This window comes from Dermacentor silvarum, unplaced genomic scaffold (genome assembly GCF_013339745.2).
Source record: "Dermacentor silvarum isolate Dsil-2018 unplaced genomic scaffold, BIME_Dsil_1.4 Seq667, whole genome shotgun sequence".
Classification (NCBI taxonomy): domain Eukaryota; kingdom Metazoa; phylum Arthropoda; class Arachnida; order Ixodida; family Ixodidae; genus Dermacentor; species Dermacentor silvarum.
The window spans coordinates 53203-120001 of record NW_023606600.1 but is presented as its reverse complement, the minus strand read 5'-3'; the positions used below and the strand labels follow the sequence as shown (position 1 = coordinate 120001).

The following is a 66799-nucleotide window of genomic DNA, read 5'->3' as shown; positions in this document are numbered from 1 at the left end:
TGTTCAGACGGGTGAAAGATGGAGGATTAGGGCTGGCCCACCTGTTTGTTAGGCAACTTGTTGGACGTTTTATTTTCTTTCGGAACAACGATGATCCTTTTTTGCAAACAGTCTGTAGAGTTAGACTCGCGCACTTGTTGCCAGAGTTGATTGTATGCTCCCAAGGTGTGCCAGCAGCAGTGTTTGGTTTTTACAGGGAAATTGTATTCAGTGTTCGTTTCCTTGCTGTACGGTATTCGAAAGAATATTTGTTTAATGTCTCAAGGAAAAAGCTGCGCAACGATATAATGGACAGCCTTTTTCCCCCGCCTCTGTACAGAACCATATACAGTCGAGGCCCAGGCCAGAATGTTTTTAAACGCGTCAAACGAATGCAGGTACCGCCAGGTATGAAAAGTTTCTTTTTCAAACTACACACAGGTACACTTTCAGTTGCAACGTTCCTAGAAGAAAGAGGCTTTTACATGCCCTGGGGCTCACAGTGTATAATTTGCAAACAACCTGAAACCATAGACCATGTTTTTTTACACTGCTGGGAAGGAGTATACTTATGGGATGTTTTACAGCGCACAATAAAGAAAGAATTTCCTCTTGACCCACATGGCATCAGATTTTTGCCGATAGACGACGATGACGGAACACCGTTTGATCAGATTATGCTGAGTGGCCTCTACTGTATATGGCGCTCCCGCATGGCAGGCTTCTATTGCGATCCCGATAGAAGACCAGCCCGTGTGTATTTTCGGGAACAAATAAGACGTTTTCTTCATGTGGTTGCAACACAAGAGTGTCCCCCACCTTGGATGGCCAGGATGGAACCCCTGGCCAATCTTAAGGAATTCTGAACAAAGCCTGTTACAATATGACAGGCTGCATGTGCTTATTATTTATACTTAACAGATGAGAAGTCCATCTGTGTTTGTACATATCTTAGTTATGTTGGTATTCTTATGTACCGCTGCTTACCGGTAATAAAGAAAAAAAAAAGAGTGGCGCAGTGGAAGCGTGCTGGGCCCATAACCCAGAGGTCTGTGGATCGAAACCACGCTCTGCTACGTATATTTTTATTTTTCTCACATTTTACTGAAATATCTAATCAGCGCGTTATTTCATGTCCGCGTGCAATATTTTATGCCGTGAATCGCTCTCATCCATGACGCCGCCTTTCCGCGCTTTAAGAAGCTTAAATCGTTTATTACAAATGTGAGCGAATTTACACGCATTAACAGTAAAGCAGAGTGGCGCGGTGGGGGATTCTGCTTCCGGCCACCGAGCGTGACGGACGTAAGATGACGGGCTCCGTAGGAGCGGCTTCAGCGGCCCAGAGCGGCCGCGGTAACAGGAATTTTGCTGCTGACGGGTACCAAGTTGTTTTGCCGAGTTTGCCAACAGGGCGTTTTGTTGTGAACACAGTTTTTTTACATTGTGACATCAGGGCCCGCCCATACCGGGTGGAAGATTTCCGCGATGCGCTCGCCCCGTTATCGCTCCTGCCGGAAGTGGTGGCTCTCGGGGCCTACCGTACGAGCCACGTTTGGGCCGTGACCTTCAAGGACGACGAAGCCGTGAAGAAGATAGTCAGCGTTGGTGAGCTGCAGGTCAGAAAGGGCCGATGCCTCGTCATTGACCCCGCCAACCAGGATGTGCGCTTGAAAGTGCATTGGCTGCTGCACACCGTTCCCGACGAGGACGTGCGTCTTGCCTTCGCGCCGTTTGGAACGGTCACGGACGTCGCCCGCGACCGGTGGCGTGTTCATGGCGTGGCTGATAAGAGCTCCACTACAAGACTGGTTACGCTGAAGTTGAAACCGGGCGTAATGCTGGACGACCTGCCACATCAGGTGAGCGTCGCCGGAGAGCTGGCTCTCGTGGTTGTGCCGGGCAGGGCCCCTCTCTGCCTGCGCTGCCGCGGAACGGGCCATATTCGTCGCGACTGCCGCATTCCGCGGTGTGGTGCGTGCCGACGCTTCGGTCACGAAGAGAGTCAGTGTGAGCGGACGTACGCTAGCGTGACCGGACCCGTGAGCAACGACGACCACTCCGCCCTGCTCATGGACGAGGCGGACATGGAAGACACATCGTCCACGGCTAAGGAAGCGGCTGGCGAGGTGGCAGAGTCGGAGGTACGACTTCAAGAACAAAGGCAACACGTCGACGAGGCCGCCGCCTCTGAACAGCAAGAGAAAGCAGAGGGCACTGCAGCCATGCCGAACCGTGAGGAAGAGAGCCCACCTGATCCGGGAGCAGCCTCCACCGCCCCTGAACAGGAAGACATGGACACCCATACCGGGCTCGCTAACTTGCAGGCGGGGAAACGCCCGCGCGACCAGACCAATAGCCTGGCTACGACGCAGGACAGCAGCGGCGGAGACGAGCCACCGCCCAAAACGCCAGGTATGAGGAGACCTACCTTGAAGCTGCGGCCGAACATTACGGCCGATCCACGGCAGGCGGGTAAACCGCCTCCGTAGTTCTGTACTGTGTTTTGCTTGAGGCGGGTTGGGGGGTTCGTGAGTGCAATGGCCGTCACCCTGAGCGCTATTCTCTTGGATATGTGTCAGGAACGAGGGCCCGAGTTGCATGTGAGTGTTGTTTTCGAGAGGTCGGGTTGTGTTCCCTTTTGTGGCATTCGACGCGGTTATCGGCGCGTCATTATCAACACTCGTCCCTGCGTAACTGTGATGGGCACCATTCTACCGTGTAGTCATGGCAGCTAATATCGAAGGAGCCCTACGTGTAGCCACGTTAAATGTACGAGGGCTCAGCGCAAGAAGGCGGCAATGTCAGCTAAGCCGGCTACTCTTAGATAATGACTTGCATCTTGTGGGAATCCAAGAAACGAAAATAGAGAGCCAAGAACTAACCGACAGAATGGTGTCCAATTTTCGCACTCACTTCGACGTGTGTGTTTCTCACGCTATTGGTGGATCAGGTGGTTGCGCTATATTCATTCGAAGAAACATTGGAATCTGTGTGCAGTCAGTGTTTTCGTGTGAAACTGGGCGCCTTTTAGTGGCTGATTTTTGTTCTTGCGATAAGGATTTCCGTGTCATTTGTGTCTACGCACCGAATATTCAAACAGACCGGCGATCCTTCTTTGAGCGTCTTGAAGAGTACGTAAACTGTGACAAGGTGGTAATACTGCTGGGCGATTTTAACAGTGTATGCACTGCTGACGACCGCGCAAAATTTTCACACGTACGCGATAGGAGTGCTGAATTGCTAAACGCAGTGGTGCATGATTACGACTTGGAAGATATCGGTAGTGTCTTTGCCAGTGGTACTCACCCGCAGTTTACTCACTTCCAGCGTGATAGCCACGCTCGGCTAGATAGATTATATGTGTCAGCCGAATTGGTGCCCTTGTGTAGTGAATATGATGTGCAACCCATTGCATATAGCGATCACTGCTTAGTAACTGCCACCTTTGGGAAAAGACAGATCAAACACACCTTTAACTGGGACCTCTGGAAATTGAACGCGCAGTTGCTGGATGACGATGCTTTCGTTGATGCTGTTGCGAAGGAACTAGAAAGCCTGATTTTAGTCGAATTAGCAAGCTTCGCCATTAAATGGGAAGAATTTAAACAGAAAGTTAAAACAATGGCTATTGAAAGAAGCAGTGTTCTTCGGCATAACCTGAAACAGGCAGAAACGAACCTTCGCCAGCAACTGCAATTTTTCATCAGCATGGAAAGTGTCCAGCCTGGTGTGTATGTTAACGAAATAAAGGAAGTGAAAGCCGAACTCGAAAGGATAGACTCTGAGAAATACAAAGCCGCCGTTGTGCGATCAAGGTCTGAGAAGCTGTGGGCGGGAGAAGCGCCAACAAAACGAGCTCTCTCAGACGAGAAAAGGTACGCATGTCGGAAGGAAATCCGCCAGCTAGCTAAAGGCAATGACATCACGTCCGACAAAAACGACATCAAACAAGGGATCGTCGATCACTTCAAAGCCTTCTTAGGTCAACCACGCGAACCTAAAGATGGCTACCAGACGGAATTCCTTTCATTGATGCCAAAGCTCGATGAAGAAGTTAAGGCACGGCTAGAACATCCTATTACCCTGAGTGAGATAGAGTGCGCAATAGACGAGTTGGCGCCCGGTAAAGCACCTGGGCCTGATGGCTTAGGGGCTACTTTCTATAAAACGTTTAAGTCAGCGCTGGCTCATGTCCTCCATCTAGTTATCAGCGAAGCGTATGACCGAAAAAGATTGCCCTTGTCTTTCACAACCTCGCATATCGTGCTAATCCCGAAGAGTGATGACGAAAAGAAACGTTTGGTGCCAGGCTCATATCGCCCGATAACTCTAGCCAACGTTGACTATAAAATATTCACGAAAGTTTTAGCGAAACGACTGCAAAGTGTCATCAAAACATTGGTAGGGCCTCACCAGACTTGTGGCATTAAAGGCCGCAGTATTACAACAAATGTACACGTGGTTCGAAGTGTGCTAGAGTGTTGCGACGCGATTGGCGATTACGTCGCGATGATGCAGATAGATTTGGCGAAAGCCTTCGACCTCATCTCGCAGAAGGCTCTACTATGCATACTCGAACATACGAACGTTGGCAGTGTCATAACGGAAGGCGTAACGATGGCGTACAAAGACTGCTCAACGCGAATCATTGTTAATGGGGAGCTCACCGATAGCTTTCGTGTGCTCTCGTCGGTGCGTCAAGGATGCCCGCTTTCGCCCCTTCTGTTTGCTGCTTATCTCGAGCCACTCTGTTTGGCCATTAAAAACAACGACCGCATAGCAGGCTATCGACTACAGGCAGCACACGTTAAAATATTGGCGTATGCAGACGACATCGCGATTCTCTGTACAAATAAAGCCAGCATTAAAGAGGCAACTACTGTAGTCGAAAATTTTGCGATTCAGCTGGAGCCCAGATAAATTGGGATAAAAGTTATGGCTTCTGGCATGGGAGTTGGGAAGACACGCCGGAGACCTTTTCTCGATTGAATTGGTCAAAGTTGCCTACACAGTACCTGGGGGTGCCTCTCGGAAGTTACCGTGAGGCCGAACCGTACTGGCTCGACCAAGCTTCGAGAGCAAAGGAAAGGGCTGACGGTTGGAGAGGAAAGCAATTGTCAATGTTTTCTAGAGCCACTGTTTGCAATCTGTTTTTAGTTTCTAAGATATGGTATGTTATGAATGTGCTGTGTGCTGCGCGGGTAAGCGTACAAAAAATTCACCGCATTTTCGCTACTTTCATTTGGGCCTCTACCTGGGAGAGGACGAGTCGAACAAACTTGTTTCTCCCGGTCAAGAAAGGTGGGCTTGGTCTGGTTCACTTGTTTTTGAGACAAATTGTGTCACGCTTTGTGTTTCTGCGGGATCAAAATGATCTTTTATATCGAACAATAGTACAAGTACGGCTGGGCAGACTTCTTCCGGGATTCGTTGTTTCGTCGGCTCAGAACATGCCGGGAACTGTGAAAGGATACCTGCGTGAAGTGGTGATGTCATATAGGATGTTAAATGTGCGCTTCTCACAGCAGTATCTGTCCACCGTTACAAAGAAAAAATTGTACAGAGATCTTGTGGACACGATGCTACCTGTACCTTTGTACCGTTCGCCACACCGTGGAGGCCCCGGACAGGACGTTTTAAAAAGAGTCAAGAAAATGCCAGTACGGCCATCAACTAAGTCTTTCTTTTTCAAATTACATACAAACACACTTCCCGTTAAGACCTGGCTTCATAGCAAGGGTATTTTCATCCCCTGGAACACCGACTGCTTTCTATGTAAAAAACCAGAAACAATAGAACATGTTTTCCTAGATTGCTGGGACCCTATCTTTCACTGGGACGTTCTGCAGAGAACGCTGAAGAAGCAGTTACCCCTGGACCCGTATGGGATACGCTTTTTGCCAATAGATACCTCAGAGCAAGTACCGTACGACCTCATTATGGTCCTGGGCCTCCACGCTATGTGGAAAACTCGCATGCAATTTGAACATGCAGACTTGGTTGTAATACCGGTGCGAGAACACTTCATTGAGAGTGTTGTTTACGTGAGAGACGCTTACAAATCACTGCCTGATCCACCACAATGGATGTATGTACTCGATGAACTGGTGTCACTGAAAGGATTTTAGTGCTGTGTTGGCCAAAGTGTGGCTGGCACGTTTTATCATTTGTAACATTTGATTTTGTACGTCGACGACGGCAATAAAGAAAAAAAAAAAAGCAGAGTGGCGCGGTGGAAGCGTGCTGGGCCCATAACCCAGAGGTCCGTGGATCGAAACCACGCTCTGCTACATATATTTTTATTTTTCTCACATTTTACTGAAATATCTAATCAGCGCGTTATTTCATGTCCGCGTGCAATATTTTATGCCGTGAATCGCTCTCATGCATGACGCCGCCTTTCCGCGCTTTAAGAAGCTTAAATCGTTTATTACAAACGTGAGCGAATTTACACACATTAACAGTAAAGCAGAGTGGCGCAGTGGAAGCGTGCTGGGCCCATAACCCAGAGGTCCGTGGATCGAAACCACGCTCTGCTACATATATTTTTATTTTTCTCACATTTTACTGAAATATCTAATCAGCGCGTTATTTCATGTCCGCGTGCAATATTTTATGCCGTGAATCGCTCTCATGCATGACGCCGCCTTTCCGCGCTTTAAGAAGCTTAAATCGTTTATTACAAATGTGAGCGAATTTACACGCATCAACAGTAAAGCAGAGTGGCGCAGTGGAAGCATGATGGGCCCATAACCCAGAGGTCCGTGGATCGAAACCACGCTCTGCTACATATATTTTAATTTTTATCACATTTTACTGAAATATCTAATCAGCGCGTTATTTCTTGCCGCGTGCAATATTTTATGCCGTGAATCGCTCTCATGCATGACGCCGCCTTTCCGCGCTTTAAGAAGCTTAAATCGTTTATTACAAATGCGAGCGAATTTACACGCATTAACAGTAAAGCAGAGTGGCGCAGTGGAAGCATGATGGGCCCATAACCCAGAGGTCCGTGGATCGAAACCACGCTCTGCTACATAAATTTTTATTTTTCTCACATTTTACTGAAATATCTAATCAGCGCGTTATTTCATGCCGCGTGCAATATTTTATGCCGTGAATTGCTCTCATGCATGACGCCGCCTTTCCGCGCTTTAAGAAGCTTAAATCGTTTATTACAAATGTGAGCGAATTTACACGCATCAACAGTAAAGCAGAGTGGCGCAGTGGAAGCATGATGGGCCCATAACCCAGAGGTCCGTGGATCGAAACCACGCTCTGCTACATATATTTTTATTTTTCTCACATTTTACTGAAATATCTAATCAGCGCGTTATTTCATGTCCGCGTGCAATATTTTATGCCGTGAATCGCTCTCATGCATGACGCCGCCTTTCCGCGCTTTAAGAAGCTTAAATCGTTTATTACAAACGTGAGCGAATTTACACACATTAACAGTAAAGCAGAGTGGCGCAGTGGAAGCGTGCTGGGCCCATAACCCAGAGGTCCGTGGATCGAAACCACGCTCTGCTACATATATTTTTATTTTTCTCACATTTTACTGAAATATCTAATCAGCGCGTTATTTCATGTCCGCGTGCAATATTTTATGCCGTGAATCGCTCTCATGCATGACGCCGCCTTTCCGCGCTTTAAGAAGCTTAAATCGTTTATTACAAATGTGAGCGAATATACACGCATCAACAGTAAAGCAGAGTGGAGGATTCTACTTCCGGCTACCGTTCGGTACGGACGTTGAATGTCGCGCTCCGTAGGGGCGGTGTTTGCGGCTATTCCAAGCCGCGGAAACAGGATGACTGCTACCGCTGAACCGGATTACCACGTTGTTTTGCCGCCTCTGCCAACAGGTTCGTGTGTTTTAAACACCGTTTTTCTTCACGGTGACGTGAAAGCGAGGCCATTTCGTGTCGAAGATTTTCGTGACACGTTGGCTCATCTGGAATTGCTCCCTGAGGTGGTCGCCTTGGGGGCGTTTCAGATGAACCACGTCTGGGCTGTGACGTTCGAGAGTGCAGAGGCGACGAAGAAGATGCTGAAGCACGCGGAAGTTCAAGTCAAGGAACGACGCTGTTTGGTTGTGGATCCGCATAACCGGGAGGTGCGGCTAAAGCTGCACTGGTTACTGCACAATGTGCATGACGATGACGTACATGCGGCGTTTGTTCCGTGCGGAAAAGTATCTGACATCCAAAAAGAACGCTGGCGTGTACAAGGTGTCACGGACAAGGGATCGTCTATGCGTACGGTGTCCCTGAAGCTGAAGCCTGGCTTGACAATTGATGATCTTCCGCATCAGATACGAATAGCAGGCATAATGGCGCTAGTGGTCGTGGCAGGTCGTGCTCCCCTATGTCTTCGGTGCAACCGTACGGGGCACATCAGACGTGAGTGCCGCGTGCCGCGTTGTTCTGTGTGTCGAAGATTCGGCCACGAAGACAGTCAGTGCGTACGCACGTACGCAAGCATCGCAGGGCCACCAAAAAATGAGGAAATCGTCAACGAGCTCCTTATGGACGAAGTTGACGCGGAGGAAACTTGCAGTGCGTCTGGACCAACCTTGTCGCCGCCTTCGAAGAAAGACTTGGCGGTAACGACGGAGAAACACGATCTTACGCAGGTCGCGAGTGAAGCCATATTGACATCAGGCGCGCCTACACCTGCTAAAGAGGCTGAAACAAACAACGACGCAAGTGCAGGCAAGCAACCGTCCGCAACAATTTCACAGGATGATGCATGCCTCATGGACACCACGGAAACGAGCAAAGCGGCAGCAGCGGCCAAGAGAACGCACGAAGAAAGTGCCGGAGGTGAGCAAAAGTTGAGCACTTCCAGTGCGAGCGAACCACCTGTGAAGACAGCAACTGGCCGGAGGCCTACCTTTCGACCGGCGCCAAACCTACCGCCGGACAGAAAGGTGTCGGGGACACCTCCGACTTAATACGTCGTGCTTGCGTGTGTTTGTGCCCGTTTCAGTGGGGGGTGAGGGGAGGCAATGCTGCTACTTTGAAGCTACGGATGGAATGCCAGTCAAACGTGCAAGCTGACTGCAGACACGTGAAGGCAATGTGAGTGACCTTTCGTAGCCGACAATAGCAGTGCATAGATTGTGATCTCTTTCATGTAGAAATGGAGCTACGCCTCGAAACACCCTTACGCGTCGGCACGATTAACGTGCGGGGTCTTACGGCAAGGAGGAAACAATGTCAGCTTAACCGCCTGTTCATCGAAAAGAATCTCGACATTATTGCGGTTCAGGAAACAAAGATTGAAACTGAGGAAGGGACGGACCGCCTAGTGCAACCTTTCATGACTAGATATTATGTGTGTGTTTCCCATTCTGTTGGAAGAGCGGGGGGCTGTGCGCTCTTTCTCCGGAATAATATTGGTATATGTGTTGAAAATGTATTTAGTGATGATAGCGGGCGCATTATAGTGTGTGATTTTTTGTTTTGTACTCTGAAGTGGCGTGTTATCTGCATTTACGCGCCAAATAGAACAGCCGAGCGGAGGGCGTTTTTTGAATGCGTGGAATGTCACTTGAAGTGTGAGAGAACCATAGTCATCATGGGAGACTTCAACTGTGTCTGCAAAGTGGAAGACAGAGCCCGTAAGCAGCCTGGTCTCGATGTAAGTGCGCTACGTTTAGCAGCACTGGTGGAAGAACATAATTTAGAGGATGTAGGCGCCGTTTTGGCCAACAATGATTCACCTCAGTTCACTCATTTTCAAGGGGACAGCCACGCAAGACTGGATCTTGTCTATGTTTCTGCGGAAGCGATACCATTGTGCAGTGATTATGAAATCAGTCATGTTTATTTTAGCGACCACAGTTTGGTTCTTTTTTCACTTGGTCCAAAAAAGCCGTCAAGTTTCAACTGGGGACTATGGAAATTCAATGAAAAACTGCTGCAGGACGAAACCTTTGTAAAAAAAATTCAAGACAGCCTCAAAGAGCTGTTATCGGGTGGTCAAAAAGATTATACAGAAAAGTGGGAGTGTTTTAAGCAAGACACGAAGTTAACAGCGATAGAAAGATCCAGTGTCTTACACCACCAGGAAAAAAGAAAAGAAATGGAATTACAAAGTGAGCTCAACTTTTATTTAAGCATGGAGAGCAACCATCCGGGATGTTTCGCAAAAGAAATAAAGCAAACGAAAGCACAGTTGGAACTTGTCGATAAGGAAAAATATCGTGGTGCAATTATACGCGCACGCGCAGAACGTTTATGGTGTGGGGAACAACCTACAAAGCGCTCGCTTTCTGATGAAAAGAGTTATGCCGCGAGAAAAGAGATAAATGGGATAACATACCAAAATGTAGTAGTACGGGACAAAGAAACCGTCCAACGCGCCTTTGTAGAATATTACGACGAACTTTTAGGACAGGAACCGCAATGTGAACAAGGTTTCGATCGCGAATTCTTACACCTTTTGCCCGGACTGGAAGAGGAAGACCGAAAAAGATTAGAAATGCCAATTAGCATCAAAGAAATAGAGGAAGCTATAGATGACTTGAGCCCTGGCAAAACGCCAGGACCCGACGGATTGAGTGGGGCATTCTATAAATTTTTCAAAACAGAAATAGCTACAACCCTTTATCACGTAATCACAGAAGCTTATGAAAACCAGTTACTGCCGCCATCGTTTCGCGAGAGCCACATTGTACTGATACCAAAATCCACCGATTCCACATCTCTCCTATCTGTACGAGCCTATCGTCCAATCAGCCTAACGAATACAGACTATAAAGTATACACAAAACTTTTGGGTAGAAGGCTACAAAGCATAATAACACGGTTGATAGGGCCACATCAAACATGTGGCATCAAGGGCAGGTCAATTACCACTAACATACACGTAGCAAGAACAGTTCTTGAGCATTGTGATGACTTTTCTGGTAGGGTGGCCATGCTACAATTGGACTTGGAAAAAGCATTCGATAGGGTGACGCACGCTATTCTTTTCGATGTTTTGGAGCATGTGAACGTGGGATCAATCTTAACAGAAGGGATTAGAATGTGCTATGCAGACATCTCCACAAAAGTGATAGTTAACAGAACACTCAGCACCAGCATTCAAGTCAGATCTTCCGTGAGACAGGGATGTGGTTTATCGCCTTTACTGTTTGCCCTATATCTTGAGCCATTGTGTCTAAAGATATTAGATGATAGCAACATCAGAGGTTTTAGGGTGGGCTACAGTGAAGTAAAACTGCTGGCATACGCGGATGACGTCGCTGTTTTTTGTGATGACACGCAGAGTGTAAGCAATGCTGTGAATGTTGTGACAAAATATTGTAAAATGACAGGAAGCGTAATTAATTGGGGCAAGTCCACTGGGATATGGTATGGACAGTGGGAGGACACACCTCCATTTTTTGCAAAAATACAGTGGACAAATTTGCCGACCAAGTACTTAGGGGTACCTCTACAACACCACCAGGACACGAAAGACTATTGGCAAGGAGAGGTGGAAGAAATGAAGGCAAAAACGGCGAAGTTCGGTGGACGAGATCTGTCAATGTTCACCCGAGCAACGGTGTGTAATGTATTCTTAGTGGCCAAAATTTGGTATGTGCTGCAAGCACTATGCGCATCAAGAGTTAGCATACAAAGAATACACAGGCAGTTTGCCATCTTTATTTGGGGGTCCATCTGGGAGCGCACCAGCCGCACTAATTTGTTTAGGACGGTGAAAAGTGGAGGCCTAGGGTTAGCTCATCTTTTTTTAAGACAAGTCGTGTCCAGATTTTTGTTTCTACGTGATCAAAAAGATCCGTTTTTGTGCGCAGTCCTTCAAACACGTTTGCGTAATGCGCTGCCTCAATTTGTTGTGTCCTCAAATTATACAATAGGACCTAGGATCAGAGGCTTCCTGCGAGAAGTCGTGTTGTCTTTTGAATTCTTATACGTGCGCTTTTCAATGGATTACCTTGCATCTGTTAAGCGCAAAAGACTTTACAAAGATTTACTTGATGTATCATTGCCAGTGCCTGTTTATCGTTCAATGTACCATTTTGAATCCAGTGGAAGGAATGTGCTGAAAAGAGTCAAGCGGATGCCGATACGGTCATCCGTAAAAACGTTTTTCTTTCAATTACACACTGGAACGCTTCCAGTGAAGCCATGGCTGAGGGAAAGGGGAATCTTTGTACCGTGGTCCGTGAACTGCCTGAGATGCAGGCAACCGGAAACTATTGAGCATATGTTTCTTGATTGTTCAGATGCGGTGTTCCTATGGGACATCCTGCAACGAACGTTGAAAGAAGAATTGCCGATTACACCATACGGCATCCGCTTCCTGCCAACTGAAAACGCAGATAAGCCATGTGATATGTTTATGGCACTTTGTTTACACAGCGTCTGGAAGACACGAATGGATGTGCGTCACGAGAGGCTAGTTATTCGTCCTGCGAAAGATCATTTTTTGGAAAGCATGCTGTATCTGCGTGAAGCTTACCGAGCAAAAAAAGAACCACCCGAATGGATACATGTATTGGATGAATTAGTGGCGATCAAGTGTTTTTAACTATCTGCAAGGACCCAAGACGGTCTTTGCTTTTATCAGTGTAAAGTGTATATGTTATGTGTGTATGTCGAAGACCGGCAATAAAGAAAAAAAAAAAACAGTAAAGCAGAGTGGCGCAGTCGAAGCATGATGGGCCCATAACCCAGAGGTCCGTGGATGGAAACCACGCTCTGCTACATATATTTTTATTTTTATCACATTTTACTGAAATATCTAATCAGCGCGTTATTTCATGCCGCGTGCAATATTTTATGCCGTGAATTGCTCTCATGCATGACGCCGCCTTTCCGCGCTTTAAGAAGCTTAAATCGTTTATTACAAATGTGAGCGAATTTACACGCATCAACAGTAAAGCAGAGTGGCGCAGTGGAAGCATGATGGGCCCATAACCCAGAGGTCCGTGGATCGAAACCACGCTCTGCTACATATATTTTTATTTTTATCACATTTTACTGAAATATCTAATCAGCGCGTTATTTCATGCCGCGTGCAATATTTTATGCCGTGAATCGCTCTCATGCATGACGCCGCCTTTCCGCGCTTTAAGAAGCTTAAATCGTTTATTACAAATGTGAGCGAATTTACACGCATCAACAGTAAAGCAGAGTGGCGCAGTGGAAGCATGATGGGCCCATAACCCAGAGGTCCGTGGATCGAAACCACGCTCTGCTACATATATTTTTATTTTTCTCACATTTTACTGAAATATCTAATCAGCGCGTTATTTCATGCCGCGTGCAATATTTTATGCCGTGAATTGCTCTCATGCATGACGCCGCCTTTCCGCGCTTTAAGAAGCTTAAATCGTTTATTACAAATGTGAGCGAACTTACACGCATTAACAGTAAAGCAGAGTGGCGCAGTGGAAGCGTGCTGGGCCCATAACCCAGAGGTCCGTGGATCGAAACCACGCTCTGCTACATATATTTTTATTTTTCTCACATTTTACTGAAATATCTAATCAGCGCGTTATTTCATGTCCGCGTGCAATATTTTATGCCGTGAATCGCTCTCATGCATGACGCCGCCTTTCCGCGCTTTAAGAAGCTTAAATCGTTTATTACAACCCATACAAAAATGCTTCCTTACTTTCTTTAGAACTCTTACCAACTTTCTATCAACTTTAGTAACACTCTATGTACTTTTACTTTCTATTAACACATGTTACAAGAAAGTTGGTAGGATCTGTCTTTACTTCGGTTTGAAAAAAGTTTGTTTAAAGAATGTTTAAAGAAAATTGTTAGGCTCTGTTTTAACTTTCGTTTGTAGGAAGTTTGTTCAAAGAAAGTTTACAACAAGTTGTTAGGCTCTGTTTTTACTTCGGTTGAAAGAAAATTTCTTTAATGAAAGTTTTAAAAAGGGTAGTAGGCTGTGTTTTAACTTTTGTTTGTACGAAGTTTGTTCAAAGAAAGTTTAAAAAAAGTTAGTAGGCTCTGTTTTTATTTTCGTTTGAAGAAAGCTTGTTTAAAGCAACATTAAAGAAAGTTGATAGGCTCCGTTCTTGTTTTCACTTGAAGCAAGTTCGTTTGAAGAAAGTTTAAAGGAAGTTTAAGGAAAGTTGGTAGGCTCTGTCTTTACTTTTGTGTATAGAAAATTATAACAACTGTATTTGTTTCATTCATTTGCTCATTTAACACCGCAATAAAGAAGCATAACATGCAATATCGGTAATACAATAATTAGTACGAATAAACTAAGTGTCATACTGACAATTGCTTCCTGCAGTTTAAGAGAAAGCGAGGAGACAGAATAATTTTTGTTATTATGTGTGCATATATAATTAGTAAAAGCTAAGGTAAAATATCTTAGCCTGTCCCAGTGAAATTGTATATAACGCTTTCCTACTTCGAAAAAAAAGGTTGTTCTACACTGACTGGTACTCGAACCCGGGACTTCTGCGTGTGAGGCAGAGACGGTACCACTACTCCCATATTACAGTAGCACTAGCAGGAACTATACAATGCCTAGACTTTCTGACATGTCGTAAGGCCATTTATTTGTTTTCACGACGCTTACCTTTTTTCGGAATTCGGCTTCTTAAGAAACATTTCCTTTACGATTTTATGCAGACTATACACAAAACTCTCGCAAATGCAGTACCTGCGGTCACTGTTAAAAGAGCCTTTCTTTTCAAAACTGCGGGTGATTGCTGTGTTGATATTGTCACGTAGTAGTGACGCTGAAGTCAACAGTCGTAAAACTGTGTATGACGAAACTAATTCTTTATTGGGCGAACCTGTGTCCACAAAAGCAAGCTATACACTCGAAGCACAACGAAAGCGGCGAACACAGTCGGCGGTCGTCGAAATGTCATCAGCGGCGAAACGCGTCGGCTTTTATACCTGAGTCATCGAAGGTTCCAGATTAATCCCTGATGCCCGCGGGTCTTCCAGAAAGTTCTAGACAATTCGCGTCGGTTATACAATCAGATAACATAAGCGTCGGTGAAAACAGGCAACGGAAAGAAGCATCGATAACGTTCTAGAAGCTTCCGATGCAGGCGCGTCCTGCGCCGAGCGATAACACTTGTTAGCCGGTGGAAAGCGGCCACCGGTGAAAGATAACATGTATACGTGTCAATATATTGGCGGGATTCCGTAAATGCATGCTAAGGCACACAGGTGAATAATTTACGATTGTCAGTTTACTGAGTAGTCAGTTGTGTACCTGGCATGGCCGTATCTGTTTGTTTACACGTGCGTGCAAGCAGTACGCCTGTTGCACTTCAGCCCAGGCTTCAGCTGCTGTAGCACGCCAGCCATCGCCACGTTTTGTTACCTTTATTCCTGACGCTAAGAGGAAATATGGTCTCACCAATTCAAGATGAGGGCACATATTCTCAAAAACATTACACATGGCGCCATAATTAACGTGAATGTGGGCGGTGATCACGGATATGTGCTCGGTAAGTGTCACATTAGCCCGTAGACCGTCCGTCATTTCAAGCAGACGGAGCCGCACGGGCGGCGCGTGGATTGGCTCATGCTTCAGCTACGACTTCCCTTGAGTGACAATTGCGAATCTCGAAGGCTATGCTCCTGAAGCGATGCGAATCGAGGAGGCAGGTTCCTTTTCGTTAACCGCAGTGTGGCGCTGCTGCAGTGTTTTGTTCAGTAAATCCAATCCAATCCAAGTTGCTGTAGTTTATGGACCACGTTGGCTATGCGCGAGTGCTTGTTGCAGTGAGGCGGTAGTTGAATTTTATATTAGAAGTGCCTAGGCAAAATGTGCTTCTTATTGTGTGCATTAACCATCGCACAACCTCTGGACTCGTGAAACACCGTGTGTTCGCCGTGTGTTTCGAGCGATACGCCAGTGTCAACAGTGTCTTACAGCGCCCGTCCGAGCTGCTTTTGTTCCCGCCTGCCTGCGCTCTCTCGTGAAAAGCCTGGTACTGGGGCTTCATCACAGTGTATGGAAGAATTTGTTGTAGGTTGTGCGTTCGTGGTGCTGTAGTTCATCGGCAGCTCTACAGTGTTTGCGCCCGAAAGAGAGTTGGTGCCACGGTACCTGTGGGACGAAGGAGTGTTTGCTGACTACGTCTTGAAAGGTAAGCAAGTTTGGCGCTTGTGCGCGTTGTTGTAGCTTATGGTTCATGTAATGAGCTTTGTGTAACTAGAGCAGAGCGCATTCTGAGCGTAAGTTGTCCATGTTTCTATGCACATTTAGTAAGCAATTTTACGAAAGCTTCTGTTGATGTTATCGCGTACTTGCATTTTCCTGTGAAGTATGCTACCCCAAGGGGTCCGATTGCTCTGACTGAATGGGAACACAATTATGGAAACACTGAAAGGTACTGTTTGTTGGGTAGTTTCCCGGCAGAAAATTATTCCTTATATAAGCATTTCTGCGAGTACACTGCAGGTGTGTACACGTCGATGTGTCATGGGCTTCACGCGTTGGCACAGTATAGCTATGTTTGACGCTTGCGTAATATTAGCTTGTATGAAGACTTTTTTTTGTATACAGTTCACTTTGAAGGCCCGCGTCGCGAGAACCTGTCTGTATTCTATATTGAAGTATAGAACCTGTCGTGTTCTATATTGCGAGGCAGATATACGCCGATATTGCAATGACGAGGTTTCTTTTTAATCGAGACCTCTCAATCAGACGCTGGATTTTACTATACATATTCATCTAAAGAACAGTATGCCAGCTCTTCCAGTCATAGGTAATGACTGTGCCTTGCAGTAATAAAGTAAGGGCTGCGATTTCGTGGCGATACTTTGCGCTGTATCCTACGTCATTCTTACCACCCACCGTGAACGGCAGGCTATTCCAGTTCATAACACGGGTGGCGCGTTGGTCAAACTTCTGACGAAGAGCGAGAAGGAATACCATCGCTATACAAACACGGCCTAGGGTTCAAAAGACTTTTCATGTGCTCAATATTTTTTTTTTCATAATCCAATGCTCTTTTTACTTTATTAAATATTTGAGTTTCGGTGATTTTCCTGGTAGTCTTATGTTTGCTGCATTCCAACGTTGAATCGCACTTGTTACAACATAACCGTGTAACCTCCTGAGATATAATGGAAAGATTCGTACGAGACGCACATTAATGTAGCTGCTAGTGTGAGGCTCCTTGCAATTCAGTATTAGACTGATATGATGGGTTTCCAGATTCACATTGCAATAAATTATTCATTGCAGTTGAAGGCTATGCGGATTCTGGAGGCATCCCACAGGAACCTGCAGCACTGCTGCAAGCTGGAGAGCACCACTATAAAGCACCTGATCTGCGTGCTTTTACATAGCTGCGTACAAAACTGTCATTGCCTTGTGTGTTGTAGGATATGTTTCTGTAATATGCAATCATTTTACTGTGTGTGCCATTTTCATGATTTCTAGTGGCAAATCACTTGCATTTCACTTTTGGTCATCTGGAGGGCCCTCAGTTTAATGAACTTACCTTTAACTAGCCTCCTCTGAGCTAAATATAACTGTGACTTGAGTAACTGCATGATATACTCTGTACAGACTGTATATTAATCTAGTCAGATTGCCTTTTTAAGATAATCATTGAGAAGCATGAGGTCTCGAGATGTTTATCTTTTAATCAATTTTATTATGCAGTATTGTGAAGCTCACTTCTCACACTATTGCCTGTGCGCCTATATTCCCTCTAATCGGTCACACTTATGTATTGTGTACCGTACTTCATCTCTTAAAATTAGAAAAAAGCAAGATTTTCTTTATTAGGTAGCTGCTGAATCCCTAGCCACTGTATGAGCAGGTAATTCCTCAAGCATATAACAAACCAATAACCTTTTAATGTGACAAGTTCAATATGCACCCAAAGTGCTGGTTGGCTTCAAGCAGGAAGCTGGTCTCCTTTGTATTTTACAGAAATTTGAGGTGGTAACGCAAACTGCTAAATCAACAATCCGCACAGTGCAGTATAGTTGCAAGCCACCACGACAGTGCAGCTGAACGCTGAGTGTTCATCGTTACATTGGCACTTTTTTTTCTGTGGGCAGTAGTTGCAAGCCACGACAGTGCAGCTGCACGCTGAGCGTTCGCCTTTACATTGGCTTTTTTTCAGCGTGTCTCTGCCCTTCTACAGTTGACATTGGATAAAGCTTGTTCTTTGCTGTCACTTATCTGAAATGCAAACAATCCTTTTTACTTTTTCTTTCATATTACTTGTCAGCTGCCTAATACACAAGCTTCCGGTGACATGGTAACAGTGCTGACTACTGCCCAGAACATGTGTGCATCTTTGGTTTGTGGTACCACATGCTCACTACCTCGGATTTACTGATATGTCACAAGAAAGATTGCTTCATGCTCAAGCTGCCCTGCACTTGGTGGAAATATTGAAATAGTCACTTTTTAATATAATAATATACCAAATTGAGTTTTCAAACTGTGAATAATGCACACTAGAGGGTCTATAAAAATGTTTTCTACCTCCTAAAGACATGACATATCTCGCGGAAGCCGTTCTAAAAACTTTGAGTGTCTTTACTGCAACTGATTTACAGCTACTTTACACAAGTGTATGATTCCTACATGTAACACATGCATATTATGTGCAGCAGTTCTGCTTCAGCAATGCTTCAGTCAATTTTTGCGTTGCGTTCCAATACCCACCAGGACGTCGTCCAAAAAGAAGCTTTGCACCCCAGAGGTGTGAATGCCATTCTAAGTATGTTTGGCAAGGCAGTCAGTTGAAATCTTCATTTTGATTGTGGGTCATTTGAAGTCAAATTCTTGTGGATGACTGCATTATGCTATCTCGTCCAGATACAATTCATAAGGCTAACTATTATTGCATTTTTACTCCTTTAGGCTCGCAGCAAGAGGGATATCAAGAACACGGGAGATGTCAAGACCACATTATAGTCACTGCTTGCTTGTGGTTTCTGAGGGCATGTATGAAAGGGTTGGAAAATAAACATCAGTGTTTGAAAAGATTGGTGTGTTTCGCTAACAGGTACATACTTTTATATGTACAAGGTTGCATCAGAATAGTACCAGACAATTTCTAAAAATGCTGGAAAAAGTGGATAAATCTCACCAGGATGTTTCTAGGGCGAGCAACACAAAGTTGGAAACAAGTTACAAGAATGTTTCTAGAGCAAGCAACAGAAAGTTAGAAAAAAGTTGCAAGGATGTTTCTAGGGCGAACAGCAAAAAGTAGCAAAAAAGTTACTAGGATGTTTCTAGGTCAAGCAACAGAAAGTTGGAAAAAAGTTACAAGGATGTTTCTAAGGCGAGCAACAGAAAGTTGGAAAAAAGTTACAAGAATGTTTCTAGAGCAAGCAACGGAAAGCTAGAAAACAGTTACAAGGATGTTTCTAGGGCGAACAGCAAAAAGTAGAAAAAAAGTTACTAGGATGTTTCTATGAAGTAAAAAGATACCCTGCTTTTAATGTTTGAAGGATGTTCATTCATCGTTTAAGGAAAGTTTGTACATAAAATTTTAATTGAATATCGGTGGCCAATAGTCTACAGGATGTTGGTATGAAGTATTGAGGAAGTTTATAAATGGTTTGAGAACTTTCAATAGACCGTTGGTAGGTTTTAGTAACATTTGTCTAAAAAATTTAATTGCAAGTTGCTAGAATTTTTTGTAAGGGAAATGTGAGCGAATTTACACGCATTAACAGTAAAGCAGAGTGGCGCAGTGGAAGCGTGCTGGGCCCATAACCCAGAGGTCCGTGGATCGAAACCATGCTCTGCTACATATATTTTTATTTTTCTCACATTTTTACTGAAATATCTAATCAGCGCGTTATTTCATGTCCGCGTGCAATATTTTATGCCGTGAATCGCTCTCATGCATGACGCCGCCTTTCCGCGCTTTAAGAAGCTTAAATCGTTTATTACAAATGTGAGCGAATTTACACGCATTAACAGTAAAGCAGAATGGCGCAGTGGAGATTCCACTTCCGGCCAATGAAGTGAACGGTCGTGTTTTCATGGGCTCCAACGGAGCGGCTCTTGCGGCAATGACTCGCCGCGGAAACAGGTTTTTTGCAACGGAAGAACAGGAAAAGGACTACGAGATGATTCTGCCAAGCTTGCGAACAGGAAAATTTGTCGAAAACACCGTGTTTCTGCACGCCGACATTCGGGCCCGCCCCTACCGAGTGGAAGATTTCCGCGATGCGTTGGCGAGTCTGACGTTGATCCCTGAGGTTGTTGCCTTGGGGGCGTATCGGATGAGCCACGTGTGGGCTGTTACTTTCAAGAACGAGCAGGCTGTCAAAAAAGTGATTGACGTGGGTGAGCTGACGGTCAAAGACTGCAAGTGCGTCGTCATTGACCCCGCCAACCAAGACGTGCGAATGAAAGTCCACTGGCTTCTTCATAAAGTACCGGACGAAGACGTCAGGCGTGCTTTTGCACCGTACGGACAAGTAACGGACGTCAGCAGGGAACGTTGGAGGGTGCATGGCGTGACTGATAAAGGTTCGACAACGCGGCTTGTAACCCTAAGGCTGAAAGCGGGAGTCAAGCGAGACGAATTGCCTCATCAAGTGAGTGTAGCCGGTGAGCAGGCGCTAGTCGTTGTGGCCGGGAGACCGCCACTGTGCCTTCGCTGCCGTGGCAAGGGCCATATTCGGCGAGAATGTCGAGTTCCTCGGTGCAATGTCTGCCGCAAGTTCGGTCATGACGAGAAGGAGTGCACGCCGACATATGCCAACGTCACGAGTATTGGTGCCTGCGAAGATCCAGCTGAGCATCTAATGGACGAGGCGGACGCAGAGGATGCAACTAAAGCCGCAGGTGACCTACTTGTGGAAGAGCCAGGGTATTCTGTGGTCATAAAACAGGACGCAGAAGCGAAAGTCATCTCCGCCTCCCAGGTAGCGGTGCAAGAAGAAACAAGCGACAAGGCAACCACTTCGGGGGACGTACACCACACGCCCAACGAAGATGCGACACCTGGGTTCGAGCCAGAGGAAAGCATAGCAGATGCTGATAGCGCCACTAGCCCCCAGGCAGGAAAGCGACCGGGAGACCAGACCAACGACGGTGAAAAAACCATAGACGGTAAAGTCTGTGATGAAGAGCCACCTTCCAAATCATCGGGGACCCGCAGACCCTCTTTCAAGCCGCGGCCGTCCATACTGGACGACCCGCGCTCGGCGGCGAAGCCGCCCTAGAAGTGCAGTGATTCACGTGCGCGGTCATGGTGACATTGTGGCAGCGGAGAATGGAAATGCGCGGTTGAATTCCATGGACGGTAGAGAGTGTCAGCATGCGAGTGGATCCTCTAACGAGAATTGTAAGTGATGGGTCGCTCTTGTTATGTGTACTTGACTCGCTCGCGGTTTTCGAGCCATGCAGTTCATCGGCTCCTTTTAAGCAAGTAAGAAATGGCTAACAAACTGCAGAACCCTATTCGTGTTGCAACACTTAACGTGAGAGGATTAGCATCAAGAAGGCGGCAATGTCAGCTGAGTCGCCTGCTTCTTGAAAGCGATGTCGATATTGCCGCTATACAGGAGACCAAAGTTGAGACAGAAGAGCAGACGGATCGCATGGTTTCAGTTTTCCGCCCTCGTTACAATGTCTGTGTATCCCACGCCGTGGGTAGGTCCGGTGGATGCCTACTTATTTTGAGGAAGTCTGTAGGCATACAAGAACAAAGCGTGCATGTTGATGACATGGGGAGGCTCATCGTCTGCGATTTTTTATTTTGTAACGCAAGCTGGCGAGTGATTTGTGTTTATGCTCCCAATATAGAGAAAGACCGGATAATATTTTTTGAAAGTATTGCTACGTATCTTTCCTGTGACAAAATAATTATTTTCCTTGGGGATTTTAATTGCGTATGTGCTCCTGAAGATAGGGCGAGACAGAAGCCTTTACGTGATTACAGTGCTATGGTTTTAAACTCTGCGGTTAATGAACACGAATGGGAAGATATCGGTAACGTCTTGTCCAATTTCACGACGTATGCGCATTACCAAGGTAGCAGTCACGCCAGGCTGGACCGAGCCTGCGTAACAGCCAAGCTAGTTCCACTGTGCCATGACTACTCTGTGAAACACGTCTCATTCAGTGATCACAGCTTCGTCACGTTCACAATAGGTACAAAAGTGAAGGAAAGATTTAACTGGGAATTGTGGAAGTTCAACGATAAACTTCTAGACGATAAACTGTTCGTTGAAGCGGCAAAAAGATATTTAGATGAAGTTCTTGAAAATACGTCTGCTTGCATTATTCATCTTTGGGAGCGTAACTAGACTTTTTATTGTGTCAAGAGTGTGTACAGCCTGGTTTCCGCAGCAAAGATATTAAAGATGTGAAAGGAAAGTTAGAGCGCTTAGACGCAGAGAAGTATCGAGGTGCCATAATAAGGGCACGCGCTGAAAGACTCTGGTGCGGCGAAATGCCTACTAAGCGCGCGCTGGCCGACGAGAAAAGAAATGCTATGCAAAATGAAATTAAATCGCTAAGGTATCAAAATGTTGTGACCAGCGACAAGGCAGAAATTGAACGAGCATTCGTTGAACATTTCCGCGAGCTGATAGGATGCACTAAACGAGTTGGAAAAGGATTTGAAAATCCCTTTTTGCCCCTCATGGCTAAAGTAGATGATGACAGAAAAGCAACATTAGAAACACCGATCTCTGTAGCAGAAATAGAGCACGCAATAGATGAGATGAGTCTTGGAAAGTCACCTGGACCTGATGGATTAAGTGCGACATTCTACAAAGCTTTCAAGAGTCAAGTTGCAATAATTTTGTACCATGTTTTTGCCGAAGCATACAACGAAAAGCATTTGCCTGTATCCTTTTGTCAGTCGCATGTTGTATTAATTCCAAAGACGAACGACACAACGAAACAGTTGTCAGTTGAATCATACAGACCAATTACCTTAGCAAACGTCGATTATAAAATCTTCATGAAGATATTGGCAAAGCGACTGCAAAGTGTCATGAAAGATTTGGTTGGACCACATCAAACTTGTGGCATAAGAGGTCGAACTATAACGACAAACATTCATGTTGCTAGAAGTGTCCTAGAGTGTTGCGATGTTTTTGACAGGAAAGTAGCAATGCTGCAAATAGATTTAGAAAAAGCGTTTGATCGTGTCACACATGACGTTCTTTTTAGTATTCTTGAATATGTGAACGTTGGCTGTGTTATTTTTGAAGGCATCAAAATGGCTTATACGGGTTCTTCTACCAGGGTAGTCATTAACAAACACCTCACTGAAAGCATTATTGTAAGTTCTGGCATCAAACAAGGATTCCCGGCAAGTAGCCTATTATTTTCCATTTATTTAGAGAGTCTTTGCCGGAAGATACTCAGCAATATAAATGTGCATGGTTTTCGATTGATGCATGCGGAAGTTAAAGTGCTTGCTTACGCCGATGATATTGCTCTGTTTTGCGAAGACAAGCGAAGCGTTGCGGAAGCACTTCATGACGTAACTTCCTTTTGTGAGTGCACCGGTAGTAGTGTTAACTGGAGCAAAAGTTTAGGATTTTGGCCCGGAAGTTGGGAAACCACACCATCTGTGTACGAAAAGGTGCAGTGGACGGTAACCCCTGGCCAGTACCTCGGCGTGCCGCTCCACCATTACCGAGAAAATGAGGAATACTGGAAGGGTGAAACGGAAAAACTACGTGCTAAAACCACAAAATGGGGTGGGCACAAATTTTCTATATTTACACGTGCAACAGTCTGTAACCTTTTCCTTGTTGCGAAAGTGTGGTATGTGCTTCAAGCTTTGTCAATGTCACGTCTTTCTGTTCAAAAGCTGCACCGAGTGCTTGCTGTTTTTGTTTGGGGCTCGGGATGGGAACGAACGAGTCGCACGAACTTGTTTCGTTCAGTGCGAAGTGGAGGCCTCGGGCTTGCGCATTTGTTCTTGCGACAAATCGTGGCAAGATTCATATATCTACGAGATCAGAGCGATTCTTTTCTTCGAGAAATGTTGCAAATTCGGCTACAAAGTCACATGCCCGGTTTTATCGTTTCATCGTACGCAGGGGGACAAGTTAGACTTTGGGGCTACATGCGTGAAGTTGTTGCAGCATTTAATATATTGATAGTACGCTTTTCATTGGACTATCTACATGATGTCACAAGAAAACGTTTGTACAAAGATCTTGTCGACACAATGTTGCCTGTACCATTGTACCGCTCTGTGTATGGCCTCGGACCAGGAAATGATGTCTTAAAGAGAGTGAAACGCATGCCTGTACGACCATCTGTAAAAACGTTCTTCTTCAAACTGCATAGTGGCGCACTCTCTACTAAACGTTGGTTACACGAAAAGGGTATATATGTCGCAGGGTCAGTAAATTGTTACCTCTGCAGAAAACCAGAGACAATTGAGCACATGTTCCTGGACTGCAGTGATGCAGTTTTTCTCTGGGACATCCTTCAAAGGACCTTGCAGAAAGACCTGCCAGTTACACCCTATGGCATCCGCTTTTTGCCAGTCGTAAACGTAGGGGGTGTGCCCTACGATATGTTTATGGCATTGGTTCTCCATAGTGTGTACAGGACGCGGATGGACGTGATGAACGAGGATGTAAATACGAGACCGGCGCGGGAATACTTCATTGAAAGCATTCAATATCTCAGAGACCTGTATCAAGTGCAAACCGAGAAACCTGATTGGTATTGCTTCCTAGACAAACTTGTTGCTATAAAATGTTTTTAGCCCCATTGTGCTGGCAGACAGTCTGTCAGCATTTTTAGCATGTGTGTAGCGATTGTTTTTGCTTTTGTATTTGTCCAAACCAGGCAATAAAGAAAAAAAAGCAGAGTGGCGCAGTGGAAGCATGATGGGCCCATAACCCAGAGGTCCGTGGATCGAAACCACGCTCTGCTACATATATTTTTATTTTTCTCACATTTTACAGAAATATCTAATCAGCGCGTTATTTCATGCCGCGTGCAATATTTTATGCCGTGAATCGCTCTCATGCATGACGCCGTCTTTCCGCGCTTTAAGAAGCTTAAATCGTTTATTACAAATGTGAGCGAATTTACACGCATTAACAGTAAAGCAGAGTGGCGCAGTGGAAGCGTGCTGGGCCCATAACCCAGAGGTCCGTGGATCGAAACCACGCTCTGCTACATATATTTTTATTTTTCTCACATTTTACAGAAATATCTAATCAGCGCGTTATTTCATGTCCGCGTGCAATATTGTATGCCGTGAATCGCTCTCATGCACGACGCCTCCTTTCCGCGCTTTAAGAAGCTTAAATCGTTTATTACAAATGTGAGCGAATTTACACGCATTAACAGTAAAGCAGAGTGGCTCATTCGGCTTCCGGCCACCGAGCGTGACGGATCGTCGAATCATGGCCTCTTCAGGGGCAGCGACAGCGGTCACTTTTGTCCGCGGAAACAGGCGCAACGATGAAGATAACGAATATCCGTTTATTCTGCCTCAACTGCTTCAAGGACGATTGGCGATTATTACCGTGTTTTTGCACGGTGATGTGCGTGCGAGACCTTACAAGGTCGAAGATTTCAGGGACGCCCTGCTGCCGACAGGTTTGCTGCCTGAGGTGCTATGCATAGGGGCGTACCAGATTAACCACGTCTGGGCGGTGACCCTCAAGGATGCGACCGCCACAAAACGACTGTTGGCCCTCAAGGAACTACAAGGGACGACGGTGCGTCATCGTTGACCCGCAGGACCAGCAGGTGAAGCTTCGGCTTCACTGGCTGCTGTACGGCGTTGCCGACGAGGACGTCCGCACGGCGTTCGCAGCTTTCGGCAAGGTTGAGGAAGTGAGCCGGGAGAGGTGGCGTGTCCAAGGCATGGGAGAAAAGACGTCAACCACAAGGACCGTGCTGCTGAAGCTGAAAAGTGGCGTCAAGGTGGAGGACCTCCCTCACCAGGTCCGCGTCGGCGGTGAGTTGGCCCTGGTGGTTGTTCCCGGTCGCCCCATGCAGTGCTTGCGCTGCCAAGGCACGGGACACGTCCACCGGGAGTGCAAAGTCCCCCGCTGTTAACGGTGCAGACGATTCGGCCACGTCGACGCTGACTGTGTGAAATCCTACGCCGCCGTGACAGGCCCAGCTGCGAATGACGTTGCGGTAGAGCACGTCATGGACGTTGTGGAGGCGGAGGACGCTGCCAAAGGAGCTGGAGACCTGGTGCCGTCACCGACAAGCAATGGTACGCCGAACGAGGGTGCAGACGGCAAGTTGGCCGAGGCTGCTGAGAAGCCGAGTTTGCCGGAACAGCTCCCGACTGCAGAGGTCCAGGCGACCGGAGGCGTTGGTGAAGACGCGGCCGGTGACGACGAAACAGCAATGCAGCAGGACAAGGCCGTCATCGACGGCGACCGGACAACGACCCTTGGTGCCCCAGTCAAGCGCTCCCACGAGGAGACCAAGGGCAGGGACGAGAGTGCAACAAACACCAGTGAGGGACCGCCGACCAAGACGCCGCTGGGAAGGCGGATGGGCTTCAAGCCAAAACCGAACGTTCCTCCTGAGAGAACACCTGGTGACAAAGCACCGGCCACTAACACCGCCGGGAAGCCGGAGGGTCCCAGAGGCGACTAGCCGAGGGCTAGTCGTGAACGGTAAGCACCATGCTCCGGGCCTACTTTTTCTCTAGTTCAATATGGCTCTGTTTCCGTCCCTTAGTATTGCCACATTAAACGTGAGAGGGTAGGCGGCTAGTCGTAGGCAAAGTCAGCTCCTACGGTTAGTCACTGACCATGACATAGACGTACTAGCCGTCCAGGAAACTAAGGTAGACGGGGAGGAAGAAACCGGGAGCATGGTGCGACGTTTCACGACTAGGTATTTTGCGGTGGTCAGTCATGCGATTGGCACGTCCGGGGGCTGCCTTCTTTTTGCAAAGAAGCTGCCAGGAATACAGATTCAAAGAGTATTTTCTTGTGAGTCTGGAAGGATTGCTTTTTGTGATGTTTTCACGAGTGATGTTGAGTTTCGCGTCATATGCGTATACGCACCGAACTCTGTGGATGAGCGTGTCTTATTTTTTTCGAACCTTGAACAGTATGTCCGGTGTGATAAGCGCGTAATCCTGTTAGGAGACTTCAATTGTGTGCTGAGCGCTAAAGACAGAGTCAACAATGCCGGTATGCGTGACAAAAGTAGTGATGTGTTGTCCAATATAATAAGCCAAAATGAACTTGACGATGTCTTTGAGTGTCTCGAAGCGGGTCATGAAGTGACGTTTACGCGTTTTCAGGGTAGTAGCCACGCGCGATTGCATCGCATGTACATTTCGTTGAATGCAATCCCAAAATGCCATGGCTATTGCGTTGTACCTGTGTCGTTCTCGGACCACTTACTGGTTAAATGTGAAGTCGGCATAGAGAAAAGGAGACATGCTTTCAATTGGGACCTCTGGAAAATGAATGCAATGCTTCTAATCGATGAGCCATTTCTTGCCACAGTACGCGATATGGCTAATAAAATACACGAAGCAACATCGGAAACAATAGCGGAAAAGTGGGAATGCTTTAAACAAAACGTTAAAATGAAAGCCTTGGACCGATCGAGCTGCCTAAAATATGAGAGGGAAGTGAAAGAAAAGGGTTTTCGAACACTACTCAGACAGCTTATTACGCTTGAGTGCAGACAGCCTGGGGCGTACAAAGACGACGCGCGAAACATCAAGCAAAAGCTTGAACAGTTTGATAAAGAGCATTATCAAGGTGCCACTGGGCGAGCACGTGCCGATGCACTAGCGGCAGGGGAGACGCCCACAAAAAGGGCGCTTGGACTAGAAAAGGCGCACGGACGACGCAACAATGTTGATAAGATTTTAAGGAACGGCAGTGTTGTTGAAGACAACGAAAGCATAGGCCGCGCTTTCACTGAGTACTACCAGTCGCTCTTTGCATTGCAGGTTGCCAATTTAGATGAGTTTAAAGCTGCTTTTCTCCATCGTATGCCGCTATTGGATGATGACACCAAAGAAGGACTAGAAGGCAAAATAACCCAGAGGGAAATCGAGAAAGCAATCGACGATTTGAACCTGGGAAAGTCACCCGGACCTGATGGTCTCAGCGCTGGGTGGTATAATGCTTTTAAAAGCGAATTGGCTCCTTTGCTAGCTGCGGTATTTAATGACGCATATGAGCAGAAATCCTTGCCACCTTCCTTTGGAAAAGCGCACACTATACTAATAACTAAGACCGATCAAATAGATAAACTAAAGCTCGTCACATCCTACAGGCCCATATCATTAACAAACATCGATTATAAAATATTTATGAAGGTTATAGCCACCAGACTCCAAGGTGTCATCCAGGAAATAGTCGCTGACCACCAAACTTGTGGCATCAAGGGGTGATCTATTTTGGCGAACATCCACAGGATGCGGTGTGTTCTCGAGTGCTGTGACGTCCCCTATAGCGGCGTTGCAGTTCTTCAGCTCGACCTCGAGAAAGCGTTCGACTGTGTCGGGCATGCTATTTTGTTTGCAATCTTAGATCATGTTAATGTTGGTTCCATCATCACTGAGGGAGTGGCCTTGGCGTATCAGAACTGCACAACGAGGTTAATTGTTAATAAGTCACTGGGGGCCCCCATTAACATCATGCGTTCCGTGCGCCAAGGCTGCCCCCTCAGTCCGCTTCTGTTCGCTATATATGTTGAAGCAATGTGTCTGGCAATCACTGAAAATGTCAGAATACGTGGTTTTAGGCTGGCAGCGGCCGAAGTTAAAGTACTCGCGTATGCAGACGACATCGCAGTGTGTTGAACAGACAAACCAAGTATAACCGAAGGAATAACTGTAGTGAAGCACTTCTGTGACGTCACGGGCAGCAGAGTAAATTGGGGCAAATCCCTTGGACTATGGCACGGGGAGTGGCCGTCTGCACCAGACCACTTCGCGAACGTGAACTGGATGAAAACTCCGGCACGGTATCTAGGTGTTCCCCTCGACAGCTACAACAGCAGCGAGGAATACTGGAGGAGTCAAACCAAAGAAATGAAAGATAAAGTAGACAGATGGCAAGGTACTAACCTGTCTATTTTTGCAAGAGCGACAGTTTGCAATATTTTCTTTATCTCTAAGTTGTATTATGTCATGCAAGTGCTCCATTGTTCCCGGGCAAACGTGCAAAGGCTGCACAGAGTGTTTGCGGTTTTAATCTGGGGTTCGACATGGGAAAGGTGCAGCCGAACAAACTTGTTCAGAAGAGTGAAGGACGGGGGTGTGGGCTTAATTCATCACTTTGTTAGACAGCTGGTAAACAGATGTTTGTTTTTCTGCGATACGCGAGACCCTTTTCTGCGCACTGTTTGCCAGCTCAGGTTGAGCGACGCATTGCCGGAACATGTTGTCAGTACAGAAAGCATGACCGGAACACTTCGTAAGTATCTCAAGGAAGTGGTCGAAAGTGTACGCTTTCTCACTCTGCGCTTTTCAAATGATTATCTTTGTGAAGTGAAAAGGAAAACACTGTATAAAGACCTTGCTGATGTACTTTTCCCAGTACCATTATATAGAGCCATATACAGTGGAGGGCCAGGACAGGATGTGCTTAAACGGGTGAAACGCATGGAGGTGTCACCCGGGGTAAAAACATTTTTCTTTAACCTTCATACCGGAACGCTCCCCGTCAAGACTTTTATGAAAGAACGGGGTTGTACTGTACCATGGGGATCGCACTGCTTGATCTGCAAGCTGCCCGAAACCATAGACCATGTTTTTTTGCACTGTTGGGAGGGGGTTTACTTCTGGGACGTGTTACAGCGAACACTAAAGAAAGAATTGCCAGTGGACCCCCATGGGATCAGGTATCTGTCAATTAAGGACGATGACGGGGTTCCTTATGATTTTATTATGCTGATTGCACTCCACTGTTTATGGCGGGCTCGTATGGCAGGGTACCACTGTGACCCCGACGCGAGGCCCGCGAGGATTTATTAACAGGAAAGTGTTTTATGCCGGGGTCCACCAAGACTTCACTGACGTATTTCCGTCACGGAAATACGTCAGCTTACAATGTACACGAACATAATACAAAGAAAGAAACCAGAAGAAAAAGTTCCACAAACATGCAAAATTTGGAAATCGAACCCACGACCTCTCGGTCTGCGACGATAGATCGCCGAGCGTTTAACCCATTGCGCCACATACGCATTTGCAGAGACCTACACAGACGCGCCTTATATATCTAACACTCCTCCGTGTACCCGCGCTCTTGCTCGGGGCGGTGCCGCCGCCTACGAGCAGAAAAGAGAAGTACTGCATTATGACACTAACGCGCACCGACAGTGAACGCTTCGGTGGTCTCAGCACTACGACGCCTCGATGCCAGCATTCGAAGGGACGCTGGCATCAAGAAGCACTACCAACGCCACCTAGGTGGCGTTCACCGTACTCAGCACAGCGGAGCGTGGCCTCCGCAATTAGCTCTGAAAATGTTTCTGAAGTTGATCGCGGAGGCTGCAATTACGACGCGCTGTACGCGCTGATTTGACTCGGTGACGATTCCGTTACGTGCTTTGTCTTGCGCGTTGTATTAGTGTGTCAGTTACGTGCTTCGTCTTTCGCGTTGTGCTAGCGTGTGCAGCGTAGTGCAGCTTCCATATGCACGACGGTTGCTCATGGTCATCGACGTTGGTAGTCGTGATGGAGGAGACGTGCCACCAGGCGTCAGCGTGGGTGCATCAACGCCTAAGGGCGCTTTAGCCACAAAACACCAATAGACATTATATATCAATGTGTAATAAACATTACACTACTTCTGTGAAGACACGTTTCACTTTCGTGTTCTATACCGATTCCTATATAAGAGGGATCAACCACATTTTTTTCAAAGAATGTGTATCTCGCTTTATTGAAGAACAGAAAATGAAAGTGTATGTACCGGATTGGCTGTCAAGGCTGGTTCCTCTGGCAGCCATGAAGGAATTTTAACGTGACAACGTCGGTCCTATACGGACGGACGACTTACTTTCTTTCTTTTTTTCTTTTTTTTTATTTTTTTTGTACAACAGCGTGCATTTGTGTTATTGTAGCGTGTGGTAATTTGTATGTACTGTCTTATGTCGAAGACCGGCAATAAATAAAAAAAAAAGCAGAGTGGCGCAGTGGAAGCGTGCTGGGCCCATAACCCAGAGGTCCGTGGATCGAAACCACCCTCTGCTACATATATTTTTTTTCTCACATTTTACAGAAATATCTAATCAGCGTGTTATTTCATGCCGCGTGCAATATTGTATGCCGTGAATCGCTCTAATGCACGACGCCTCCTTTCCGCGCTTTAAGAAGCTTAAATCGTTTATTACAAATGTGAGCGAATTTAGACGCATTAACAGTAAAGCAGAGTGGCGCAGTGCATTCTGCTTCCGGCCACCGAGCGTGACGGACGTATGATGACGGGCTCCGTAGGAGCGGCTTCAGCGGCCCAGAGCGGCCGCGGTAACAGGAATTTTGCTGCGGACAACGAGTACCAAGTTGTTTTGCCGAGTTTGCCAACAGGGCGTTTTGTTGTGAACACCGTTTTTTTACATTGTGACATCAGGGCCCGCCCATACCGGGTGGAAGATTTCCGCGATGCGCTTGCCCCGTTATCGCTCCTGCCGGAAGTGGTGGCTCTCGGGGCCTACCGTATGAGCCATGTTTGGGCCGTGACCTTCAAGGACGACGAAGCGGTGAAGAAGATCGTCAGCGTTGGTGAGTTGCAGGTCAAAAAGGGCCGATGCCTCGTCATTGACCCCGCCAACCAGGATGTGCGCTTGAAAGTGCATTGGCTGCTGCACACCGTTCCCGACGAGGACGTGCGTCTTGCCTTCGCGCCGTTCGGAAAGGTCACGGACGTCGCCCGCGAGCGGTGGCGTGTTCATGGCGTGGCGGATAAGAACTCGACTACAAGACTGGTTACGCTGAAGTTGAAGCCGGGCGTAACGCTGGTCGACCTGCCACATCAGGTGAGCGTCTCCGGCGAGCTGGCTCTCGTGGTTGTGCCGGGCAGGGCCCCACTCTGCCTGCGCTGCCGCGGAACGGGCCATATTAGTCGCGACTGCCGCATACCGCGGTGTGGTGCGTGCCGACGCTTCGGTCACGAAGAGAGTCAGTGCGAGCGGACGTACGCTAGCGTGACCGGACCCGTGAGCAACGACGACAACTGCGCCCTACTCATGGATGAGGCGGACATGGAAGACACATCGTCCACGGCTAAGGAAGCAGCTGGCGAGGCGGCAAAGACGGAGGCACGACTCCAGAAACAGGGGCAACACGTGGATGAGGCCGTCGCCACTCAACAAGAGAAGGCAGAGGACAGTGTAGCTGTGACGAACGCTGAGGTAAAGAGCCTACCTGAACCAGGAGCGACCTCCACCCCCCCCCCCCTGATCCTGAGGGCATGGACACCCATACCGGGCTCGCTAACTTGCTGGCGGGGAAACGACCGCACGACCAGGCCAATAGCCTGGCTACGCTACAAGACAGCAATGGCGGAGCCGAGCCACCGCCCAAAACGCCAGGTATGAGAAGACCAACCCTGAAGCTGCGGCCGAACATTACGGACGATCCACGGCAGGCGGGTAAACCGCCTCCGTAATTTTGTACTGTCTGTAGCTTAGGCGGGTTGGGGGGTTGGTGAGTGCAATGACCGTCATCCTGAGCACTATCCTTTTTAGATACGTGTCAGGAACGGGGGCTCAAGTTGCATTTGAGTGTTTCTTAGAGAGGTCGAGTTGTGTTTGCTTTTGTGGCTCTCGACGCGGTTATCGGCGCGCCATTATAAACACGCGTCCTTGGGTAACTGATGGGCACCCTTCTGCCGTTTAGTCATGGCGGCCAATATTGAAGGAGCGCTACGTGTACCCTTACGAAAATGTCAGATATGGACTGATATGAAAAAGGCCATATATGGGCATATTAAAAATTGGGCAGATATGGCCATATATGGCATATAAGGGCCATATATGGCCATATCTGCCCAATTTTGAATATCTCCATATATGGCCCCCTTATATGCTATATATGGCCATATCTGCCCAATTTTTAATATGTCCATATATGGGACCCTTATATGCTATATATGGCCATATCTGCCAAATCTTTAATATGCCCATATATGGGACATTTCTATATAAGGCCACTTCTAAAGTTTTAGTATGTCCATATATGGCGCTCTTATATACAGGGTGTTTCAGCGAACACTTTCAAAATATATTTAAGGTGGCCTGTGGCAGATAACCCAATTCTAGTTAATGAGCTGGCCTAATCGAAGAGGCGGACATTACTTGCACAAAAAATTGAAATGCATAATCGACTACAATCAACAAAAATTCACTAATTCAGTTTTTAACTAATTACCTGATGGCCCATATTGCAATTTACAAATTGAAGCCGGGGAGTTCGCAAGGCGATCCACTTGGAACGAATTCTCGGGATGACACCAGTTTCGGGATATTAATTCGCGAACTTTGCGGAGAAATGCATTGGCGTTCCAGTTAATTTGGTGCTTCAATGCATAAAGCAACGATTTGTTAAGAAACTAATTGGAACGCCAATGCGTTTCTCCGCAAAGTTCGGGAATTTATATCTCGAAACTGATGTCATCCCACGAATTTGTTCCAAGTGGATCGGCCTGGCGAACTCCAAGGCTACAATTTGTAAATTGCAATATGAGCCATCAGGTAATTAGTTAAAAACTTAATTAGTAAATTTCTGTTAAATATTCGATTATGCATTTCAATTTCTTGTGGAAGTAACGTCCGCCTCTTCGAGTAGACCAGCTCATGAACTAGAATTGTGCTACCTGCCACAAGCAACCTTTAAGAATTTTTGAAAGAGTTCGCTGAAACATCCTGTATATGGTCATATTTGGAAATTCAATAAATTAAAATCTGGGTTTTTACATGCCAAAACCACAATTTTATGATGAGGCACACGCTGGTGATCGAGGCATTCCGAATTATTTTAACTCCCTGTGGTTTTTAATGTGCACCCAATGCATATGGCACACAGGCATCTAGTGCATTTCACTTCCATCTAAATGCCACCGCGCCCGGGATTCAATCCTGAGCTTTCAGTTCAGTAGAGCAACGTACGTACGCCTTAGCCACTACGGCGGGTCTGGAATTTTATATATCTCCAGTAAAAAATTCCAACCAGCTATCAGCTTACATGTCTGTTGGCTAACCCTAATTTCAGACCTTGATGGTCTACTAGCCAATCGGCATACAAGTTTACAGGTCTACAAGCCTACAAGTCTACTACCTGTCTACTACCTATTCTACTGTTTGTCGGTATGCCATTGTACCGGAGACCACTGTTCAAATGTGTATTGTTTATTGAATTGATGAATTCTGACTGTGATTGTATTACAGTCTTGCAGTCTTAATTAGAATACATTCAGTGCCCTTGAACACTAGAGTATGCCAGTCGGCACTTAAGATGGCTCACTGCATAAATATGCTCACCATTCCATCCAAAACTTCAGGTCATGGTATGTGTGTGATGTGGAAATCACATTTATAACATCTGAAAGCAATATGAACAGAGATAAAACTTTATTGCAAAGTTCACTACTACAGCACATTACCCAATTGCTGCAAGGGGTACCATTGCACTGCTTTCAGTCTCTTTTCCATAACTTCCTTTGACACGGTGTCGTCCGCGTTGTGAAAACAGCTGCACAAACAAATGAACCATTATTGCCATACGACAGAAGACTAAGTACAATACTTATTGTGTTGATTAATACACTGAGAAATGAGGAATTGAGCATAAACATTAAAAGACTAACAAGTGGTGAAAGCAGCACAAGTAATATTTATGACTGTTTTGAAGCCAGCTTTGTGGCTGGTGAAGGGCCAATTGGAAGCAAATGCATATTTTCAAGTAATTGTAGGCCAGGCACACCAAGCTGTTCTCATTACACAGATTCCTATTGAATAGCAGCAATAATCCCAACATAGGCCTTACTGCATACCTGCTTGGTTAATTAATAATAGTACACACCGTAAGTTTGCACATTATGAAAATTCACATATTTTTCCCCCTCCCACACAATGACCACACTTACAACTCAACACTGCAACCGGTGGCCTGGTTTTGACTTCGACTGATGATAATGGCCAGCTGCGGATGCCAGTGGCAGTACCAGCACTGGAGCTATCTAGTGCTATATGCACAAAGCTAGTATTTTTCCCTTTTTTTTGTCAGTCTAGACAGGTCATGCCACGCATGCATGGAGTGATCAGACTGCTAGCGTGCCACATAAGGTTGCAAGCTAGCTACAGCACCCACTTCAAGCTCAAAAGCATTTCAACATGCTTTGTAGAATGGCAGTCGTTAATTCAGAAGGTACTTCGGCGTCAGCAAAGTACACATCTGCCATTAGAGATGGCCGCATGAAAAGCTGAATGCTACCAGCAAGGCAAGCAGGAATTTCCGCTGACCCAAGACTGATTTTTACTCGCAAGTTGAAGTAGCAGTGCTTTATAGCTCAGAAGCCTCTGGACAGCTGTTCTGTGTAAATTTAAATGATACAGAAGGAGGCTCGCCGACTTACAAGGAAGCAGGGCATTCCAACTACAAACTTCAATGCAAGCAGCGACTGGATGATGTGCTTCATGTGGCGGCATGGGCTTCATGAGTGTGCTGTGTAAATTTAAATGATACAGAAGGACGCTCGCCGACTTACAAGGAAGCAGGGCATTCCAACTACAAACTTCAACGCAAGCAGCAACTGGATGATGTGCTTCATGTGGCGGCATGGGCTTCATGAGAACATGTCAGCAGCTGCCTTCTACATACAAAGAATCACAGACTTTCAGTATTTGTGATCATTCCCTGGCACCGGGAGGCAAGTTTAGAAGGCTGCCAGTGGAACTGTTGTGTCCATTGGTCCTAGAGGCACAGAACATGATTTCTGATGACACTGTCATCAAAAGCTTCAAGAGAACTGGCATCTGAAGCTCAACTGACACCACTGAGGACCACCTACTATGGGACGACACTACTGAAGTTTAAGAAACTGGAGGGCCAGCCAGAAGTGCAGATTTCTTAAGCTTAAATTCTTATTTGAAATGTATGTTTTCAAGGTTCGAAAATAAGACTTGTCCATTCTTGTAAGTTACACCTTTGTTTGATTCTTTGGTAGCTGGCTTTTCGACACAATCTTAGTGTGCCGTAGATTAGGCTGAACTAGGTGGCTGTGGAAATTAACTTAAGATTTTACCCTGCATATAACATAGCCTTCCACTTTGTGTCATTTTCTTAAGTGTTTAAAATAGGAATAAACAAATGCATAAAAAATACCTAGTGCATATGCTCGTTCCACAAGAAGTATGCTGCAAAGTATCAGCAGGACTGGTATACTGTAGTGATTCCTTTCCCTTCATTTCTACATTGAAATTTTCATCCACTGCACATAGCCAGCCAATCATGATCATGTAAGCAGAATGCTACCCTTACAACGCACAAGACAATTCCAATAGAATAATTACGCTATCCCAGCCCTAGATGCTTTCATAAAGTGTTTATGTAGCACATGGGCATCATACATGAGCTAAATATTCATGTACCTGTCCACAATATTTTATAAATGCTGTAACCACAAGGAAGTTTTCACATATACTGAAAAGTTTTCACAGCTGAAGTCATGATAATGTTAAATTTGTTTAAATACATTGGTACCTCTGACCAAATATTAATGGCAAATCGACAATAGAATGGATTTCAATAATACTTTAGAGGGAATGTGGGTGGCCAGCTTCAAACTTGAGCGCCATGTGACATTAGCATAACTACAGCATGAATGCATCCTGTGATGTATCCAAGTTTTTGTGATTGAGCCTACTTCAGCAAGTTGTCTGGGGGGATGTATGAGCTGAAGCAAGAGGCCAGAACAGGGACTGCTTGCACGAAGCCATTTACTGATGGGCAAACTTACCAAGCAGTAGAAAGGTACTTCAGGCTTCTATTTTCGTTGCGCTGTGTCTGGCAGCGCCTGAGGCAAACATATAGCCGAGCTTTCAAGCGACCTTTTACTATTGGCCTACTCATTCACATAGGGTCACAACACAATTACCTGCCTGTCTCCAGTGGGTGAAACTTTCCCAAGAGAATGTTTTTCCCTGCTACTTTGGTGAGTGCATCAGCTCAGTTTGTCTTGTGAAAATGGCTCCCGCTACTTCACATGTAGGGTGCATTTGTTTGATTGCCCTTGTTGTGGATTGCCCTCCTCGGCCGCAGGAAGTCGTAGGTTCAATTTCTACCACCGCATGGCGCCCACTGATTCAAATGGACACAAGTGTACCCCAGCATGGCGTTTGGCTTTCTTCAGGGAGAGGAGCCTGTGCTCTAAATACCAGTCAAAACCCTCATTGGTTTTGACAAATCAAAACCCAGACCTACTTCAAAAAGAAGTAGGTCTGGGCCATTCCCAATAGTGGCAATTTCCTATGTGGTGCCCCAAATTCCCTTTCGAAGCGCTGAGGTCCCATAATGGCCAAGCACCAGGTGCAGTGCAAGGACCTTATGAGTGTTGTTTATGTGTGTGGACTGCTTGAAAACTCTTGAGGACTGTGAATGAAGGAAGAAGAAACAGAAGGCGAGCCAGGCGCAGATTGCGTGCTTGGCAGTGCTCAGAAAAGAAACAATAGAGAAGGAAGAAGAGAGGTGGGTGCCATATGGGCAGAGGGGGCTAGCAACTTAGAAGACGCAGGACCAGTGCGCTGTTTCGGGAGCTCCTGCCGTGGTACCTGAGGCAGCCCTGAGGACAACGCGCCTGCCTGTCGGTGCAGACGCAGAGTGGCGCCTGGCGTGACGCCATTTGGAGCAGGCCTGGCTGTAGCCTGCTCGTAGCCGCCTGTTGGAGCATCTTTAGGCTGTGTCCGGGGTGAGGCCTAACCGAGGCCTTTGCTTTGAAGCCGCCTCTTGCTCGAGGTGGCATGTGAGGTTGTGGCGGTGGAAGCAACCCGCCCGACAGCCGTTCGAGTCCTCAGGCCATGGTAATGCAGCTGTCGCCTGCCTCATCTGATGACCATTGCCGTCACCCTGCCTTGGCTGGCCTTCCACGAGGGTCATCATGCCTTGGGTCGCCTCCAACGGAAATCGTCGCGACAGCTAGACGATCTACCACTGATCGACGACACCATCAGGAATGTAGCCATGAGACGTACTGGCTCTTTTCTTGAACGCTGCGCGTAGGACTTAGTGTTAGACGTGTTTGTTTTAGGGACCTTTGATAAGTATTCTGTGTTTAGTGCTTGTCTTGTTACAGTCATCATCTTAAATTTTGGTTCACATCGGTTCGCGCGTCTCTGACGTTCATTACTGTTTGACTGCACACAGACATACGTGCCAAACAACTATCCATCACACCAGACCGGGAGCATGCTTGTACCTATTTCACCGGTAGGTACCTAGCGGCTGCACTTGCCTCAAAGCAGCCGAGGCTGATACTCTTCAACAAGGCCATCTGTCGTTGGACAATAAGTGCCCAGAGAGCACGCATGAAATCTCTTTCAAGATGTGAACCCTCACAAGAAGCCGAGCGCCAGGCCAAGGGACATCTCTACCCATCAGAAAGAAACGGAGGTTTTCTGGCGGCACTGGGATTTGAACTCAGTACCTCCCACATACGAGGCGGATGCTCTACTGCTATACCACTACTGCGGTAGATTCATCCAGTTGAAATGGTCAGTCATGAGGATCTGAGACCGCTTTAGCATCCAAGAGAACCAAAAATTGGGCAAGCTGTTATGTATTCATGGTTGAAATGTTGAAAGCGGCATGGGCAAACGCAGACAAAGGAGTGCTTGCACTCTCTTCATTTCTCTGCCCCTCAGTCTGCATTTGTTTTTTAACTGCTTTAAACATTCTAATCGCTTTAGCTGTACCCATGACTGTTATTTTCATTGTCGACCTATTACAGCACCTGGCATTGTGTATATAGCACAGAATGACTAACATGGGAGTGCCAATGTTGCTGTAAGTGACTGCCATGTACTTAACAGAAAAATTTATGGAGGCGTAATGGAATAAGATGGGCGTCTACAGCTCCAACAGTATCCCATATTATTATTATTAAGCCCTTGTCTTCAAGGAGCCTACTGGATAATTATTAGGATAGGAACTTTTCCTTGTGTGTGTTGAGGGCTTTACTAAATGCATTAGGAGCAAGTTTGAATTTTTTTGAGGCTACAGCACCAAGTAGTTCACAAGAAAGTTTCTCACTATTAAGCAACAATGGGAAAGAAGCATTGTTGCTAATATTCAGTAACAGTGACGCACGCTGTTTGCGGCGGTATGCATGAGGAAACAGTTCCCTTTCTTTTTGCTTTTTAGTTTCGCAAGTTTGAATTTGACTAGCACGCTGATGCCTACAAGATGAAGAGAAGATATACAATAAAGCTTGCTCAGAGTCGGTTACTTTAGCGAGCCCTGCTCAGATTCTGATCGAGATGTATGAAGCTATGTATGGACTAAATGTACTATCACATATTTCTACTACTAGCACTAAACTTAGTACTAAGTTAAACAGAAAGATACTAAAGAACTCTTCCCTGATACCCAACAACAAACAGCATGCTTGTGTGTGCGTCACTGATGCAGAATGTAACTAACACTTTAATTGTGTTGCCTCAAAAATGAACTTTTTTTGAGAACTACCCAATGCTCCGTCCCCAAATAAGGTACGAAAAAAGCAACCTCCTCCCACAGTGGCTAGTAAGGCTGCAGCTAAGCCCCTAACGATTACAATGAAAAGCATGCAAGTTATCAATTGGCTAGATTGCCATGCAGCGCATAATACAGGATGCCATTGACCCATGGACGAAAGCCGTATACCCTGTCGTGATGAGTGCTACAGGTGCTGCAAATGTTATCGCAAGCAATTATAATGCTGACACTGCCATCCTAGACACGCTGTTCTGCGTAAGTAGCTGAAGGGCCTCCTGCAACAACTTGGCATTCAAGACAATGCCATCACTGTGGAAGACAAATTGGAGTCAGATCCATCACCAAACTTGTCAAACGGGTGAATACGGTCTCAAAACAAGCACTGGTGTTGCAGTTTTGAGGCAAACCAATGAATGCACACAGGTTGAGAAGCAGCAGAAAATTCGGAAAACTGAATTGGTAAACTTGATTCAGGGTATCAAGGTAAGAATATGCCACCGACACTCAAGGCAGGCAGATGGATTTGTTTTGTGCCCATGTGAACGAGCGAGCCTGATGCACAAGATCGCAAAAAAAGCTCGACCAATTCTGTTGCCTCAGATGCTGCTGGACGCAGTGCAGTGGCAAATAAAGACCTGAAGTGCCTTCAGAAAACCAACTTACTTGGTTGGTTTTGCTTTCTCGTTTTTTGATCTGCTATGTACTCCTTCCGAGTAATCATTATAGATGCAGCATCTGCTTTTTAAGTCTTGTTTTTTTAGGTTATTATTTGCTGGGCCAGCGCACATGCTTCAACCTACCTTCACATATTTTTAGAGGCAAGCGTCATGCTGTGCGATAATCCGGATTGTCTCTTATCACCTCTGGTATACTAGGCCGTACCAATCTGTCATGGCACATGGCTATGATGTGGTTGTATTAGGGGGTCCTGGTGACTCCAATATTTGGTTGCTTTATCATTAATGTGATGCCCCATGATGGTCTTGTTCAGTACTTATAAATATCACATTTCTTCAGTAAACTGCAGTTGAAAGTAAGCGCCAAACCCGTGTTTACGCAAACCGATCTCTGCTCTAACATTTTCCAGTGATTATGCTCTCAGTAACGTGCTTAAATAGATTCTCATTTTCTACGGAAATTGTTCATGTGTGTCACAATGGCTCATAGAGAGATTCAGCTATACCTTTGCAATCCTCCACCTTGAAATCCCTATTCATCGGCTTACAGTAAGAGTCTTAAAATCGATTTCGCTCCTTTACAGACACTTTCGCCCATATTTTCACTGCACATGCTTTCGCTCTTCCCTTATATCCTCACAATTTTCTAGTGGCCCCATGACCTGTGCAGCACTCTCCAAGTGAAACAACTTATTCCATACATTTGCACTCAGTAATTTCATTTCTGTAAGCTCTGTACTAGACACTAGCTAATTATTTTATTCCTTAAAAATTTTATTTCTCTTTCATAGCAATTACTCCGGCTGCTATTAGAAAATAGCAAAACATTATTTTTATAATGCCTTCAATGAATCAACCTTCAATGATTTAGCCTGAATATCATGTACAGCATGCAGCTCTTCTGCAATGTTTCACCTTAATCCAAAATTTAACTATCTCGATCTAGATGCAGATGCTTGCTATGCATTGCCCTTCTTGTGATTACTTTTATATGTGCACCTATGATTCATCGCAGTGTTCTTAGAGTATCACGGATGAACATCAGTTCTTCCTATTTATGGAGGTGGTGTTATGCAGGCAGTGTCTGACAAATTGAACATCTTTCCTAAAGTTCGGAAAGCAGACACAATTCTATATGAAGGAAGAATAGAACCTGATCACCTTTCTTTCTCATACAATCACCCCCAATGAATATATAAACAAAAGAAAAACTAAATTTTCTTTTAGTTATATATAACCTAAGAGTAACTCATTACTCATTAGTTTGCTGAGCTATCTACAACTGAAACTGTTGCAGCATGTCAGAAATGCTACAGTGCATTGCACATTATGTTTATCGTCAGTAAATGAGCATTTTCAGGCATCAAGCTCAGCATATCAAAGATATGATGTTGGCCTTTGGGAGGTTAAAATGTCCACAATTTTGGCCATCAATTCCATCCCGTATGATATAGGCCACATGACAACACAAAAGCATCCAAATAAGCTAACATGTTGACATCTTCAATGCCTATAAAATCATCAGCAACTTTCCATTTGTTGTTGCTTATATGAAGACCAAATTTACATGTCCCTTGCATAAACTTATGGCAAGAATATCATGATCACAAGTATTAATTTCTATAATTATGACTTAAACTCACTCTAAAACATAATCTAATAAACGTAGCACTGACATATATACATACCTGGCCAAAATATACCCAGAGCCTAACTACAGTGTTGGCCAATTAAACGAGGAAATATAACTTATTTCACTTAAAATATAGTCTGTGGTACTTTACCCAAATATGACTCGAAGGAAACTGCACAAATCTGAGTGGCGATGTGGGCTTGTTGGTTGTTTATGTTGAAATGAGCGAGCTGTAGCGCGAACAGGGAACAAAGATATGAGAAGGCACAATGAAGTGCTACGTGTGATATTCTTTGTGCCTTCTCGTGTATTTTTCCGTGTGCGTGCTACAATTTGCTCGTTGCACAAATCTGTTACCAAGCTTCTTATCGTCATTTATTTCATCTTTAAGGGCCTCTGTCAGGGCATTACGTTAGAGGTGGCATATTCATGCAGTCGTCTCTAGCATTCACTCAAACCATTACCAAATGTTCACACCCTAAATGTATAATTGCTTTTAATGATGAACAAGTCTGCAATTCTATTGTCTGCGAGCATCGACAATACATATCCTGACCTCTGCAGTGACTGATCCGCTACAAATTATCTTTGAGGTTCTTAAGCTGCGTGATTTTGTACTTTTATGTTTATTAATGCACTACGTGAGACCATAAGTATACTTTATATGGCTTCGTTTTCAAATTTAAGTAACTTCAGGGTGATGAACACACACACACTTATGGAAACATGAAAATGAGAACCAGAGGGGGTTTGAATTTACCATGTTTTTCCATTTCCTGTGGATAGCCACGAGGTGCTCCAGCAATGACAGTCCCCTGTCTGCACCGCCCCATGGAGGCCAGCTGCCACTGAGAAAACACGGATTATTATTATTATCAGATATTAGCTAGCAGCATCACATATGCAAGCCGACTTGTGTAGAACAGTGCAAGACAGTTGAAGTGACATGTACATTAGGTGAATATTCATTTAAGACACATGTAACTGCAGAGTAATGCAAATAGGCGTGCAGCTTACATGATATATGAAGCTCAAGTGCACTGTGTAGGTTATCAAGTTAGGTGTTTTCTAGAGGTCTTTGTGATTAGTACACGTGATGCCATATGCACTGGAATGTGATGGTAAAGAACCGAGTGCTCCCAGTCATTCCATGAACTGAATACTATTGCTGCAGCTACGTGATAGCAGAAGGCTGTATGCACTAGTTCAAAGAGCTACCTAAAACAGGGTGCAAGCCATAATTGATTACATGAATCAGTGGGAAAATGTCACTTGGTGGCTGCCACTAGACATGGGAATGGTTAAGCAGCGCTGCAAAGTGCTACTCAATGCTGGTTCCTAATTCCTTACATAACATTCACTACGTCAAAGAACAATGCCACTAAGTCCTGACCTGTCTGCCATGCAGATAAAGGTTACGCATTGCTGAAGTTGTGCTTGCAGGATGTGAAAAAAAGCTGTCCAAAAGAGAATTTAGCACATGGACAAGAATGTCAAAATGAAATCTAACCTCACTAAAGTTGTGGTATAGTGGCGACATTTCACACAATATTTCAATAGAACCATGAAAATTTCTGTTAAATTGAAAGCTTGCCTATATTGTTGTGTTGTACCCATGTATTAGTGCTATGACAAATGAAGGATCTAAGTTGACAGATGAAGCGACAAACTTAAAATGTCCACGTGCATACATGCTAAAAGGCAGTTTCCCTGTTTCATTACATTTTCCAAACTCTTGCAGAGCTGTTGTATATTCTACGAGTACAAAGCATGGCTCGATAATAGAATAAACCGCACAGTATGTGCTGCCACGCTAACAAATTGGTAAAAGAAAAACAAGGAAAGCTTCTGCTGTCATGATTTTACCATTAAGTGGACTCAAATACTACATGAACACATATATCGAGAAAAAAAATTGGTTTCAACAAATACAAGCAACGTTTGGAGTCAGCCCTATTATAACAGTTACCAACTCATGTGAACAGAAAAGCAGGTGAGAGCACACTGGCTCAGGCTGAGCCATTTGCCTTTCCTGTAAATAAATCCTCACACTCTGAAGCTCATATTGATACTCCCTTCAGTCACGGTGTACATAATTGTGTGCACAACTTATTTTTGCCATTTCTGTGCAGCTGTGTCAAGGAAATGACCACAAAAACTAATCTTAGGGTAAATTAAACATTATGGTTACCTCAAGTACCTTCATTTCACTTCTGAGGGAAATGTATTGCTACCGAAGATAGCTTTGGAGAAGGCACTACAGTGTTTGACGGAAGGTGTGATGTGGGACATTTCTGTAGCAATTGCTAAATAATTTTCTTCTTTCTAGTAAAGCTTGCAACCAATAATTAACTTGTGCAGGTAACACACTAGTGATTCAGTAATTTTTTATGAAGAGACCTATCATTACAGCGTGCACAACAATTAGATACTTAATCACTCTGTAATTATGGTGAATCATCATAATATGCAGTCATTCTACCATCTTGACTTGCTCTTAATGGAGTCTGCAGCACCTTGGCATATATTTATGTAAATTTCATACATTTATCGACAGTCAATCATACTTCGTCACTGAAGGGGTTAAGTGTAATCGGGCAATTTTTTCACGCCAGTGTGTGAATCGGGAATGCAGAACTTGAACGAGTTCCACTGAACGCAGTGTAAAGAAGGTAAGAGCAAATCACAACATTAAAAAAACATAATGCCCCCCCCCCCCCATGCCACAAAATTGCTGCAAAACCAGAAAAATGTTGGCTGGTATCAAAGTGGAGCCAATGCACACGAACATGCTTGATAATAATCTACTGGTAAGAGTTCGTGCAATTTCTTAGTCCCGATGATAGATTGATGATGATAAATAATAATTTAGCCTATAAACACATCCATGTAAGTCCCGAACAAGTTGAGATATCCATGAATCTAGCTTCCTGGATCTTGCGTTTTACTCACCTATACCAGAAGGATACGCCACATAAAAGAAAAACCTGCATGCATGCCGGCATCTCTATGATACTTGCACTTGTCAGTTAAATAATAAATCGCACAGCTATAATTTCAGTCAATACAGAAAACAAATCAAGGTGAACACGGTTTCTTCAATAAGTTGTCCCAGACTGACCAAGGTGTTGTGTACTAACAATAAGCATTGGTGCACACGCTTCTTGGACAGCCCTGGGCAGTCAGGGGTGGCCAATCGAAGAGCCTAGTATACATATTGAAAATCAGTCTGCACTCCAGTGAGCCATACATCCAGAGAGAAAAAGATCTCCATTTGTGTTCTCCCTCTGCAGCTAAATCTTCGTACACCTTGCTGGTTTGGCACATCCCATTTGCTTAGCTCACTGAGGAAAGACACTGCATTAGAACGTTTTCCTTGTCGTTTGAACTTTGCCCTAGATCAGTTCATTGCTGCACATATATGCAGCCGACATCACATGAAAACAATTTAACACTTTATCAGTGACAATCTCTCTCATTTTGGGAATGTTGTAGTAATCTTACAGTTCAATGCAAGCAACGGCGTAAAAGTTCCTTCACTGCTAAGAATGACTGTTGGCAAATTTTATGCATAGCAGTTATATCCACTAGAGAAGAAAAAAAAAACTCTTGATGCAAACAGCCGCAGCTATGCTGTGTAAACATTTGTATAGCCTTTCATATGAAAGTACCGCACAGTTGAGGCCACCTAAAAATACTGACAAAGAAGCTGTGCTGGGGCCGTATTCTGAAACGTTCGCCTAGGCGAAATTTCGCCTAGGCGAAATCAGCGTGCGCGCTGATTGGCTGGTTGAGCAAAATTTAATGACGTCGGGCTCAACCACCCAATCGGCTCATCCAATTTTGCTGAAACAGCCAATCGGCGCACGCCTGAAAGCGAAAAAAGAAATTTCGCCTAGGCGAACGTTTCAGAATACGGCCCCTGGACAGCTCTCTAGCTAGCGGCATCAGCAACAGCAGCAAATAGTAATAATGAAAGTCGATATTTAATAATTGCATTTAGTAATGTCACCAGGGTGATTTGGAGGTCCGCCAGCATGACAAAGCCCACTAATATAAACGAAGTTGGTTAAAATTCGGCTAGACGAATCGCCTAGCAGCCAGCCAGGTACACTCCATCTCTGCAAAGACTATTACAAGGTGCCGCGCACACCACAGTGAAATAAATGCAAATGATATAGCTACATCTAGCTCCAAAACTACAACGCTGAATTCAAACATAAAACAATACAAGATATTTCATAGCGTGTAGCATAGCATGACTCGAAACAAGAACGATCGATCGAATAACGCAGACCTTCAATCAAATTAATATGACAGTCAGCCTCTGTGCTAGTAGATCATTCGTACTTGTAATTGGGTTGACAGGGTCCGATGTACATACGCCACGAACTCCAAGGCAAACATAACAATAATAGGGACTGTAGACGAAACTGAAGGAGCGGATTCGCCCGCTTGTGTTTTAAGCCCAAACCGCATTCACGCGATTTTGTGCGCAACGGCGACGAGCGACGAAACGGGCCGTCGCGCGAACAGATCGCTTGGTCTTTCCGCTCAATCGCTCGGTTCTAGAAATTTAGAATACGTCGCTCGTCGCCAGGAAGTGCTATGAGCGACTAGCCAATAGCGCGAAGTCGGAACTGGATATACATCAGTCAAGTACTACCGATTGTCGCACGGAACGAGCAAACGACTAGATTTTGATACGTGCAAGGATAATAACGTAGTGAAATATTTAGAAATATTTATGCTGCTCTTTACACTAAAACCCGTTAAATTAATAAAGCAAGCGTCATGCCAGTTTCGGCGAGTATTTGCTGCCCTCATAAAGGCAACACCGGGGAGACGTCGCTCGTCTCGTCGCTTGCATGCTGTACGACTTGTAGGCGACGAACGAACGCGACAGCCATCTCCATCGCGTCGCTTGTTGCGCGCAAGATTGCGTGAATGCGGTTTATACTTTACGCGGTATCGCAACACGCACTGCTTCAAAATTATGCAAATAGCACATAGCAAGAGGGGGGGGGGGGGGAATTGTACGTACCTTTGTAAAAGTTGCGACTGCAAGTGACAATCGCCAGGCACGCATTCTCTTCAGAAAAGGTCTTCTCGGGCGCCGCCATCCACGTACGTGGCAGCTCCATCAGCAGTGACGCGGTTTGTGCAGTTTCACGATGAGCACTGGCATATAATCATCACTGCACTGCGACAACGCGCAGCCACGGTATTCAAAAGTTGAACCGTGCGCGCGACACATACAAACAAAGCGATCGCCGAGGGCCGCGCCGGTGAAGGCGCCCGCTGCTTCCCTTTACTTACAGTCGCGTTAAACTTCGTTGATGAGGACTCGTTCCGATTGCGTTCACGAATAACACACAAACCGCGGAAAACATTGCGTTAACACGGATGCACGAACGAAAATTACACACGAAAACAGGCCTCGGTATCTGACAGCTGCCGTCCATGTGCTGCCGGCGCAGCAAGCTTACCAGTGTTGCCAAGCGATACATTGCATTGGCCATTCCACGTTTGGTTTCGGTTTGGATTTCACTGAATGTGTCAAAACTTTAGCTTGGTGGTAATTTTTGGCAGTAGTTCATTTAATGGGGCTTGAATAAAGTATCTAGATTGACTGATGTAGCAAACTTTTTGTTTGTGCTTGTGCAGTAGCTGATATAACGAATAGGAATTCGTGCAGCAGGTTTCCTAACTCATGCTTTAATATTCCCAGGCTGCTTTACATAGGCCGGTATATATGATTGCAAAAGTATATGTTCATGTTCTCTCTCAAAAAGTAGACATATTCATCGGGTGTGGTTGTGAGCCAACGTGCAAAACGATGAGTTGATTGTGTGTGTTTCTGCGATAAAATTCACTTCAACTCGTTACTACCTGCTCGGTGCAAGCACATTCATTTCGATCGAGATGCTTTGCCTATAGTTGCAGTGCAAAGCATCGCATTTGTTACGTGCAGTATAGCTACATCTCGTAAATAAGGCCATGCTGTCCGGCAGGCGCGGTGCTAATAACCCATACTAGACGGCAGTAGCGCACCCAGGATCTCTGCCGGGGGGGGGGGGGGGGTACATTTGTGTGTGTGTGTGGGGGGGGGGAAGCAAACACTTTACATAATATGTAATTACCTTGCTTTAGCCAGAGGAATCCAACAGCAACTCAAATGCCTCATAACTATAATACAAAACATAATTATAATAATAAATCATAATTATAATAATTATAATTTTAATATATAAGGATGATGACAATGTTTATTTCTTCAGCATTTTACTCAAAGTACTTTAAGAGTGAATGAGTAAATAGAAGACAGTAGGTGATAGAGTGTTTTTGTTAATCCGGAAAATTCGACCTCAAGCCATCTCCTGAATGGTAATGACAGTGTGCACAGAGCGCTGAAGGTGCACGTTGGACTGGTGGGGCTCGACGCGTGAGTGGAGGGGGAGGGGGGTTACAACTACAATTTAGGTATACTTTTAAATCCTTATATGGCAATATAAGGCGTTTACTTGCAGCCATATATGACAGTAGAACGCCTATTTGTACCCTTATATGACGTTATAAAGCCTTACTTGCAGTCATATATGGTAGTATTAGGCCATATCTGGACCATTATATGGCAGTATAAGGTCATATCTGGACCCTTATATGGCAGTGTAAGGCCATATCTGGACCCTTATATGGCAGTATAAGGCCATATATGGACCCTTATATGGCAGTATAAGGCCGTATCTAGACCCTTATATGGCAGTATAAGTCCTTACATGGATCCTTATATGGCAGTATAAGGCCTTATATGGGCACTTATATGTCCAAATATGGCCATATATAAAACATATAAGGGCCATATCTGACATTTCCGTAAGGGTAGCCACGTTAAATGTACGAGGGCTCAGCGCAAGAAGGCGGCAATGCCAGCTAAGTCGTCTACTCTTAGATAATGACTTGCATCTTGTGGGAATCCAAGAAACCAAAATAGAGAGCCAAGAGCTAACCGACATAATGGTGTCCAATTTTCGTACTCACTTTGATGTGTGTGTTTCTCACGCTGTTGGTGGATCAGGTGGTTGCGCTATATTCATTAGAAGAAACTTTGGCATTTGTGTGCAGTCAGTGTTTTCGTGTGATACTGGGCGCCTTTTAGTGGCTGATTTTGTTTTGCGATAAGGATTTCCGTGTCATTTGTGTCTACGCACCGAAAATCGAAACGGACCGGCGATCCTTCTTTGAGCATCTTGAAACGTACGTAAACTGTCAGAAGGTGGTAATACTGCTGGGCGATTTTAACTGTGTATGCACTGCTGACGATCGCGCAAAACGTTCACACGTTCGCGACAAGAGTGCTGAATTGCTAAATGCGATGGTGCACGATTATGACTTGGAAGATGTCGGTAGTGTCTTCGCCAGTGGTACTCACCCGCAGTTTACCCACTTCCAGCGTGATAGCCACGCTCGGTTAGATAGATTATATGTGTCAGCCGAATTGGTGCCTTTGTGTAGTGAATATGATGTGCAACCCATTGCCTATAGCGATCACTGCTTGGTAACTACCACCTTTGGGAAAAGATAGATCAAACACACCTTTAACTGGGACCTCTGGAAATTGAACGTGCAGTTGTTGGGTGACGATGGTTTCGTTGATGCTGTTGCGAACGAACTAGAAAGCCTGTGTTCAGTCCAACTAGAAAGCTTCGCCATTAAATGGGAAGAATTTAAACAGGAAGTTAAAACTATGGCTATTGAAAGAAGCAGTGTACTTCGGCATAACCTGAAACAGGCAGAAACAAACCTCCGCCACCAAATGAAATTTTTCATCAGCATGGAAAGTGCCCAGCCTGGTGTGTATACCAAGGAAATAAAGGAAGTAAAAACCGAACTCGAAAGGATAGACTCTGAGAAGTACAAAGCGGCCGTTGTGCGATCAAGGTCTGAGAAGCTGTGGGCGGGAGAAGCGCCAACAAAACGAGCCCTCTCAGACGAGAAAAGGTACGCGTGTCGGAAGGAAATCCGCCAGCTAGCTAAAGGCAATGATATCACGACCGACCAAAACGACATCAAGGAAGGGATCGCCGATCACTTCAAAGCCATCTTGAGTCAACCACGTGAACCTAAAGATGGCTACCAGATGGAATTCCTTTCATTGATGCCAAAGCTAGATGAAGAAGTTAAGACACGGCTTGAACATCCCATTACCCTGAGTGAGATAGAGTGCGCAATAGACGATTTGGCCCCCGGTAAAGCACCTGGGCCTGATGGCTTAGGGGCCACTTTCTATAAAACTTTTAAGTCTGCGCTGGCTCATGTCCTCCAACTAGTTACTAGCGAAGCGTACGACCGAAAAAGATTGCCCCTGTCTTTCACAACATCGCATATCGTACTAATCCCGAAGAGTCATGATGAAAAGAAACACTTGTTGCCTGGCTCATATCGCCCGATAACTCTAGCCAACGTTGACTATAAGATATTCACGAAAGTTTTAGCAAAACGACTGCAAAGTGTCATCAAAACATTGGTAGGGCCGCACCAGACTTGTGGCATTAAAGGCCGCAGTATTACAACAAATGTACACGTGGCTCGAAGTGTGCTAGGGTGTTGCGATGCGATTGGCGATTACGTCGCGATGATGCAGATCGATTTGGCAAAAGCCTTCGACCTCGTCTCGCACAAGGCTCTACTATACATACTTGAACACACGAATGTGGGCAGTGTGATAACGCAAGGTGTCACGATGGCTTACAAAGACTGCTCAACGCGAATAATTGTTAATGGGGAGCTCACCGATAGCTTTCGTGTGCTCTCGTCGGTGCGTCGAGGATGCCCGCTTTCGCCCCTTCTTTTTGCCGCTTATCTCGAGCCACTCTGTTTGGCCATTAAAAACAACGAACGCATAGCAGGCTATCGACTACAGGCGGCACATGTTAAAATATTGGCGTATGCAGACGCCATCGCGATTTTCTGCACAGATAAAGCGAGCATAATAGAGGCAACTGCTGTAGTCGAAAAGTTTTGCAATTCAACTGGAGCCCAGATAAACTGGGATAAAAGTTATGGCTTCTGGCAAGGGAGTTGGGAAGACAAGCCGGAGAGTTTTTCTCGATTGAATTGGTCAAGGTTACCTACACAGTACCTGGGGGTGCCTCTCGGAAGTTACCGTGAGCCTGAACCGTACTGGCTCGACCAAGTTTCGACAGCAAAGGAAAAGGCTGACGGTTGGAGAGGCAAGCAATTGTCAATGTTTTCTAGAGCCACTGTTTGCAACCTTTTTTTAGTTTCCAAGATATGGTATGTTATGAATGTGTTGTGTGCTGCGCGGGTAAACGTACAAAAAATTCACCGCATTTTCGCCACTTTCATTGGGCCTCTACCTGGGAGAGGACGAGTCGAACAAATTTGTTTTTGCCGGACAAGAAAGGTGGGCTGGTCTGGTTCACTTGTTTTTGCAACAAATTGTGTCACGCTTTGTGTTTCTGCGGGATCAAATGATCCCTTTCTTGGAACACTAATTCAAGCACGGCTGAGTAGACCTCTTCCGGGATTTGTTGTTTCGTCGGCTCAGAACATGCCGGTAACCGTGACTGGGTACCTGCATGAAGTGGTGCTGGCGCATAGGATGTTGAATGTGCGTTTTTCGCTGCAGTATCTGTCCACCGTTACAAAAAAAAATTGTACAGAGATCTTGTGGACACGATGCTACCTGTACCTTTGTACCGTTCGCCACACCGTGGAGGCCCCGGACAGGACGTTCTAAATAGAGTCAAGAAAATGCCAGTAAGGCCATAAACTAAGTCTTTCTTTTTCAAATTACATACAAACACACTTCCCGTTAAGACCTGGCTACATAGCAAGGGTATTTTCATCCCCTGGACAACCGACTGCTTTTTATGTAAAATACCAGAAACAATAGAACATGTTTTCCTAGATTGCTGGGACCCGATCTTTCACTGGGACGTTCTGCAGAGAACGCTGAAGAAACAGTTACTCCTGGACCCGTATGGGATACGCTTTTTGCCAATAGATACCTCAGAGGAAGTACCGTATGACCTCATTATGGTCCTGGGCCTCCACGCGATGTGGAAAACTCGCATGCAATTTGAACATGCAGACATCGTTGTGAAACCGGTGCGAGAACACTTCATTGAGAGTGTTGTTTACGTGAGAGACGCGTACAAAGTACTGCCTGATCCACCACAGTGGATGTCTGTACTGGATGAACTGGTGTCACTGAAAAGATTTTAGTGCTGTGCTAGCCAAAGTGTGGCTAGCACGTTTTATCCTTTGTAACCCTTGAGTTTGTACGTCGAAGACGGCAATAAAGAAAAAAAAAAGAGTGGCGCAGTGGAAGCGTGCTGGGCCCATAACCCAGAGGTCCGTGGATCGAAACCACGCTCTGCTACATATATTTTTATTTTTCTCACATTTTACAGAAATATCTAATCAGCGCGTTATTTCATGCCGCGTGCAATATTGTATGCCGTGAATCGCTCTCATGCACGACGCTTCCTTTCCGCGCTTTAAGAAGCTTAAATCGTTTATTACAAATGTGAGCGAATTTAGACGCATTAACAGTAAAGCAGAGTGGCGCAGTGGAAGCATGATGGGCCCACAACCCAGAGGTCCGTGGATCGAACCACGCTCTGCTACATCTATTTTTATTTTTCTCACATTTTACAGAAATATCTAATCAGCGCGTTATTTCATGCCGCGTGCAATATTGTATGCCGTGAATCGCTCTTATGCACGACGCTGCCTTTCCGCGCTTTAAGAAGCTTAAATCGTTTATTACAAATGTGAGCGAATTTACACGCGTTAACAGTAAAGCAGAGTGGCGCCGTGGAAGCGTGCTGGGCCCATAACCCAGAGGTCCGTGGATCGAAACCACGCTCTGCTACATATATTTTTATTTTTCTCACATTATACAGAAATATCTAATCAGCGCGTTATTTCATGCCGCGTGCAATATTGTATGCCGTGAATCGCTCTCATGCAGGACGCTTCCTTTCCGCGCTTTAAGAAGCTTAAATCGTTTATTACAAATGTGAGCGAATTTAGACGCATTAACAGTAAAGCAGAGTGGCGCAGTGGAAGCGTGCTGGCCCCATAACCCAGAGGTCCGTGGATCGAAACCACGCTCTGCTACATCTATTTTATTTTTCTCACATTTTACAGAAATATCTAATCAGCGCGTTATTTCGTGCCGCGTGCAATATTGTATGCCGTGAATCGCTCTCATGCACGACGCTTCCTTTCCGCGCTTTAAGAAGCTTAAATCGTTTATTACAAATGTGAGCGAATTTACACGCGTTAACAGTAAAGCAGAGTGGCGCAGTAGAAGCGTGCTGGGCCCATAACCCAGAGGTCCGTGGATCGAAACCACGCTCTGCTACATATATTTTTATTTTTCTCACATTTTACAGAAATATCTAATCAGCGCGTTATTTCATGCCGCGTGCAATATTGTATGCCGTGAATCGCTCTCATGCACGACGCTTCTTTCCGCGCTTTAAGAAGCTTAAATCGTTTATTACAAATGTGAGCGAATTTAGACGCATTAACAGTAAAGCAGAGTGGTGCAGTGGAAGCGTGCTGGGCCCATAACCCAGAGGTCCGTGGATCGAAACCACGCTCTGCTACATATATTTTTATTTTTCTCACATTTTACAGAAATATCTAATCAGCGCGTTATTTCGTGCCGCGTGCAATATTGTATGCCGTGAATCGCTCTCATGCACGACGCTTCCTTTCCGCGCTTTAAGAAGCTTAAATCGCTTATTACAAATGTGAGCGAATTTACACGCGTTAACAGTAAAGCAGAGTGGCGCATTGGAAGCGTGCTGAGCCCATAACCTAGAGTTCCGTGGATCGAAAACCACGCTCTGCTACATCTATTTTTATTTTTCTCACATTTTACAGAAATATCTAATCAGCGCGTTATTTCATGCCGCGTGCAATATTGTATGCCGTGAATCGCTCTCATGCACGACGCTTCTTTTCCGCGCTTTAAGAAGCTTAAATCGTTTATTACAAATGTGAGCGAATTTACACGCGTTAACAGTAAAGCAGAGTGGCGCAGTGGAAGCGTGCTGGGCCCATAACCCAGAGGTCCGTGGATCGAAACCACGCTCTGCTACATATATTTTTATTTTTCTCACATTTTACAGAAATATCTAATCAGCGCGTTATTTCATGCCGCGTGCAATATTGTATGCCGTGAATCGCTCTCATGCACGACGCTTCCTTTCCGCGCTTTAAGAAGCTTAAAATCGTTTATTACAAATGTGAGCGAATTTAGACGCATTAACAGTAAAGCAGAGTGGCGCAGTGGAAGCGTGCTGGGCCCATAACCCAGAGGTCCGTGGATCGAAACCACGCTCTGCTACATATATTTTTATTTTTCTCACATTTTACAGAAATATCTAATCAGCGCGTTATTTCATGCCGCGTGCAATATTGTATGCCGTGAATCGCTCTCATGCACGACGCTTCCTTTCCGCGCTTTAAGAAGCTTAAATCGCTTATTACAAATGTGAGCGAATTTACACGCGTTAACAGTAAAGCAGAGTGGCGCAGTGGAAGCGTGCTGGGCCCATAACCCAGAGTTCCGTGGATCGAAACCACGCTCTGCTACATCTATTTTTATTTTTCTCACATTTTACAGAAATATCTAATCAGCGCGTTATTTCATGCCGCGTGCAATATTGTATGCCGTGAATCGCTCTCATGCACGACGCTTCCTTTCCGCGCTTAAGAAGCTTAAATCGTTTATTACAAATCTGAGCGAATTTACACGCGTTAAGAGTAAAGCAGAGTGGGCGCAGTGGAAGCGTGCTGGGCCCATAACCCAGAGGTCCGTGGATCGAAACCACGCTCTGCTACATCTATTTTTATTTTTCTCACATTTTACAGAAATATCTAATCAGCGCGTTATTTCATGCCGCGTGCAATATTGTATGCCGCGAATCGCTCTCATGCACGACGCTTCCTTTCCGCGCTTTAAGAAGCTTAATCGTTTATTACAAATGTGAGCGAATTTACACGCATTAACAGTAAAGCAGAGAATGGCGCAGTGGGGATTCTACTTCCGGCCGTGATAGCAAACGGACGCTTGTGGAATGGGCTCCGCCGGAGCGGTATCAGCGGCCCAGGTGGGCCGCGGAAACAGGTTTTTTGCTGATGACAGCCAGGACTATCAAGTTGTTCTGCGGTCGCTGCCAACAGGTACATCTGTTGCGAATACTGTTTTTCTTCACGGGGACTTGAAAGCCAGGCCTTATCGTGTAGAGATTTTCGGGACATGTTGGTTCATCTTGAGTGCTCCCTGAAGTAATAGCTTTGGGGGCGTTCCAGATGAACCACGTTTGGGCCGTCACGTTCAAAAGTGCCGAAGCTACTAAGAAGATGGTAGGAATCGGTGAAGTACGGGTCAGGAGAAACGGTGCCTTGTGGTTGACCCCGAAAATCAAGAAGTACGTATAAAGCTCTACTGGGTACTACATAATGTAGCAGACGAAGAAGTGCGTTCTGCCCTGGCACCGTACGGGAAAGTGAGTGATATCTACAAGGAGCGCTGGCGAGTGCATGGAATAGCTGACAAGGGCTCGTCAACGCGCACAGTTGGTCTGAAGCTCAAGCCTGGTGTGACGCTAGAAGATTTACCCCATCAGTTGCGGGTTGCAGGAATCATGGCTCTACTCGTCGCACCGGGACGCCCCCGCTATGCTTGAGGTGCCATTCTACGGGTCATATCAGGCGTGACTGCCGGGTACCGCGGTGTGCTAAGTGTCGGCGATATGGCCATGATGAAAGCAGCTGCGTGCGAACCAACATAAACGTGGCGGGTGTCAAAGCGAATGAAGAAATATCGACGGAACTTCTAATGGACGAGGCAGACGCGGCTGAAACTACCCCCGAAGCAGACAGCTCGCGAATTCCTGGTGCGGCTAGCACCGCCCACGTGAAGCAAAAGGATGCAACCTTTACTGAGGAAGTGACCGCCAACACTTCGACCGAGGCTGCAGAGACATTGGTGACGGGCGCCCCAACGAGCCAAGGCAATGCACCTGGCGTGAGGGTCGAGAAGACCCTGCAACTACAGACGTCACTATGAGTAGTGCCAGCAGCCTTGCGTCAAAACGACTCCATGAAGATGGCAAAGACGGGCACGCGACCGACCAGATTGCAACGGATGAGCCGCCTGTGAAGACGACACCTATTCGAAGGGCTACATTGAAATTCACACCAAAAATACCGCTCGAGCCACGGCCCAAGCGGAAACCGCCGGCCCCGCCGGCGACGTGACGTGACGTCCTTTTTTTTTTTTCAACCGGACAATAGCAGCGGAGTTGACCGGAGGAGACAATGCGTCGACGCCGCCACGGCAAAATCAAAGTTGGAATCAAAATGGCTGGAGTGACTTGGATATGCTTTATAAATGTGAGTGGGTTGTCGTCTTGTATTAAGCAAGGTACTACCATGCGGTTTTGTGTAGCGTAAAAAAAATGGCTATTACTCTTCAAACACCTCTTTATGTGGGCACCCTTAATGTGCGGGGCTTGTCGACGCGGAGGAAGCAATACCAGCTGAATCGACTGTTTATGGAAAATGAGCTGGACGTAATTGCCATACAGGAGACAAAGATTGGAAGTGAAGAAGGAACAAACCGCATGGTTGAACCTTTTAGGACGTACTACAATGTATACGTTTCGCATGCAATTGGTACCGCCGGTGGTTGTGCGCTGTTTGTGAAGCAGAAATATCTGTTGACAGTGTGTACACGTGTGACACTGGGCGGCTTATTGTATGTGACATAACATTGCAGGCCCAGAATTTCCGAATAGTTGGTTTATATGCCCCAAACGTAGCAAATGAGCGCAGATTGTTTTTCGAAAGTGTTGAACATTATCTGACCTGTGACAGGACTGTTATAATGATGGGGGACTTTAACTGTGTCTGCAGAGTAGAGGATAGGGCAAGAGTTTCCGCGATACGGGATGCGAGTGTATCAGTATTAAACTCACTGACTGTAGAACACCAATTAGAAGATGTAGCGTACTTCCTATCAAACGGTACATTGCCTCGGTTCACCCACTACCAGCGGGACAGCCAAGCTACACTGGACCGAATCTATGTTTCGGCAGATTTGGCACTCTTTTGCAATAAATACGATGTTAAAAACGTTTCTTTTAGCGACCATAGCTTGGTTATATGTACGCTAGGCCCGAGGAAACCAGCGAAGTTCAACTGGGAGCTGTGAAAGATCCTCGATGATGAGGTATATGTGCAGGAAATAAAAAGAAAAATTGGAGATCTACTGGAAAGTGAACCGGGGTGTTACGCTGAAGCATGGGAAGATTTCAAACAAAACGCGAAAATTTCAGCTATCGAAAGAGCCGGCGCATTGCGTAGACAGCAAAGGAAAGAAGAAACTGAGCTGCAAAGTCGGCTTGACTTTTATTTGAATGCGGAAACTGCAGCTCCGGGTACCTTTGCCAGAGAAATAAAAGAAGTTAAAAGCAAACTAGAAGTAATTAATACAGAAAGATACAGAGGAGCAGTAGTACGCGCACGTGCGGAAAAAATATATATGGGTGAAAGCCCGACCAAACGTGCTCTATCAGACGAAAAAAGCTATGCGTCGCGCAACGAAATAACAGCGATAATGTACAGAGATGAAGTTGTGCGAGACGAGAAACTGATACGACGCGCTTTTGTCGATTATTATCAAGAATTGCTTGGCCACGAACCACAGATTGAGGAAGGATTTCCGTGCGATTTCTTGAGGCTCATACCAAAACTAGAAGAAGAATTTGAAACAAACCTCGAAGCTCCAATCAACGTTGCAGAAATTGAGTGGGCGATCGGGGATTTGAGTGCAGGGAAATCACCAGGCCCTGATGGTTTGGGTTCAGAATTCTACAAGGCGTTTAAAACGGAATTAGCAGTTGTCCTCCTTAACGTTATAATTGAGGCATACAGAAGAAAGAAGTTACCCCCTTCTTTCAGGCAGAGCCATGTTGTACTTTTTCCAAAAACAGACGATCCAGCTGCATTGCTGTCAGTACGAGCGTATCGACCATAAGTCTAACGAGCAGCTCTCGAGGGCCAAATTCAGATGCTGCTCAAGAAAATTACGCTCCTAGAATCGCAATCAAAACAGCTTACCACTCCCCCCTCTCCCCCCGCACCCGAGGCTGTGGAGAGTGAGCCCGCGCCACCGAAGGCAGCACTGAGCGCGGAAGCTGCACTTGAGGCCCGTCTAGAGGCCCGCATGGACGCCCGTTTCAATGCCCTAGAAACTCAAATTTCCGCGGCCATCACCTCCGCGATCGCCAAAATGACCGAAACAATACCCACAATTGTCGCACAGCACATCGCACAATCCTCGCGTGGCGTCCGACGAACCGGCGGTCTTATCAAAGACGTGTCTGGCCGCTATCCCAAAACGTCGCGTCGCGTCACTGAAACTGAGCTAGACGACGAGGACAGCTGCTCGCTCTCCGGAATTGAGGATGCCCCCCTCCCCGCGAGTGCTGGCTGCGTCCCTACAACCGCTCTTTCACTTCAATGACCATGGCGGGCAGCCCTCAAGTTAGGCGCTCTCCCGTATCAATTCGGCCACCCCCATCCAAATTACCCAATGGAACTGCCGGGGATTCCGCTCCCGCGTAAAGCGGGCGAACCTCCGGCTTTTCCTCTCAACATTCGCTTCACTCCCCGCGGTGGTTGCCCTCCAGGAGCCAGGGAGCGGCGCCACCCTTATAAACTATGTCACATTCCAACAGGACCCTTCTTCCTGTATATGCGTGCACAAAAATTACACAGCCAACCAGGTTGATTTGGAGCTGAATACTGAATATCCTTATACCCCCACATTACCGCTTACACAAACACGAATTTCAGTCCTTGATAGACGAATTGCCAGAGCCCTATGTTCTTGGCGATCTCAATGCACCAACAGTCTGTGGGGCGACGCTCGCATCGACGCGCGAGGCCGTCTAATTCAAGATTTTCTTTTCTCGTCCGGTGCTTGTCTGCTTAACAAAAAAGAACCGACATATTATTGTCATGCAAACAAAACCTTTTCCTCTATAGACCTCAGCATAGCTTCTCCATCCATATTACCTGAACTTGAATGGGAAGTTATAAAAAACCCTTACGGGAGCGACCATTTCCCAATACTGCTGAGAGCGCCAAGACAATACGAATCTCCACCACATGCTCCCCGGTGGAAGGTCAATGCAGCGGACTGGGAAAAATTCCAAACACTTACCAGTAAGCTCTCGTGGGCTGACATTTCATCGCTCGGAATTGACGGTGCCATCGAGTATTTTACAAATTTCATAATAGATGCAGCTTCTAAGTGTATTCCCCAAACAAGTGGTCTTTCTAGCAAACGCCGTGTTCCGTGGTGGAATGAACAATGCCGGAACGCACGTAGGCAGCAGAACAGAGCATGGAGGCAGCTTCGCAATTATCCTACTGCTGAAAACCTTGTCAGTTTCAAGAAAATCAAGTCCCAAGGTAGGAGAACACGCAGACAAGCCAGGAGAGACAGCTGGCAAACATTTTTATCAAGTATCAACTCGTACACGGATGAGGCCAAGGTTTGGAACAGGGTGAATAGGGTAAGAGGACGACAAACACATCCGCCTCCCCTGGTAGACAGACAGGGAGACAGCCTGGAGGACCAAGCGAACTATCTGGGTGCACATTTGAACATGTTTCCAGTTCATCACACTATTCTCCAGCGTTTAAAAGATACAAATCAGCAATAGAAAAACAAAAACTGGACCGAAAGAGCACCGGAAACGAGCCATATAACCTACCTTTCTCCCTAGCAGAGCTGCATGCATCACTCACCTGTTGCAACCAATCTGCCCCAGGCCCTGACCGTATACTATAGACATGTTGAAAAACCTACCCTCTGAAACTAAGAAAACCCTTCTCTGTCTCTATAACTCTATATGGACCTCCGGCGAGATCCCCTCTGCCTGGAAAGAGGCCATAGTGATCCCTATCCTGAAGCAGGGCAAGGATCCATCGTCCGTATCCAGTTACCGGCCCATAGCTCTAACAAGCTGCCTCTGCAAAGCTTTCGAGAAAATGATAAACCGTCGTCTGATACATTTCCTAGAATCAAACAAGCTGCTTGACCCATACCAGTGCGGTTTTCGCGAGGGTCGATCCACCATTGACCATTTGATACGTATTGAGGCACAAATACGTGAAGCTTTTGTTCACAAACAATTCTTTTTATCTGTATTCCTAGACATGGAAAAGGCCTACGACACCACATGGCGGTTTGGAATAATGAGAGATCTCTCCACTTTGGTGTACGTGGTAATATGTTAAATGTCATTGAAAGTTATCTGGTGAATCGCACATTCCGTGTTCGAGTTGGCAATGCATTATCACGACCTTTTGTACAGGAAACTGGAGTGCCACAGGGTGGGGTGCTCAGTTGCACTCTCTTCATTATAAAAATGATTCCTTGCGTCTAGGCATCCCACGTAATATGTTTTATTCAACGTACGTGGGTGATATACAGATTGGATTTAAATCATGCAACCTTGCAATCTGTGAGCGGCAGGTTCAACTTGGTCTGAACAAGGTGGCTAAATGGGCAGACGAGAATGGATTCTGCTTAAATCCACAAAAGAGCACCTGCGTCCTTTTTTCTCGAAAGAGAGGACTGTACCCCGAGCCCGACATTGACCTGCAAGGACAGCGTCTACCTGTAAAACGGAACATAAATTATTAGGCATAATTCTTGACACAAAGCTGACATTCATACCACACCTAAAACATCTGAAAACAAGTGCATGAACACAATGAATATTTTAAAACTGTTGTCACGCACTACATGGCGTAGTGACAGAAAGTGACTGTTAAATTTGTATAAAAGCCTCATACGAACACGCCTAGACTACGGGGCCATACTTTATCAGTCAGCCACCCCAACCGCGTTGAAGATGCTGGACCCCATCCACCATCTGGGTATTCGCTTGTCTACAGGTGCCTTTAGGACAAGCCCTGTAGAAAGCCTTTACGTGGAATCCAATGAGTGGTCCCTCCACTTGCAGAGGACCTACACAGCTTTCATGTATTTCCTTAGAGTGAATGCAAACAGTGAACATCCCTCATATTCCGCCGTAAATGATTTGCCCAGCTCCCACCTCTTTCATAACCGACCTGCAGTAAGAGAGCCCTTCTCGTTGCGTGTGAGAAGTCTGGCTGAGGAAATGGATGTCCCACTCTTTGAACATCGTCTAATGACACCCACTATACAGGTCTCACCGTGGCAGTGGCAGATTGTCGACTGTGATTTGTCCTTTTTACATGTTACGAAGCACGCCCCGGTTGCACACATTCGAATGCATTTCCTCGAACTGCAGCAAAATACTCCTGTCCGGAATTTTACACCGATGCATCAAAGTCTCATGCCGGCGTCTCTTATGCAGCGGTTGGCCCATCATTTTCAGATGCCGACACCCTGCACCCCCAAACGAGCATTTTCACAGCAGAGGCTTATGCAATACTGTCGGCTCTTAAACATATCAAAGAATCGAAAATACCAAAAGCAATCATCTACACAGACTCGCTGAGCGTAGTAAAAGCTTTAAAATCTCTGAAAAGGCACAAAATCCTGTATATCGTAATAGTATTTTATTACTATGTAATATTTATGCGTCTGGGCAGCATGTTGTGGTGTGCTGGGTGCCAGGACACCGAGACATCGAGGGAAATGTACTGGCAGACCAGATTGCCACATCCATCGACGCAAAAGCTGGAAACACATCCATGCCCGGCCCTGTTCCCGATATGAAGCCATATCTACGCAAGAAACTTCGAGCCCACTGGCAACGTTTGTGGGACGCCCAGAGTCTAAACAAACTTCATTTAATTAAGCCTCGCTTAGGGAACTGGCCATCCACCCCGAAATCTAGAAGAAATGATGTCCTATTCTGTAGGCTCAGAATAGGACACACTTACGGCACGCACAATTACTTGTTGTCTGGAGGCGAACCCCCGACCTGTACTAGATGGGGAGGTACTTACTGTACTTCACATCCTAGTACAGTGTCCACTACTAGAAGCTGAAAGAAAGAAACACTTTGTCCAAGCCTATAGAGAGATATACCCCTACACCCAGCGATGTTTTTACATAATGACCCGGTATTTCAGCACGAATCAGTTATAGCCTTTTTAAGCGACATCGACATTTTGCAAGTTCTTCGCCCGAGAGATTCGTAGCAGGGTCCTTCAGAGGACGCTGCTGCGACAGCATTTTGAAATGCACTCGCCTCCAGGCTCTTGCTTCTAAGGGTCTCTGTGAGGCAGTAGTGCCTTGTATCGCTCATAGCTTTTTTATACCATATTCATTGCGCCCTATCACATCATTGTCATGATCTTATTAATTTTGTATTTTACGCACCTTTAGTGCGCAGATTTTAGGCCCCTTTACAGCCACCCTACACCTACCCACTGTCATTGATCATACCATTGCTCACTCAGTACACCACGTCTTGGCGCTCTTTGGCCATAGCTGGCCCTTGCGCCAGAAAACAACATATATCATCATCATATCACTGAATCCTTATGCGATGGTCACCCTTCTTCCGCTTAAGAAACAAAACGCCCCATTATATATACTCAACATCTATTGTTCTCCGAAGTTAAAGAATGTAACTTTCGCAGCCCTCTTCAGTCGTGCCCTGAAGGCTGCGGGCAGGGACCCCCTGGTGATCGTGGGCGATTTCAACGCTCACAGCACACTCTGGGGGTACGTGCGTGAAGAGAAGCGCGGGCGCAAGTTGGCGGAACTTGCGTCCACGCTGGGCCTTACTCTTCACACCGACCCTGCACATCCAACGCGGGTGGGTAACTCCGTAACTCTGGACACGTGTCCGGACCTTACCTTCACCAAAAACATTAGACACGCAGAATGGGCCAACACCGAGGAAACCCTCGGCAGTGACCACTGCATACTCAACACCACCGTCCGAACCAAACCATTGGCAAGATCCCACGCCCAAGCCCACTTACCCGACTGGACAAAGTTCCGGCAAAACTACACTACTTCGACCCCTATCCGCGAACAAGGTTACCACGCGTGGTCACAAGAATTGGTTACACACCTTCGTTGGACGGAGACTCAAGTTCAACTATCGGAGGCCACGCCGGAGGTGGACAACCACCTCCTGCACCTCTGGGAGGCGCGGCACTGCCTTGTCCGCAGATGGCGCCGCCAAAAACACAATCGGAAGCTTAAAATTCGCATCGCCGAGCTCACCCAACGAGCGGCAGAGTACGCAGCCCAGCTCGCCGACTCGAATTGGGTGGACCGACGCAACACGGCCGCTAGACAAATGTCTAGCCGGAGCGCTTGGCGTCTTTCGCGCCTTGATCGACCCGAGTCAAACCAGAGCCGAGACACAAAAACATCTCCAACGGACTATCCATGGCTTCGACGGAGACACCTCAAAATTAGCATGCAAACTACGCGATCAATACCTCTGTATCCAACATGACCCCCGAGGGCCAGCGTTCTCGTATGCAGGTTCCGAGAACGCGGAGCTGGATCAACCGTTCCGGCTCCATGACCTGAAGGCGGCCCTGACTAAATGAAGCGAGGAACGGCGCCCGGAAGAGACAAAATAACAGTGAAATTACTTACCAATCTTCCCGACCCAGCCTACGACGCACTCCTCGCATACATAAACTCAATCTGGCTTGGTGAGGCACCCCCCCCCTCCCGATCGAATGGAAGACCGCTCTGGTCATTTTCATTCCGAACGCCGGCAAAGCCATAAACACGGACAACCTCCACCCAATCTCCCTCACGTCTTGTGCGGGAAAGCTGATGGAGGCCATGGTGCGAGATAGGCTGTCCGAGTTTTTGGAAAACCAAAATGTATTCGCAGACACCATGTTCGGGTTCCGCCCGCACTGGTCCACGCATGATGTCCTCCTTCAACTAGACCGCGAAATTCTAAATCCCGTCGAATACCCCCTCAATGACAAGGCAGTACTCGCCCTCGATTTGAAGGGGGCTTTCGACAATGTCACACACGACATAATACTGACGCACCTCTCCCAAACCAACTGTGGACACAACACGTTTCAGTACGTTAGGCAATTTCTCGCCGACTGGCAATCGTATATCCGGATACAAGATGAAGAGCACGGCCCCTACCAATTAGGCACGAGAGGTACCCCGCAGGGCGCGATCCTCTCACCTCTACTATTTAATTTGGCAATGATGAAACTCCCGGCTCTGCTGGAGAATGTAGGAGGCATACAGCACGCGCTGTATGCCGACGACGTTACCATCTGGGCTAAACACGGATCGGTAGGAGACATTGAAGCCAACCTGCAGCAAGCGGCGGAGATCGTGGACGCCTACGCCCGCCGCTGTGGCCTTCACACATTCACCCCTCGCCAAAGTGCACTACCAAAATTGAACTGTCCCTAGCAAACGGACCCATCCCAGAACACGATGAGATCAGAGTACTGGGTCTCTTTATTCATAAACACCGCCGAGTCGACACAACACTGGCCAAACTGCGCAGGGTGGGGGACCAGGTGGGCCGCATGGTCCGCCGGGTCTCCAATAAACGTGGGGGTTACGGTGCAAAGACCCTTGCGGCTGGCGCACGCATTCGTAAGCAGTCGAGTCTTGTACTCAACTCCTTACCTCCACCTTCGCAAGTTTGATGTGAACGGCCTCGAGGTGGTTCTCCGCGAAATTTACAAGCGTGCGCTAGACCTCCCGGTCAACACGTCCAACCAGCGCCTCCTGGCCTCGGAATGGTCAACACCTTCACGGAGCTCCGAGAAGCACACTTGATGAACCACTACACAAGACTCTCAAAGACGCCGTCGGGTCGTCGCCTTCTTGCCCGATTACACATACAACATCCAACACTAACGGAAGAGCGCGTGCGCATCCCCGAAATCTGGAGATGCGCCCTGCACGTGCGCCCTCTTCCGGCCAACATGACACGAGACGACCATAGTGGCCGGCGCCTCGCGAGGGCAGAAGCCTTGGCACGTCACTATGGGAACAAACATGGAGTATTCTACGTGGACGCCTCCGGCCCACATGGGGGTTGGTACACGACCGCAGTCGTCCATCAAAGACCGCGGTGAACGGCCTTACGTTCAAAGCACAAGACATAACACATGCGGAAGAGGTGGCCATCGCGCTCGCCGCCGCACATCAGGACTCGCGGGTGATCATCACCGACTCGCAAGGGGCCTGCAGGAACATCGAAGAGGGCTTTATACCCTATTTTGCATACCGCATACTTCAAAGCAGCGATTATCTCGGGGCCCCCGCGTCCCGCACGATAATATGGACTCCCGCGCACACGGGTCTCGAGGGCAACGAAGCAGCTGACGCCGCTGCCCGCGCGCTTACTCTCCGGGCATCGCCCTCGCCTCCCCTCGATGCGGACTCCGAACCCAATCCGGCTTTTACCTTTAAGGAAATCACCCAACATTACCAATTCGGCCACGCAATCTTTCCTAAGCCCTGTAAGGGCCTCACGATGGCGGAGGAGCGTTTACTTCTTAGCCTCTATACTAAAACACTGCTGTGCCCGGCAGTCCTAAACATTTCGACCCTGCTTGCACAGGGGAGTGTCCACACTGTGCGGAAAAGTCTTCGGACATTTCCACATGGTGTGGGCATGCCAATCCACCCCGCACCTTCCCCCTATACCCAACCCTATCCGGGAGGACTGGGAGGCGGCCCTGCTCGGCTGCTCCGACCTGGCGAGCCAGAAAGCCCTGGTCGTGCGTGCACAAGCCGCGGCTATAGCCAATGGGCTTCTGTAATGAGGAGCCCACCTAGTATTTATAAGGAACGTCCCTTAAGGATCGGTCCACACCTCCCTGTCAATACTTTGGCCAATAAAGTTTTTCAGTCAGTCAGTCAGTCACGGACTACAAGATTTTCGCTAAAGTTTTAAGCAGAAGACTTCAAAGCGTTATAACCAAACTTGTAGGGCCACATCAGACTTGCGGCATAAAAGGAAGGTCCATTCTGACCAACATACACGTGGCTAGAACAGTCCTGGAGTGCTGCGATGCCTACTGCGGGAAAGTCGCAATGTTACAACTCGACTTAGAGAAGGCATTCGACAGAGTTGCGCATAAAGTCCTTTTCAACATTATAGAATATATCAATGTCGGGACGGTCTTGATGGAAGGTATAACAATGTGTTATGCGGACATTTCTAGCAGGATTAAAGTTAATAAATCATTAACTGCCAGTTTCCAGATAAAGTCCTCTGTTAGGCAAGGATGCCCATTGTCTCCTTTACTGTTTGCGCTGTACCTGGAGCCTTTCTGTTTGAAAATCATGTCGTCCAGTGCAATAAAAGGTTTTAAGTTGAGCACAAGCGAAGTTAAGCTACTCACATATGCTGACGACATTGCTGTTTTCTGTACTGACCAAGCAAGTGTCAGGAACGCGGTGAGTGTCGCGACGAGTTTTTGTAAAATGACAGGCAGCGTTATCAATTGGGACAAATCTTTGGGCCTTTGGCATGGGGATTGGGATGACACCCCTGCTGTCTTTGAAAACATGCAGTGGACGGTTTCACCAACGAATACCTCGGGGTGCCTTTAAATCACTACAGAGACACTAATGACTATTGGAAGAATGAAGCAGAGCAAATAAAGGAAAAATCTACCAAGTTTGGAGGGAGAGACCTATCTATATTTGCAAGGTCAACAGTGTGTAACCTCTTTCTGGTAGCCAAGATCTGGTACGTTCTTCAAGTATTGTGTGCGACGAGAGCAAGCATTCAAAGGCTGCACCGGGTGCTTGCAGTATATATATGGGGTTCAACATGGGAG

General features: G+C 46.3%; 1 protein-coding gene, 1 long non-coding RNA gene and 6 other non-coding genes across 8 annotated transcripts; 7 read left to right on the top strand and 1 right to left on the bottom strand.

Moving 5' to 3' along the window:
- The first annotated feature begins 6449 nt into the window (after nucleotides 1-6449).
- On the top strand, nucleotides 6450-6521 carry Trnam-cau (transfer RNA methionine (anticodon CAU)). Its single transcript has one exon. It is a non-coding gene; the product is annotated as a tRNA-Met (tRNA).
- A 922-nt stretch (nucleotides 6522-7443) lies between these two features.
- Nucleotides 7444-7515, top strand: Trnam-cau (transfer RNA methionine (anticodon CAU)). Its single transcript has one exon. It is a non-coding gene; the product is annotated as a tRNA-Met (tRNA).
- Nucleotides 7516-7741: 226 nt separating this feature from the next.
- On the top strand, nucleotides 7742-8941 carry LOC119435374 (uncharacterized). The gene has a single exon (XM_037702258.1). It carries the CDS (start codon nucleotides 7742-7744, stop codon nucleotides 8939-8941), a length of 1200 nt encoding a protein of 399 aa, XP_037558186.1.
- A 4438-nt stretch (nucleotides 8942-13379) lies between these two features.
- Nucleotides 13380-13451, top strand: Trnam-cau (transfer RNA methionine (anticodon CAU)). The gene has a single exon. It is a non-coding gene; the product is annotated as a tRNA-Met (tRNA).
- An 11566-nt stretch (nucleotides 13452-25017) lies between these two features.
- On the top strand, nucleotides 25018-25089 carry Trnam-cau (transfer RNA methionine (anticodon CAU)). Its single transcript has one exon. It is a non-coding gene; the product is annotated as a tRNA-Met (tRNA).
- A 10160-nt stretch (nucleotides 25090-35249) lies between these two features.
- LOC125941942 (uncharacterized) lies at nucleotides 35250-47255 on the bottom strand. Its single transcript, XR_007464689.1, has 3 exons — nucleotides 46965-47255; nucleotides 42681-42768; nucleotides 35250-35833 (listed from the first exon to the last, which is right to left on the bottom strand). It is a non-coding gene; the product is annotated as an uncharacterized LOC125941942 (long non-coding RNA).
- Nucleotides 47256-53990: 6735 nt separating this feature from the next.
- On the top strand, nucleotides 53991-54062 carry Trnam-cau (transfer RNA methionine (anticodon CAU)). Its single transcript has one exon. It is a non-coding gene; the product is annotated as a tRNA-Met (tRNA).
- Nucleotides 54063-54239: 177 nt separating this feature from the next.
- On the top strand, nucleotides 54240-54311 carry Trnam-cau (transfer RNA methionine (anticodon CAU)). Its single transcript has one exon. It is a non-coding gene; the product is annotated as a tRNA-Met (tRNA).
- The last annotated feature ends 12488 nt before the right edge of the window (nucleotides 54312-66799 follow it).

What these genes read in the sequence shown, in the direction of transcription:
- LOC119435374 (XM_037702258.1), top strand. Translation starts at nt 7,742, where the DNA reads ATGTCGCGCTCCGTAGGGGCGGTGTTTGCGGCTATTCCAAGCCGCGGA.